This window comes from Benincasa hispida, chromosome 7 (genome assembly GCF_027475165.1).
Source record: "Benincasa hispida cultivar pf3 chromosome 7, pf3_genome.v1.1, whole genome shotgun sequence".
Taxonomy (NCBI): Eukaryota; Viridiplantae; Streptophyta; class Magnoliopsida; order Cucurbitales; family Cucurbitaceae; genus Benincasa; species Benincasa hispida.
The window spans coordinates 16,352,730-16,424,818 of NC_143484.1; the positions used below are offsets into that span (position 1 = coordinate 16,352,730).

The 72,089-nt window shown below is 33.4% G+C and overlaps 1 protein-coding gene across 1 annotated transcript; it reads left to right on the forward strand.

Moving 5' to 3' along the window:
- The first annotated feature begins 19,213 nt into the window (after nt 1–19,213).
- AST91 (sulfate transporter 91) lies at nt 19,214–37,861 on the forward strand. Its single transcript, XM_039037161.2, has 13 exons — nt 19,214–20,320; nt 21,444–21,492; nt 23,558–23,765; nt 24,932–25,103; nt 27,396–27,461; nt 28,263–28,376; nt 29,743–29,859; nt 31,639–31,765; nt 34,556–34,842; nt 36,202–36,392; nt 36,691–36,782; nt 37,077–37,153; nt 37,510–37,861. The coding sequence occupies exons 1-13, from the start codon at nt 19,994–19,996 to the stop codon at nt 37,663–37,665; spliced, it is 1,983 nt and encodes a 660-aa protein (XP_038893089.1). The 5' UTR covers nt 19,214–19,993; the 3' UTR covers nt 37,666–37,861.
- The last annotated feature ends 34,228 nt before the right edge of the window (nt 37,862–72,089 follow it).

Genomic DNA, 72,089 nt, shown 5'->3' on the forward strand with positions numbered 1-72,089 from the left:
AAAAAATATGCAGGGTGTTACATTTATGGATGACTTCTCTATTTATAGGAACACTTATGAAGTCTATTTAGCCCATTTAGATAAGATTCTGAAGAGATGCGAAGAGACGAATCTGGTGTTCAATTGGGAAAAATGTCATTTCATGGTTAAGGAAGGCATAGTGCTGGGACATAAGGTCTCCCAGGATGAGTTGGAGATGGACAAAGCAAAGATCGAAACAATTGAAAAACTTTCACCTACAACCAGCGTGCAGGTTGTACGAAGCTTCTTGGGGCATGTTGGATTCTACAGACGATTTGTCAAAGACTTTTCTAAGATTGCATGACCACTGAGTGCATTGCTAGAGGCTGATAGAAAATATGAGTTTGACAACAATTGCCTCAACGCATTAAGAGTTTTGAAAAATGTGTTGATTACCGCACCCGTCTTGATTGCACCGGACTAGACACTGCCATTTGAAATAATGTGCGACGCAAGCGGGTATGCGATGGGAGCAGCTTTAGCGCAAAAGAGAAAAATAATTTTGCATCCCATCGCATATGCGAGTAAAACATTAAACCCTACTCAAAGAAATTATACCACCACAGAGAAAGAACTCCTGGCAGTAATTTTTGCGTTGGAAAAATTTCAGGCATGTCTGTTGGGGACAAACGTACTCATCCACACTGATCATTCGAAGATCAAATACTTAATGACAAAGAAGGACGCAAAGCCGAGGCTGATCAGATGGGTTCTCTTCCTTCAAGAATTTGATATAGAAATAATTGACCAAAAAGGGACAGAGAATCAAGTTGCAGATCACTTGTCTAGACTGGAAAATCCTGAGGTTGACTGCAATGAGTCTGAGGTGAGTGTCGTATTCCCGGATGAGCAACTGTTCCATATAGAAGAATTGCCCTGATATGCAGACATAGTCAATTATTTGGTATGCGAGCAATTTCCCGAAGATTACACCTACCACCAACAGAAGAAGCTCAAAAGTGAATGCATACATTATTATTGGGATGAGCCGAATCTATATAAAAGAGGTGCAGACCAGATTTTTCGATTATGCATACCAGATGCTGCTCAACAACGCATATTATCGCAATGCCACGACTGACCATATGGTGGGCACTTTGGAGGGCAGCGCACCATAGCCTAAGTTTTGTAGAGTGGATTCTTTTGGCCTACATTATTCAAGAATGCAGCTGATTACGCAATGAAATGTGATCGGTGCCAAAGCACAGGTAACATTTCGACGAAAAATGCAATGCCAATGAACACTATCTTGGAGCTTGAATTGTTCGATGTATGGGGGATTGATTTCATGGGACCATTCCTTCCTTCGAATGGGAAACATTAAATTTTATTAGCCATCAATTATGTCTTCAAGTGGGTAGAGGCAATAGCATGCGCCGCAAGTGATGCGGCGGTAGTCCCCCAGTTCCTGAAGAAACATATTTTCACTCGTTTTGGCACTCCTCGTGCCATCATAAGTGATGAAGGATCCCACTTTGTCAACAGCAATATCAAGAAGCTGCTGCACAAATACAACATTATCCACAGAATGGCCACCGCATACCATCCGCAAATGAATGGTCAGGCTGCAGTGTCCAATAGAGAAATTAAGGTGATACTTGAGAAGGGAGTAAGGCCTTCACGAACAAATTGGGCAACAAAGCTTGATGATGTGTTATGGGCATACCGGACTGCATTTAAAACACCCATAAGTATGTCCCCATATGCGTTGATATTTGGTAAGGCGTGTTATTTGCCTTTGGAACTGGAATATAAGGCACTATGGGCGGTAAAGAAGCTGAATTTTGATTTGAGGAAGGCAAGAGAAGCTCGAAAAACACAATTGGTCGAGCTAGAAGAATGGAGGATCAACGCATATGAAAATGCGAATATTTATAAAGAACGCACCAAACGCTGACATGACAAACGCATATGCGATAAAAACCTCCAAGTCGGGCAAAAGGTCTTACTCTTCAACTCATGCCTGCGGCTATTCCCTAAAAAACTAAAATCACGTTGGTCTAGACCCTTCATCATCAAAGAAATATTTCCACATGGTGTGGTGGTGCTGAGCACTGAGGATGGAAGCTGTATATTTAAGGTTAATGGGCAGCGAGTTAAGGCATATTGCGGAGGTGATTTCCAGCCAGAAAAGGCCTCCATGAAGCTGAGAAACCTGGAATACCCTTTTTTTGATTCTTGAACTCTCATTCCTTCGTTACTTCTATCATCATTTATCTATCTGCATTTTACTTATTGCTATTCATATTTCTCTAAAATAAATAAATAAATAAATAAATTGTTGTTTTGTTTTAAATCATTTGACCATCTTTTTGTTTATATCGATTAAGGCACAAGATCGCGGAAATGTTACTTGAAGCATCAACTTATCTTATTCCGTCACCGCAATCCACAGAAGATAGATCGCTGCAAAGATGGATGCATCAATACATAATGCAGGCGACAGCGCAAATTTGGGGGTGTACTCTTCCTTATCTTTATGTCCAATTTTGCGCTATCACATCGCATTTTAGTTTTTAAAAGCTTTATCACCGCATCCTCTTTGATCACCGCAATCATTTGACGTAGATAAATTTAGTAGTTTATCGCATTCTGTTTCTTTGCCAACTATGATTTCAATGATGAAAAATATGCTTCTATTTCTTTCGTATATACTAGAGTCAACTTAGTCTTAAGATAGTCACCGCATGAAATATTTCTAGAAGTTAGGGGTTTGCTAGCTTTCTTTTAAATTTTCTTTACAACGCATTCTAAGAACATCGCATGACTCATTTCAATTTTTTGGCAATGAGGACATTGCCGCATTTTAAATTTGGGGGTGAGGTATTTATTTTCAACCTTGCTATTTTTTGAAAAAAAATTATTTTGAGAATATCAACTCCACTGTCAACACAATGAGAAACCTATGTTGATAAAAGTTAAGTTGTGAACGGCATTTACCCGTAGTTGGATGTCTGCATGACACACGTGGAGGCAAACCAAAACGAAAGTAAGTCACCAGGATCAACACATAAATAAACGACCGCAACTCCACTACCAAATAGGTACAAGTTTAGTCTGGGAAAGAGTGCATTACTCGTAGTTGGATGTCCGCATGACACCCGTGGGGGTAAGCCAAAACAAAGGCAAGGCACTTGGATCAGCGCAAGGTCAGAAAAAAATATGTGAAGAAAATTTTTATGGAAGGATAAAATCATTTGACACCTCGGTAGAAAATTTTCTTTTTGAAATAAATCATGCGATGTTCCGGAATTTAGTAAAGTTCTTTTGAAGGGTAAGCTTGCAGTCCCTAGATCTTAAAAATATTTTAAGAAGAGACTTGAATAAGAGTTAAGAAAATTCTGGTATATAGGATTTGAACGAAGTATTCTTGAGAAATCTAGGAAAATAACATTGCGGTTGATTTGCTAAAGGAATCTTTTACTTATGCTTGAGGACAAGCATTGTCTAAATTTGGGGGTCTGATAACTGGTAAAAATGCACGTTATCAACATGCTAAGTTCTTAAACAATGTTGGATTACGTTGATGAAATATGTTAACTTGCGTCCATTAAGCATCGTTTTCATTGTGGTCGCATGCATTTATCACATTTTGTGCAGAATATGCATTAATGCAATGCAAGAATTGCGATCATAGGAAATCACTGGTCGAGCGCAACTTCACCGCAAGGCTTTGCAATGATTGTGTTTGCAAACATTCGCCCAAGAAGGATCGCCGCAACATGGTGGGCGCATCCGGGTGAAAGGCTAATTAAGCGCGATGGGACATAAAGCTAATGACAATCGAATCCAAATTAAGTTGACAGCCGATAACGGTCACAAAGTACATTCAACTTTTCCATGACAAATATTCGGCACATCAGTCAGGAATTAAAGTCGTCCCATCTGAACAATCATGAGAGAGAAGCCGTCGTTCACCTTGGATGTTCTATAAATACCAGCAACATTCTTCAAAAAAGAGGTTCAGCAGTTAGAGATTTCATACTTCAGTTCGCACGCTTTTGTTCATAGTTCTCTTTCATTTTAAGGCGGACGCGATGGAGGAAGTTGTGCTGGCAGATCATTTCGGTAAGCTTGGGAGAGCGCCAGAAGCTTCAAGGACAGAGAGAAGACCGACGCCTGTGGAAGCGAGAACATCTTTAGAACAGAATAGAGATTTCAGTGTAAAAAGCCTCGGTCAGCAAGGAATTGCTACCGAGCTCTCTACCTTTAACTTCCATAGTTATTTTGTACTCAAACTCATTTATAAAAATGGAATTTCCTTCTCTATATCTGTTCACTCTCTGTTATTCACGCATGAGTAGCTAAATCAGTTGAATAAGTTGAGAAGCATTTAGCTAGCACAACTAGGGAATCTTCATTCTTTGCGATTATCTTGTATTATATATGTTTCATTCGTCCATTAGAGATACTCGGGAGGGTAGTCTAAGGACAAGATCTAGACTTGGGAAGGTCAGGTTAGAATCTAGGCTCAGGAGAGTCAAATTAGAACACATAATACAAGAGATAGACACTTAGGAATGAGCACTATTTGTTATTAACACATCGCATGCATCCTAGAGATAGGATATGATTGTATGCAGTCACCTTGCCTTCATGCATTTTGCATCATCGCATAGGACAAGAGTAGAGACTTAGGAATAAGCTCTATAGACACTTTTGCATTCAATACATGCGTCCTAGACTTAGGAGCATTGCATTTACATTGGAAAGTGACTTGCTGTGTATGGTTGTAACATGATCGTATAGTCTGACGCATTCCCAAGTAACGCTAGCTAAAGATTTTCTCAACCCGTTCATCGCATACTCATTGCATCTTTCACACAATTGCCTTTTCTCAAAGCCGCCGAATTTATTTATTTTTCATCAACACAAACAACAAACCCAACAACTTATTTATTTATCCGGTTACCCCAAAGTTCTTCATAAAAATTACTAACGCAATCTGTTTTCACAAGTCCCTGCGTTCGACCCTGGACTTACCAGGAAATTTAGAGGAATTTACACTTGGATTCCACTGGAAAAACTTGAGTGCACAACACAATTTCATCAATGCATATCATCCACATTTCCACTTTATAAAATAAGCATCAAACCTTTCATAGGTTGTTCGTAATAACGACTGGGTCAAATGACTATTTTACCCTCGAGATTACCTCTTATTTCTTAAGTCCCACTGATCCTCTAATGAACAATTAGTTTTGTTTCAATCATTAAACCGAGTCTCTCTTGTGCTAATGAGAGAGTGGGCCCCTTGTTCAAGACCCGGAGTCAGCACTTAACGGAACAACCTCTCTACTATATCTAAAAGTGGGTAGGAGTGAATTCCATCTTGTACCCTATGTCCCAAGCTATCTACCCGGTCTTACCCCTAAAATGGAGATTTATTGAGCCGACGTTGTTGAGCCAACCCTATCCTATAAAAATCTAAGGATAATCCCGAATAAACTGGAGTTCATAGTTAGCTTAGAATTAAGGTAAAGTTACCTAAGTCATCGCTTTAAAATAGGTAGTCTTAAACAGTAAACAACATTATAAAGTAAGAGTAACTTGTTTCGTGGTCCGATCTTATATAAACTCATTGCACAAGACGCTCTCACTCCTCATGTCATAACATGTACGAATTAGGATCACTTCATCTTTAGCACTTTACAACTCTTGTAACAACTACAGAGCGGGCCATATCCAATAGTGTTACCAAAATAAGACACCAAACCTTATTCATATACTATAGACCATTTTGACTATTTACTTGAACCTGATCCATTTTTATGTCTCCACATAAAGTTTAAGTACTCATGTAATAGTCATGGATCTTTAAGTTTTATTGTTTACAAACCACGAGTTTTAGGATATAAAACTCAACATAATCCTCTAATAAAATACATTTGTAAGTATCGATCTACACAACAACTACTACTAAGATATAGTACTAGTGGCAAGACCGATCGAGTCGATCTACAGATAAGCACAAAATGTATTTCGTCATGTTAGTTTCCTAGTTCTAGCATAAATGGGAGGTTTGGTGTGGTAAGAGTGAAATTTCATGAAGGTAAATGCATGAAAATAAAGAAAGTGAGTAACTGTAATCTAAGATAGAATAATCTAGTTCTAGGAGCAAGAAGGATTCCTATGCAATTTTCACTCATCAAATTTCTTAATTAAACATACATATGATCTATGTGTACACAATGACTTACTTAGCCTAACTAAACTCATTGATGTTGCAGCCAGCCAACTCTCGCTAGGTTATATTAGGTAAGCACCCTAATTATCAATTAAAGTCCACGACTCTAATTAAACTAAATGCTCTAGTCCTATTGGGTTCGATATAACTGAAATTATCCATATCAACAACCATTTTTATACAACCTATGAAAATCACCCACCAACCTGAAATTACCACGAATTGGGTGCTTAAAATCGTACTCTAATACCAATTGATGGAGTTAACATACAATCAGCGGAAGAAATCATGATCATTAAGCACTCTGATTCCTCAATTTTAGCATCTAAGTAAGCATGTTCATCAGATAAAAAGAGGGTTTCTAAAACATATTTTTGTAAAACTCTTCTATCTTCAAATTGAGCTTGAATTTCCACTCCAAAGTGTTGTAGACCACCACTTGACCTTCCCTACTATTCTCTAAGACTTTAGATTGGATGGTGGAACCCAAAATGAGCTGGGATTTAGGAAATTTTGAGATGAGAGAACTGGTTTTTGGTATTTTAGGTGAATAACATTTCTTCAAAACAGCAAAAATCTCAGCTGCATTCAAAATTTCATGGGCTTTTTCTCAGCTCAATATTGTTGGTTTTAATCAATTTCAGCATGCAACTCTTTTGCATCTGAATTTGATACCTCAAATTGAATAAATTGGAAGCAAGAAGGAGGTGAAAGACAAATTGGAGAAAGTGGGAAAACCCCACTTTCTTCCAATTATGATTTAAATTGAATATAATATCAACTTTAATTTGAAATTGAATTTCAAATTCTAAAGTTAATTTAATTCAATTTAATTTTTAACCAGAATTAATTTTGAATAAAACTTATTTTAATTAATTAAAAAATGATATCGAACATCAAGTTGTTCAACCATTAATTCCATAATCATGAATCTGTATTTATGTAATTAATATTTAAATCAAATTTAAATATTATCCAATCTTCCAATTTCGTTTAATTTGATAATTAAACGTGTAATTATATCATATATAATTACTAATTCCTTTTTAAAATTTGAAAGCTTCAAATATACTCATCACTCTATTCTGAGGTTTAATCCGTTTGTGAGCTTGTAGGGGGACCTACAGATCATGGACTTCAACGATCTGAGGTTAATTGGCTAAAATCTTTATAACCAAATTAATCAACATTTGTTAACTATCGGGTCACTCCACTAAAGCCTAGTAGTTACACTCCTCTGACTGTAGATATATTTATGTCCACTTGATTTAACCGTAATTAGTAAGTCGACTCTTCACAGGTTGTTCATAATAACGACTGGATCAAATGTTGTTTTACCTCCTAGATTATATCTTACTCCTTAATTCCCACTGATCCTCTAATGAGCAATTGATTTATGATCCAATTACTAAACTTAGTCTCTCTCGGGCCAATGAGAGGGTGGAGCCCCTTGTTCAAGACCTGGAATCAGTACTTAAGAGAACAACCTCTTTACCCTTTGTTCAAGAACTGGAGTTCATAGTTAGCTCAGGATTAAGGTTGAGTTACCTAGGTCATCGCTGTGAAATAGTCAATCTTAAACAGTAAACAATGTTATAAAGTAAGAGTGACTTGTTTCTTGGTCCGATCTTATGCAAACTCATTGCATAGGACGCCCCCACTCGCATGTCTCTACATGAACGATTCAGGATCACATTGTTTGTACTAAATACAAAGTGAGTCGCATCCGATAATGTTACCAGAATAAGATACCTAGCCTTATTCGTATACTATAGACTCTTTTGGCTATCTACTCGAACTTGATCCATTTTATGTCTCCATATAAAGTCCAAGTATTCATGTAATAGCCATGGATCTTAGTTTATTGGATTTAGTCTTTACAAACGCAATTTACATATTCAATAACAATTTATTGATGAAACCTCAATAATATCTTTATTTCAAAAATAGAATATGTTTAATATTACAATCTGCAAGTTTTAGGATATAAAACCCAATAGATAGTGTCCATATAGAATTAAAAACATTTATATTACAGTCTAAAGTTTGATTGTATGATTAAGCAATTACAATAGCCCAATTAATTAACCAAGTTAACATAAGCTTAGCATGATCTTAAGGTCTATGAGTAGCCTAGGTTTCTTAGCATATATGTTTCAATATTTGTTATTGAGCGATTTAAGCTAGATTAACAAGAAAGAACGTGCAAGCTTGAAATCTATAGCTGAGACATACATTCATGATAGGCGTGTCAATCCATACATAAATGTATATCTAAATAAGATCAGATTCAAAGAATATAAATCACCATGCATTAATTTTAATAAAGAAAACCTCACAAAAATTATATAGGTCATTTGCTCCCATAGACAAGAACAACCAACTGAAGGAGCTCTTACATAAGAGTACCTCTGAGTGGAAACAGATCGTTTCAAATACATTGTGACAAAATTACCACATTTACAATCTAACATAACAGATATGCATTATACTTCAAATTACCGGCATGCTTTGAACAATAAACAATAAGAGAACGAATACATACCAGTTGAAGACTCTTCTTCAGCAAAACTCATTCTATTGAACAGGGATTACTGCTTTTGCTCTCCCTGGAACGTCCACGTAGTCGTTCACCAAAACCATCGGTCGTATACTCACGAACAACCTCCACACGAACAAAAACAATGGGGATGACACCACCATTTGGAACCCTCAGTATTCTTGGTGTGAGAATCCAAAGAGTGGGCTCTATTGGAATTTGGTAGAGAGGAAGAGGATATGAAGATCGTATACAACGACCAAGCAAATGGGAGAAAGGCAGAGCCTATCGTATAGACAATGTTTGATTGCTTAGATGAAGTACACGATCGTGTAGTAAATAGGCTACGATCATATAGAAGATTGTTTAGTAAATGCTCGGTGCTAGACGATCATTTAGTAAAACATAGTCGATCGTTTAGAAGGATGCGTGCGTCAATACGATCATGTAGCAACGATGAGTTATCATATAGTCTCTTGGTTAGCTAAGCGATAGGCAGTATACACTTTGCTTGAGGGAATTACGTGATCTTTTGCAAAATGAAAATGATTTTCATTTTATTCTTCAATTACGAAAACTGAATGAAACTTCCCACTATCACACGGTTACGGAGAAAACGGCGGGCACAATTATCCTATAATTGTCCAATTAAAATAATAAATATAATCATATTATATTCATTAACCTATAGTTTAATATCACATATAAACCATAGTATTTTCTCCTCCACTAGATATAAATCATATTTATATCTATTTTCCTCCAATTAATGTATCTCATACATAAAGTCAATCATATCATATATAATTAACCACTTCAATTATATGATATATAATTGAACTCCCTCTTGTCAATTTGAACATTTCAAACTGACCAAAAAGCTGATTCTCAACATGAATCCATTGAGCTACCAAGGGGACCTTATGAACCTATGGCTCGAAGCTCCAACGATATGTGAATAGCTGACTAAACTCTTTAGCCACAAGATCCACCATCTGTTAACTATCAGGCATTCCCCTAAAGACCGACAATTGAACTCTTCTTATCACAAATATATTTTTGTGTCCATCGGATATAACCACTTAATAGTACGATAACTCTTCACAGATGCTCGTAAGTACAATTATGCCAAGTTACTGTTTTGTCCTTGTAGTTACATCTAACTCCTTAAGTACCACTGATCCCTCTAATGAACAATACAACATAGTCTTACTATGTGTGGACATCTCTCGGACCATGAGAAGGTGTGTGGCGCCACATCTTTAAGGCCCCGGGATCAACTCTTAAGGGAGAAATCTATCTACTTACCCCTGCTTCGAAGAAGGAGTGAATTCCATCTTGCATAGTTGAGTTTCCAACTCCCTAATCCGACAAATCCTCAAAGTGGTAGGTTTGAGTCGGCGACTTGGCCACTCGCACCCATACAAATCAAAGGTCTGCCCTCAATGGCAGGAGTTTCCAACTCACTCAGGACTGAGGTCATGTTACCTATGGTCATCCTAGTGAAGTGAAATCTCTATCATGAACGACGTTATATAACGAGACATTAAAACTTCGTGGTTAGATCTTATACAAACTCTTTATATAGGATGCCCCCGCTCGCATGTCCCTACATGAATAATCATGATCAGACCACCTGTAGCAAGTCACAACACTTGTAACTATTCTACAAAGTGGGCCAAATCCGTAGCGTTACTAGGATAAGATTTCCTTCCTATATCTATATACTACAGACCATTTTAGTTATCACTTAAGACATGATCCAGTTGTATGTCACCACATACATGCTTAAGTTACATAATGACAATTAGAGATTTTAGTTTATTGGTTTATGGTAAAGCAAATAAAATATCTAATGTTCAAAGACAAGTAGTGAAGAAAATATCATATATTATACATCACAAGCGTTCGTTCAAAACTGTGTTTACAAACTACAGGACACGAGATTTTAGGGCATCATCCCCAATACCAACTAACCTCAAGAATCTATAGACAAGATGTAGAAGAGATTAGAGAGTTCTAATCTTCAATTACTACCCAAAACTAAAAGAAAAAAAACCTAAAATACTAGAAAAAATGAAGAGAAAGAAGAATTTGAGAGAACTCCTCAACCTCCATAATTTTCAATCTCCTTCAACCCTAGAAATTGATGTTTTTTTTTTTTAATTTTTATAAAAATCGCAACAACGCTGCAGTGCACTTCTACCACAGCGTCAAATAGTCATTGTCAAGCTCTTCATTTGGCCGAGTAAGCATGCAACCTCCTACCTTTCCATCAAAATTCAGAGCGCACAACACAATAGGAAAGCGTTGCAACACTTCTGCCTTGTGAGCATTCTGTCTTAGGCACCGACACGAGCGCTACGACGTTGTGCCTTCCTTGGGGAATTTTTTACTTTTCCTCGTTCCTTTGAAGTCTGGATACTTAGTATAATTCCTTATTATTCCAAATTAATTCTGAACGACATGTAACTTTCCAAAATGCATGACTTGCTCAAGAACCTACAAATATAAATATTTAAACACATTAAACATAACAAACAAGAGAGATTAGATACATAAAAGTAGCTCTTTTCGAGAGCTATCGATAATTGTATATGATGTAGCTAGTGCATACTTAATTTTAGAAAACTTATATAAGTGAGAAAAATTATTCAACATGATTGTCTCATAATAATCATTAGATGTGGATTCAATAACTTGCTTATTTCTTGATAACTACTACAAGTAAATTTGAGTTGTTTCTCGTTGGGAAAAACCTCTCATTTTCTTCCACAGGAACAAGCAAAAGATTATCGAGAAATTAAAAAGAAAACAACAAAACTAGGAAATACAATAACTTATGTGTAAAACTCCAAATTCAGAGGAAAATCACAGCCCACGAGAAAGAAATTCATTAATAAATTATTACAATCACACCAAATAATTTTCTCCTCAATCCTAATTCTAAGAGCATTATCTCAAAATTTTTATACTATTCAAGTTTTTTTGCCACTCTCAAACTAGAGAATATGTAAAGAGAATTTAACAAGAGTTACATACCCAAACATAAAGTACTCCAAACCAAAACCATTTGAAACCAAAACTGTGGACTGTTTGTTACATACTGTTTGGAGACCATCATTTTCTTAAACGTTTCAAATATAGGACAGTTACACTTTTAATATTTTTCTTTATGTCTAACTATGTAACCTAACATTTATATATTTTGGTTATCTCACCAAATAATTTCTTCGCCGATACCCTCAATTCAAATGAAAGGACAAATTAACAAATAAATGGACCATATTCAAAGTTATAAAACAAAACTTCCCAGTAGTTAACACCTCTTTAGAGATAAATTGTTATCCATTTTATTATGAACAGAGACTATAAAATAGACTAACATTATTTTTCCTAGTGGATATTCTCATGGTCTCTATACATGAACAGAGGATATCCAATTGGAACAAGCTTAACAATATTTCCTTGATTTGGACTAGGCCATTGGTGTTTGGTGGGTTGTTCCATCAACCTTTCCTAATTAGTATTATTCCTTTCCAATCAACAATAATGAAAGTGTTAATTTTAATTTTTAAGGTGGTCGCAGATATATAGGATGTAGTTCGTGAGTGTAGTGTATTATATGACAACATATATATGTCTGTCTCATTCATAACTTTACAAAACAATATAATATATTGTCCATTATAAAATTAAGTTTACATAGTTTTTGTTGATGCCAAAAAAATGAATCAACATAAATTTGTATTATAGGAAAAAATAGATCAGGTACCTGTAAGACAAAGGAAATTGATCACCAGTATAGATTAAGCTACACACTCTGGCGCTCAAGTTAGTCTCGGGTTTGTGAGTAATTGACAACTGAAAATAGTAGAGTATTTTTGGCGTATCTTCGTGAAGGAACTCTTATACAAGAGTACCTCTGAGCGGAAGCGGATCGTACCAAACTCATTGTGATAGAATTACTACATTTACAATCTAGCAGACAAGATATGCATTATACAACAAATTACTGGCATGCTTTGAACTTAAATAATAAAGAGAACAAGAAAACATACCACTTGAAGAACCTTTCTTCACTGAAATCTCGCTCTCTCCAAGGGACTACTCCTCTTGCTCTCGCTAGAACATCCAAGCAATCGTTCACGAAAATCCGATCGTCTAGTCACGAACGGCCTCCACACAAATACAAAAATGGGGATGTCACCACCATTTTGAACCCTCGGTATTTTCGGTGTGAGAAACTAGGAGGTGTGGGCTCTGTTGGATTTGGTAGAGGGAAGGAGGAAATGAAGATCGTATATCACGATCAAGTAAGTGGGAGAATATCGGGTCTATCGTATAAATAATGCTTGATCGTTTAGAAGAAGGTACATGATCGTATAGTAAATAGGCTGCGATCGTATAGACGATCTTTAGCTAACGCTCAAGCGCACGATCATTTAGGAAAAGGCTAGACGATCGTTTAGTAAATCCTATGTGATCGTTTAGAAAGAGACGTGCTTGTATACGATCGGGTAGAAACTTTGAGCTATCGTGTAGTCTCTCAGTTTGCTATGTGTTAGGCTGTATACACTAAGTGAGCGAATTATGTGATCTCTTTGCAAAATAAAAATGATTTTCATTTTATTCTTTAGTTACAAAAAGGGAATGAAACCTCCTAGTATCACACGGTTACGGAGAAAACACTGGCACAATTATCCTATAATTGTCCAATTAAAAATATAAATATAATCATATTATATTCATTAACCTATAGTTTAAATCACATATAAACCATAGTGTTTTCTCCTCCACTAAATATAAATCATATTTGTATCCATTTTCATCTACATAATGTATCTCATACATAATGTCAACCATATCATATATAATCGACTAGTTTAATCATATCATATATAATTGAACTCCCTCTTATCAATTTGAACATTTCAAACTGACCCAAAAACTGATTCTCAACTTGAATCCATTGAGTTACCAAGGGGACCTTATGGACCTATGGCTCAAAGCTTTAACAGTGAATAGCTGACTAAACTCTTTAGCCACGAGATCCACCCATCTGTTAACTGCCAGGCATTCCACTAAAGATCGACAACTGAACTCTTCTTACCACAAATATATTTCTATGTCCATCGGATAGAACCAATCAACAGTATGATAACCCTTCACAGATGCTCGTAAGTACAACTAGACCAATTTACCGTTTTTCCCTTGTGTTATATCTAACTTCTTAAGTACCATCGATCCTTCTAATGAACAATACAACATAGTTCTACTATGTGTGGACACCTCTTGGGCCATGAGAAGGTGTGTGGCACCACATTGTTCAAGCCTCGGGATCAGCCCTTAAGGGAGCAATCTATTTACTTACCCTTGCTTTAGGGAATGAGTGAATTCCATCTTGTGTAGTTGAGTTTTCAACTCCCAAATCAAACGAATCCCCAAAGTGGTAGGTTTGAGTCGGCGAACAGGCTACTCGCACCCATGCAAATCAAAGGACTGCCCTTAAAGACAGGAGTTCCCAGCTCACTCAGGATTGAGGCATGTTACCTATGGTCATCCTAGTGAAGTGAAGTCTCTGTCATGAACGACGTTATATAACGAGACGTTAACACTTCGTAGTCGGGTCTTATAAAAATTCTTTATATAGGACGCCCCCTGCTCGCATGTCCCCACATGAATGATCAGGATCAAACCATCTGTAGCAAGTCACAACAATTTTAACTATTCTACAAAGCGGACTGCATCCGTAGCGTTACTAGGATAAGGTTTTCCTCCTATATCCATATACTACAGACTATTTTGGCTATCACTTAAGACATGATCCACTTGTATGTCTCCATATACATGTTTAAGTTACAAACAACAACCAGGGATTTTAATTTATTGATTTTTGGTAAATAAAATAAAACATCTAATGTTCAAAGACAATAAGTAAAAAAAGTATCATATATCATCACAAGTGTTTGTTCAAAACTATGTTAACAAACTGCATCAACCCCAACAATTTAACCTATGTCTTTGGTCATTTATATTGAATAGTAAAGTGTAACTATCACTTAGACTCATGATTGCCCCTCAAAACCTTTGAGTTTATTTGTTGGCCGATTATACCATTACTGCAATGGATGCTTAAGTGCATCGTCCACTCTTAATGTCTCCTTTATGGCATGTCTATTATGAATCTTGACAGCTTCAACATCAATTGCTTTGAGGTCTCCTTGGATCATCTGAGCTTCTCTAGGCTCTCCCCTAGGTCCTATGAGCTCTCCCAGTCTCTCCCCATGATTTCTCTGAGCTTCTATAAGCTTATCTCATGGGTTCTCCAATCTTTCCTAGGCTTACCTTATGGGCACTCTAAGCAATCCTAGGCTCATCATGTCTCCCAATAAGCTCTCTCTAAGATCCTTTAGTCTCACCTCATGAGTTCTCTGAGCTCCTCTAGACTCGCCTCATGGGTCTTCAAAGCTCTCCTAAGTTTCTCATGGGACTTCTAAGCTCCTTTAGACTCACCTCATGAGTCATTTGAGCTTCTTTAAGCTTACCTGTTCTCTCTTAGGTTCACCAGGTCTCACTGAACTCTTTTAGGCTCATCTCGTGGATCCTCTTATTTGGTTCCTCTAGAGCCTTTCTCCTAGGCTTCTCACGTCTAGAATCCTCTAAGCCTCTTCTACTAGTCTCTCAAAGATCATTTAGGCTCTCCAGGCTCCTCTAAGCCTCATCCAATAGGTTCTAAGAGCTCTCTCTAGGCTATCCTAGGCTTCTCTAAGGTCCCATTAGGCTCTTCTAGGCTCCTCTGAGTTCTCCTAAGCTTTCCTCATGAGTCTTGAGCTCTACTAGGCTCATCCCATGGGCCTTCTAAGCTCTCATAAGTTCTCCATGGGTCCTATGAGCTCACTTTAGGCTCTCCAGTAGGTCCTTTGAACTCATTCTTATGGCTTCTCTAAGCTGTAAGATTCCATGGGTTCCTCTATGGGAGGTAAATCTACCCATACCAATATTTATTTTAAATTCACTTCAAAACGTCGTATACAAGCAAACTTTATTTACTTCTTGTTCCTATATAACTATATTTACATCCTAAAATGAAGATGTTGCCGGATATTTATAATGTTGTGAAAAAATGTAAAATTGGATGGATTTAATAGTAGATTAAATTCATTTGCGAAACTTTCAAATTGGATTGAATCCATCAATTAGATGATGTTTTGAAAAGCACCTGAAAGTGCTTTAATTACTTTCAATTATGGAATTATTATTCTAGTTTCTTATGATTTGATGTGATTTGTTGATTGCTTTAAGGAAACTAAGCAGTAGGAGCAAATTGGGCAAAAATGATCAAAACCCGGGGCAAAAATCCAAATACGAGTATCCAGGGATCAACTATGGAATGAGGAGGGAAGCTAAAAGCCAAAATGGATGAAAAAGAGGCAGAATTTAGAAGAAAAATCGGGGGTCAGCATTGAGCTTGCGTTGCAATGCTGTCCTGCGACGTTGAAGACCCGAGAGTAGAGAACAGGGTAGCGTCGCAACGCTGCAACGCTTCAAGTTGCAAGTGCGCGCTATGATTTCTTCAAACATCAGCAATGCATGCTGAATTAAAGTGTTGGAATGCTGTGATAATTTTTCTTAAAGAGCAGTAGCATTGTCTGAGAAGGGTACGAGTTTTGGAGAAGAGTTCTTGGGAGAGAGTTCGATCTAAGACAGAGAGCACTCATCTGGAAAGTGATTCTGAGCAAGTGATCAACCTGGAATTTGTTGGCAAAGGACAAGAAGATCGTGATTGAGATCTGGTTACGATGAAGGATTTCTTTAATTCTTCAATTTATTCTTTCTCCATGATGAATTCTCTTTGTCTAGCGATTATTATTAGTAGAACCATGTGTAGCTAAACTCTAAATTCTAGGATGTTATTGATTTTTGGGTATCTTGAATGAATTCTTGATTATATGATTGATTAATTCTTGACTAGGTTTCTAAATTATCTATTTTTAATACTTTTGGTTAACTAGTCATTAATCAATTGATATAGGGCTAATCCTTCTGCTTGAGAAAGAGAATGATTTGTTGGACATGATTATTTCAATTGTAATTCAAGATTGCATGAGAATGATTCAAGAATGATAAGAGGTGTAATTAAAGGGTTTTAATGAAACACTAGTTTAAGCAATAGGAAGAAATTCAAACTTGATAAACTAGGTTTAGAATGGATTGAGCTTGGAAAAGAATTTTCCAAATTTAGAACTTCTAGCCTCAACCAATCTTTATTAGTTAATTGCATGTCAATTTCCATTTGTACACTCTTAATGAACAACACCCTAAAATTGAACTCCTCCTAAAATCAATATTCTGGTTGCCTAACTAAAATCAATAAAGAACTACAATAGCTAAGCTTAGAAGAAACTATTCACGCTAGTCTCTGAGGACGATACCCGATTTTAATTGGGACTTTATTACTTCAATACGTACGCTTGTATTCTGATATCATGTTTCACCTACCAATTTAACATATATAAAAGTTAAATTTTGTTTTTACCATTTATTGTATATTGTATGTGTACTGTAATTACTATATTCAGTTGAGGTGTAATCAATTATCTAGTATAATTCAATTGAGGTGTATTCAGTTTATTAGTATTATTAGACTTTTAAACATTGTTTCCCAATAAGTACTATAAGAAGTTTCGTCTATGGAAATGAAATTTATCCTAATACCACCCCTTCTCATCGACATCGTATTGTCTCTACCTATATTTGTTGATAAAAACAGATTTGTTGCCCTCAAGAATTTTGTCGATAGAAACATATTTTTTGCAACAAAGATAAATGGTTATGTTGGATAAGATTGTATCTAAAGAAAAGTAATAAATCAAGTGTTGTTGATAGTTGAGAAAGACTCAAAATACCCAAACAAACCAGCAAAGAATAAAATATTGGTAGAACATTACCCTTTTAACAAGTAGTGAAGAACTACTATAATAATGAACAATCTATTACACACAAATGTACAAAAAACAAACATTGATATTCATGTGAATCTATATATAAAGGAAGACAAGAGAATAAAATAAAGAATATTGCCTATAGCTATAAAGGTAAAGATCAACTTGTTTGAAATGAAAACCTACCAAAATAAGTTTCAACAATTAATAGCAAATCACCTTTTGTATGTTTTTAAATGGACAAAACATTTTATATCATTTTGGGACCCTTTAATTTTTTTCTCTAGAGGTGTTGTCTCAAAAAAGTTTTCTCTTTTGTTTTTCCTTTTTGTTGTTTTTTTTCCCTTTTTTATAGTCTTTTCTTTCTTCTAAAAGTATTTCTTGAAGTTGAAATATGTTCTTTAGTCTTTATTCTATTCCTTATCTTTATCTCTTTTCCACACAAAATTGTCTTTAATTTACTACATAAATTATTAGCAAACAAACCCAAAGAAAAAAAGAATTGTGAAGTATTGATATTGTTATACTATTTTCTTTATTGGGAACTGTTACATTAACCAATATTATCCTTTGTTTGATCCCTACAATTTAACCTTTTATTCATGTAGTTTCTACTTGATTTCAATTTAATCCCTACTATTTATTTTTTTTTGTTTGATCCATATAATTTTTGTTAGATTTTTACTATAAATTGATAGTTATCTTATTATGTGTGACATTTTTCTTTGTGTGCAGCAAAAAGAGACCATAATGTAAAACTAAAAGAAAAATGCTTTACACAAGGAAAAAAAAAATTGTCGGTATGTTTGACAAATTAAAATATTGAAATTTTGAGAGTAGTAGTTCACTCATAAATGCAAAATAATTTTGAAACTTCAAAAATTTCTAGATCTTCTAAGTCATTAATAGCACTTCGTCTTTTCTTCGATACATATATTAACTACAATTTTTTTAAATACAAACGGGATGGAGGATTCGAACCACGAACATGTTAATCTTCATATATTAATATTAGTTGAACCAAGTTTATTTTGGTGATAATTAATTACAAATTTAACCCCCAACCACATAATTTCAACATCATGATAGAACTCCATTATTTCCTTACCTAAAATGTTAAAAAAATAAATAAAAATATAGTGCATCACATCACATTCTCACCAATGATTCAATTGTGATAAGGTTGATGGCCAAGACTTAACCCATCAAACAAGTTCTACAATCTCTCTCTATTTAAAAAGGCCCCTTTATATATTATCACACATTCCTCCATTATTTTTCAAAAACCATTTCCCCATTTTACAATTATCTATGTATAACTATAAAGGTAGAGGCTAAAATTAATTAGGGGACATACTTAGGTGAGTGGTCAATTTGAGCAATAATTATATATTTTGACTAGGTCAGAAGTTCGAATACTTTACTTTTCATGCAACTCAAATTTTAAAATTTAAAAAAAAAAAATCCAAAAATTTCATAGAAGACTATTAAAAGTACGATGTGGCTTGACAAGATTATATCATTGAATAATCTTTTTTCTCAAAAAGAAAAAAATAAAAAAGCTAAAAATTATTGTTTCATTAGAGTTGTTTTCAAAAATATAGAAAATGAATCAAAATATTTTCATATATAGCAAAATTTTACTATCTATTGATAGACTATTATCTATGTCATGATAAACACAGAAAGTAGTCTATCGCAGTCTCTCACACATAAATTGTGATATTTTGCTATTATTTATAAATATTTTTAATAGTTTTTCATTTAAAATAATTTTACATTTCATTATACATCCAACCACTTAAATTAAGGTAAAGAGCAATACCAAGGTACAACTTAAGTTCCATGCTTCCTTTTCCTCTACACACCAAAAAAATAATTTTTTAAATAAATTTTTAGTAGGAGCTACACAACAAATGGGTCGCACCCAATTTTTTTTATTAGGGTAATTGTAATATATAAGACTTTTAAGACTAATAATTAGGTGTATAAAAATATTGGTAAAAAATTACAAATAAAGTAAAATCTAACAGTGATATACTCTATCACTTATACTATTAACAATAGAATCTATCACAGATTTGGATCTAAGTTTTGTTATATATGCAATTTTTTTCTTTCATTTTGTTATATCTATTAATAATTTAGACTTTATTGTTATATTTACGATACGATAACCGTGGGGTGAAATAAAACTTTTTTTTGAAGTGGGGGCAATAGTAGCCTAATAAAAAGGTCCAAAAAAACGTACTCATTTGTAGAAGGAAGGAGAGGAGGAAAATTATTAAAAGCAACAACAAAATGGGAGACGACGAAAATAATAGAAATGGGACTAGCGGCCGGTTGGCACCGCCGCGGGGTCCACCGGAGCATTGTGTGGAAATTATTCATCCGGTGGTTCCGCCGCCGAGAAGAAGCTGGTTTCAGAAGCTGCGCAACCGGCTAAAGGAAATATTTTTTCCCGACGATCCTCTCCGGCAGTTCAAAGGGCAGTCTCCGGCGAGAAAATGGGTGGTCGGAGCTCAATATATATTCCCAATTCTTCAATGGGGACCTCATTATAATTTTAGCCTCTTTAAATCTGATGTTATTGCTGGTCTCACCATTGCTAGCTTGGCCATACCTCAGGTTCTTTTTTATTTTTTATTTTTTTATTTTTTTATTTTTATTTTTTTCTCAGATTTAAACATTTGACCTTTTTGATTGAGATTTTAAAGTTTTTTATTGGTTTTGTGATTCGAAGAAAGTTAGAATTTAGTTCTTATGATTTTTAAAATTAGAATTTAGTCTCAATGGTTTAACAAAAAAAATCGTAAAAAATCTATTGGGATTAAATTTTAATTATAAATTATAAAGATTAAATTCTAATTTTCTCTAAATTATAGACATTAAATTTATAATTTAACCTTTACGATATGAGCATGAGAGTTCGGTTCTTTTTGAGTGAAGGATTTGAACTTCCACCATTTTTATTGAGATTATAGTCTTTAATTATTTGTTTTTACTATATTCTTGTTTATGTTTTTAATGCATGGGTGTTAAAGCACGTGTGCATGAATTTTAGATCATAATCGGTATTATTTGATTATTTGTTTTTTATTTTTAAAAATTAAGTTTATAAATTCTACTTTTATCTTCAAAAACTTTCTTTTATCATATATTTTTTATCAATCATTTTTAAAATCAAGCTAAATTTTGAAAACTAAAAAAAGTAGGTTATATTTGGTAACTATTTTATTTTTTTATTTTTATTTTTAAAAATTAAGTATATGGACACTACTTCCATCTCCAAATTTCTTTCTTTCTTATCTACTTGAACTAACAAAAAATAGCTTTCAAAAAGTTCTTTTTGTTTTCAATTTTTTGAAAGTTGACTAAAAATTCAACCATTATACTTAAAAAAAATACAAATCATTGTAAAAATGTAAATGAAATAGACTTAATTTAAAAAAGAATAGATACCAAACGGGACTATAGTTTATAGAAACTTATTTGTTGTTTTTGGAATTTAGTTAACAATTCAACTATTGTACTTAAGAACGATGCATATCTTTCTAAGAAACAAAGAGGAAATAAACTTAATTTTCAAAAATAAAAAATAGAAAACGAAATAGTTACCAAACAGAATTTTAATATTTCTAAAATTAGGATGGGAACTTCAACATTTTCATGGAGATGATTATAAATTTTAATTAGATTGAATTAATTGTGATGGTGTTGAAATAATGTTTTTCTTGGTTTATTTTTCCAGGGTATTAGCTATGCTAAGCTTGCTAATTTGCCTCCCATTGTTGGGCTTTGTGAGTATTCTTTTTTCTTTTTTCTTTTTTTCCGTTCCTTTTTCTCATTAATTCTCTCTCTCTCTGATTCTCCATCATTTTCTTTCTTTGATTCCCTTTACGAATCTTTCTTTACACAAGTCATTTGATGTGACTGTTCACTAAAAAAAGTGGTGATTTAGTTCCAGTTTAAAATTTGTTCATTCAAAATAACCATATTTTGAGAAAATTATTTTTTATATCTTCTTAAATTTCAAAACAAATATATTTTTTTCTCTCTGATTTTTTTGATATATACATTTGGTTCCCGAGTTTTCAAAATATAACTTTATAGTCTCCAAATCTTTATGAATATAGATTTAAAAGTCTCTTAAGATTATATATATGACATTTTGAATTACAAGAATAAATTTAAAAAATAATTTAGAGAAAAGAGGTAATTTTTAGAAAAGTTATTTTTCTAATTTTAAATAAAAAAATCGTCACGTAAACCTATTTTAAAACATATAAGGGCTAAAAGGAATATTTTGAAAACTTAAAAACTAAATGCATTTACCCTAAAAAATTCAAAGACGCCTATCCTTTGAAACTAGAGACCAGAAAAGTAATTTTAAGTACAAATTCAAAAAGATTTTAAAATTCTATTTCATGTGTATCCAAAAGTTGTAGAATCATCCACCACATAATTTCAATATCATAAATAATTTATTTTGATTCTCCCTTATATATTCCTTTTCTGTCTCTCTCTTCTTTATCCTTCATTCTTTTATTATTTTTTTTTATCCAATTTAGTCTCTAAATCTTAAAATATTATAAATTTATCTTTGAGATTTGAGTTTTATTTTAATTTGATTTATAAATTTCAAGATTTACACTTTTAACTTCGATTTTTTTATTTATTTTTACTTTAGCTTTGCCGTTAATGGCTATTACTTAATTTAAAATAATTATACAGGGAAAATTTAAAATTAATTTTAATTATGATGAGAATAATGAAATGTTTAATTAACTATAATTATGATGAGAATAATGAAATGTTTAATTAACTTATTTTAATTCGTTTAAATTAGTTAATGGATATTATACTAAAACTAAAGAAGAGTATTTAATAAATGTATAAACTTTGAAACTTAGTGATCAAAATGAAATAAAACTCAAATTTTAAGGATAAAATTGAAATATTTTGGAACGTAAGGATTAAATTGAAATCAAACTCAAAACTTAAAAACTAGAAATGTAACATTTTGAAATTTATATATAAACCAAATGGAAATTACTTCCAAAGTTTAAAGACTAAAAATGCACATTTTTTTCTATATCATTTTATTGAAAGTAGAAGATTCAATAGAAACTTATAGTTTTAGTTAATCATCTCTAATATTGATTATCTTTTTTTTTCTTTTTTTTTTTTTGTTATTAAAAGATATGAAGATTCAAGCTTTGTCCCACCACTAGTACTAATCTCATATACCTAAACCTAGAATGCAAAATTCAAGCTTTGGCTCCACCACTTAGTATTTTTTTTAATAATTATTTTAAGATTCAAGATTCAAACTTAAATCTAGAAGGATTGTTTTCAAATATTGCATACTGAGTAAACTTATTTATAAATATAGCAAAATTTTATTATCTATTAATGATAGAGAGTGATAGATACTGATAGACAAAATATCAGTGTCTATCAATGTCTATCACGGATAAATAGTTACATTTTATTATATTTGAAAATATTTTCAACAATTTTATCATTTAAAACAATTACCTAATTCAAAATACATTTATTTATTTATTTTTAATTGAGGCATGATGTACCATATTGCAAAACTTGAAATTTCCTTTTACAATCAAATACGATTACAAAAACTTTTAGTAAAACATAAAATAAAGTACAAACTTATTTTAATTAATCTCCATATTAATTCTTTTATTTATTTTTTTTGATAAAAATATAAATGCCTACTATACACTTTTTTTTTTTTTTTTTTTTTATAAAACATAGAACAGAGTAAGAAAGTAAACTTTTAGTTAATCTCTATATTAATTAATCTTTTCTTCTTCTTCCTTTTTTATGGTTAAAAATATGAAGATTCAAGCTTTGTTCCACCATTAGTATATGCTGTTCTTGGAAGCTCAAGAGATCTTGCAGTTGGACCTGTTTCAATTGCATCACTAATATTAGGTTCAATGTTGAGACAAGAAGTTTCTCCCATCAAAGATCCCATTCTTTTTCTTCAACTCGCCTTCACTTCTACCTTCTTCGCCGGTCTCTTCCAAGCTTCGCTCGGGTTTCTCAGGTCGTTACCGATACGAAAATAATACTTATCTACTAGCTAGTCGTCAAATTATAACAATACATATCTTACTAACAAACTCATTAAAAAAAATTTAAGTACGTACGTCATCTTTTCTATTAAGAGTTTCACGCAATTAAGAACTAAGAAAAAAAAAGTTAAAAGAGTTTGTCAGGTGAATTATGATTAGACAATTTAGTGAGATATACCGTGATGAGTCTAAGCCTAAGATATGCATGTTCTTAATATATTATTACTTTTTTATTTTATTGATTTCACACTATTTGTTAAATACTACTTATTGTTATGTAATGAAATGACCGTATAGTATACAATATTGTGTAAAACGTAAAAGTTCTATTGAATAACTATTTGATTTTTTTATTTTTGAGTTTAAAAAGAGGTTACTACAATGAGTAGCGCTTTTAGAACAATTAATTAAGTTTATAGCAATATTTTAAAAAATTGCAAATATAGCAGCTATTGTTGATAGATTTCAATAAGTTATATAGCCTATCATCGATGACTCCAAGAGTAGACTTTAAATTTTACTATATTTATAAATTCTTTTCTATTGTATTATATTTGCTAATATTTTGGATCTTTGATATCCCTTCTACTAGAAAAAAAATTACACAGAAATATGTTGTTCCCTTACCTATTATAGGCATATATCATTTTATTAGGTAGAAATAATAATGCTTATAAACTTTAATTTTATCTTAAAATAAAAAATTAAGAGACGTTTGAGGCAATGAGTTAGTTATTATAGTCCTAAATTATTATAGTTAAATTATGATAGTTTGCATTTGGTTTGGAGTGTAAAGATTATTTTAATTTGGATTATAATAGTATGTGTTTTAAATATAAATTATTTTAGTTTGAGAAGGAAATAGTAAACACTGTAGTAAATAATAAAACAATGATGAATATAAAATAGTAAAAACTGTAGTAAATAATAAATATTATAGTAAATAGAAGTTTTGAAATAATGTTGACTATAGCTAATTAGAGGTTTTGAAATAACTTTTACGGTAGTAAGATGTGGTTATTATCTTATCCCAAACGTCCCCTGATGATTATCATACGAACAATATAAACTTTTCTCTATCTTTCATTTTATTTTTATAATAATGAAAAACTTTGATTTTTGATTTTTGATTTTGCAGACTTGGGTTTATAATAGATTTCTTATCGAAGGCGACTTTGATTGGATTCATGGCAGGAGCAGCCATTATTGTGTCCTTGCAGCAACTTAAAGGCTTGCTTGGAATCACTCATTTCACCAAACAAATGGGATTGATTCCTGTTTTATCCTCAGTTTTTCATCACACTCATGAGGTTTTTTTCACTATTCTTTTCCTTCTCAATTTATTGTCATTATTATTAATTCGTTAAAATTTTATTTTCATCCTTAAACTTTAAAGTTTATTCTATTTTGGTCTCTAAACTTTTAAAAACGTCTATTCTAATCTATGAATTTCTAAAAAAATACTTACTTTGGTCCCTGTTATTGAAATTCTATTAACTCTTAAAATGATGAAATGACTTGTACTTTTAGATAAGTTAGTCATCATAATAAATATAGGGTTCAAATTTGAATTAGGTGGTAAATCGATTTCTATAGAACTCAAAAGTCATTTTCTTTTAAGGTTTTGGCCTGTGTTGGTTGTTGACATTTTACTTTACCTTTATTTTGCTCAACACATGGTAGATGCAATTTCATCAAAGAGTTAATAAATCTTAATAGTAGGGACCAAAATAAACTTTTTTTAAAAATTCAGGGATTACGGTAGTTTTTTAAAGTTTAGAGACTAAAATAGAACAAAATTCAAAATTGAAGGACCAAAATAGGATTTAAACCTTATTAATTTTAGTTCACTTATTACAGAGCTTGAAATTTAACAAATGACCTTTTAGATAGCATAATCGGTGTTTTCATTCATTAGAATATATACGACAATACTTGAGTGCAGTTTAAGATACACCCATTTTCATGTATCCTCTCCAATAACACATGCATAAACATGCACACACGCCCTTAATCGCTTGTTTTAAAGAAAAATATTTGTCATTATTTCTCTTGAAATATATTTAATTATTGTCCCTCCCTCTAATTATTTATTTATATATAGATATTATTTTGTACGTTATTATATTAGTTAAATTACACATTTCGTTCATATATATATATATATATGGTTCTATTAAAATTGAGTCTTTATAAAATGTTAGAATTTTATTCTAAATTTCATAAATAATTTATATATATAGTTCAACAATAAAACCTTAATAAATATTTATGAGAATTTTTATTAAATTATAGGGATGGATTTTAACTTGAAAACTATAGGTACTTAAATTTCTAACTCTCTAAATGATAAAGATCATATTTGTAATATAACCTAATTTTATCCTAATGAATTGTTGGTCTTAATTATCCTATGTTCATCTTTAAAAATATTATTGGATTTATTTTCAACACTAAATTTTCAAATAATTTATATTAATTTTTTCAACTTCAATATTTTAAATTATTTTTGTTATTATCATTATTTAATAAAATACTTAACATAGACTAATTGTAGTTGTATTATTTTTAGTTATTATTTTGGGTTGTTTTTAAATATAGAAAAATAAACTAAAATATTTATAAAATATGTCAAAATTTTAGAACTATCAATGACAGCGTCTATCATTGATAATTCAAAAAATTTGCTATATCTTGTAAATATTTTCAACTATTTAAAATAATTTTTTATTTATTTTTAATATAAGAGAAACTAGGCATAGCTAGAGACACATCTTTGTTTTATTCACCTAATCAACATATATCTACATTGGTAAGTGTAAAAGTTACTTATATAATATTTTAACAATAATTATTTAAAAAGAAAATTGAGAAAGTCATATTTTGGTGTTGATGTACCCAATCAAGAGATGCTTGAGTGGAACAATAAATAATTGATAAAAGTACATAACAATGTTAACTCTAAAAAAAAGTAACAAGATACAAGAGATTTATTTATTTTTTTAAAAAAGATCATAAACCAAAAAGTGGAATAAAAATTGAAAGTCATGTGTTTGAAAAGTGCCAAATAAATAAAAACAAGAAATAAATAATTAAAGAAAGGAAGCAGGAAAGAAATCATGAGTACCTCAAAGTATACCTTAGAAAGGTTTTAAAAAATAAAACCTACTTAATCTTCCTTTTTAATGTCTCAATCGTAGAAATCTGAAGTTAAGTGTGTTTAGTTTGAGAATTTTATTAGAATACAGACAAAACATGTTGAAATGACTCGTGGTGGTTTGTGATGATAGTTTTTCACTTCTAGAAGTATTCAAGACAAATAAGGATGATGTTATCAGATCGTAGGAGAATGTCAGGACCATCAGATACCGAGTCGTGATCCAAATCTTAGGTGTGAAGCATTAGGAGAGGATTGAATGCAACAATAAATAATGGATAACATAAAAAAAACAAAATACAAGTGGAATAAAAATTGAAAGGCATGTGTTTGAAAAGTGACAAACAAATAAAAACAAGAAATAAATAATAAAAAAAAGGAAAATGAAAAAATTATAAAAGTTGGTAACCTTTTTTGCTTTGAATGGTTGTTTGTGAATGTGCAGTGGTCATGGCAGACTATACTGATGGGCTTTTGCTTCCTTCTCTTTCTTCTCCTCACCAGACACATTGTATTTTCTCTCTCTCTCTCTCTTAATCTTTTTTATAATTATATTATTGTCACTTTTCTAAGTTTTATTCTAAACAATAATTTTAGATATATTTTTTAAGATTAAGATATGATAAAAATTGACGTGAGAACTAATGTATAATAGTTAAAAATATATTTAATATTACTTATAACATTATTTACGTAAATCGACATCATAGTTAATGTATAAAAAAATTACGTGGTATTACAATAAGCATAATTTTTTTCTTTCTTATATAGTAAAATGATCCACTTATCTATAAAATTGCAAAAAATATTCTTAACGGTTTTACCATTTAACACAATTTCTTAGTCGTTTATATAAAAATATATTTTTCTTAGATTGCAAAATTGGTCCCTATAATTTGGAGAAAGTTATAATTTAGAAGACGATCATAAATAGTTCATATTTCTAGACTATTTATAAAGGTTTTTTTTAATCAAATTAAAAGAACTAAATTCTAATAAATATCCTAGAGAAACGAAATTTACAATTTAATCTATATTTTTTTGTGTCGATTTTCAAAGTAAAATAAGTTTTGGTACATATTTCAAAGTTAGAAGCTATCCAAAATAAAACTGTTCAAAATTGACAACTATTATGAAGCAACGACAAATTTAGGAGTATTTTATCTCGAGCATGTAAATTCTGAAATCCAGATCGAACGATTATTATGAAGCAACGACATTGTAACGAGTAATTTGTCATTTGAAATTTATTACATTTTATCTAATTATTATTTAATTTGATTGTGAATTATTGGTTCATGGTGTTGAATAGAGCATGAAAAAGCCAAAGTTGTTCTGGGTGTCAGCTGGAGCTCCTCTAGTGTCTGTGATTCTTTCAACAATATTGGTTTTTGCATTCAAGGCCAATCGCCATGGCATAAGTATAGTAAGTTTTCTTTGCATAAAAGCCCCTATCTAATTATCCTTTTTTTATTTAGTACCTAAACTTTAAAGTATGTATGTTTAATCCCTTTAACTTTTATGTTTTTTTGTCCCTTAGTCTAGTTTTTATTTGATTCATGAATTTCAATATCTTAAAATTTCATTTTGAGTTTGGACTAATGGTCGCTTTGATATTTGAAGTTAACTTTTAATTAACTAATTTAAAATAATTATGAGGTGAAAATTTTAATTAATTTTAATAGTGATGACTAAATTTAATTTTATTATAATTATTATAATTATTTTAAATTGATTAATTGGGATTAACATCGTAGACATAATGTGAGTACCTAATTAAAATTCAAATTGTGCAAATTTTGAAGTCATAGGACCAAAAACTGAAATGATACTGAAAAACCAAGGTGAAAAATCTAAAATTTTAAAACCTAGGAACCAAATACAAGTTAAACTCAAAACTCAACTAGGTATATGTGTAACATTTTGAAACCGTGAGATCAAATGGAAACTCAATCCAAAACCTAAGACCAAAAAGATATTTTTCCCCCCTTAAAATAAAAATATCATTAAACTGTTAAATAAAATTATGAAAATTTTAATTTTGAGTCCAATAAATCATTGTGTTCTACAATTTCTTTTTAGAATTCAAAAAAAAAAAAAAAACTACTATTAGATACAGAAATTGAACATTTAGGGATGCTTTAGACATAAAATTTAGATTTATATCTAATAGGTAAATTGACTTTTCAAATGGTTAAATATGTCGAAAATCTATTGGAAAAAAGTTGAAAGTTTAAAAAGTAATTAAACATTTTTAAAATTCAAAAACTTATTGAACACAAAATTGAATGTTGAATTACGTAAGGACACAATTTTTGAATGGTCAAAAACCAAATATAAACAGAATATAACTTAAAGTTCAGAAACTAAACTCGTAGTTTAAGTTTCTTTTTTTTAAAATATATGTTTAACCATTTTCTAATCTAGCTACTTTTCACAAACTTGAAATGAAAAGAGTAATCAAAAGCAAAAACTTGAGAAAGATATTCAAACTTTTTGTTATTTTTGAAATTTGACCTAATTAATTTTTTACCGATAGAAAAAATGTCAAATTATTTATAGAAATAACAAAAAGATATTATAGATACTAATAGATTTTGATCAACGTCTATCGATGATAGAATTCTATTAATTTCTATCACTGATAGATAATGATATATTTGTATAAGTCTCTATCAAAGAAGATTAAAATTTTGCTATTTTGTATAAATAATTTTTCTTATTTTTCTAATTTTAAAAATTTCCTATATATGTAAAGAAAAAGAAATGACAAGTGGGGTATTTTTTGGCAGATAGGAAAATTGGAAGAAGGATTGAACCCACCTTCATTGAACATGCTTCGTTTTGAAGGGTCACACCTTGGCCTTGTTATTAAGACTGGCCTTGTCACTGGCATCATCTCTCTCACTGTGAGTTTTATTATAATATCATTCTTATCCATTAATTTTTTCAAAAATATACTTTTGGGGATGCTAAAAGAAAATAATAAATCTTGCAATCTTCTTATTGTTTTCAAATAAAAGAAATTAAATCAATTTATTTACAAAAATATAAAAATATTGTTCTATTTATTAATGATAGACCACGATAGATTATAATAGACATTTATCAATGTTACTCATAGAAATATCGTAGTCTATAATTGATATATACAGTGACATTTTACTATACTTAAAAATATTTTCAATAATTTTATCATTTAAGCACAATTACCCATATATATATATATATATGGTAAATCTAAAGATTAGACAATTAATTAAGTCTAGTATAATTTTACAATCTCTTTGATTTTTGCTTTTTTGTTTTCTTTCTAATTGTTTTCTCTTTTATAAAAAATAAAGAAAAATACTATTTCTTTATTTTTAAAATTGAAAAAGAAAGGTGGGGTTGTATAATAGCTATTTGGTTTTTTATCTCGGGTATTAAAAATTAAGTTTATAATTACTATTTCTACCTATTGATTTCTTTATTTTATTACCTTTTAGATGTATTTTAAAAATCCAAGTCGAGTTTTTAAAAACTAAAAAAAAATTAGCCTTATTTGATAACTGTTTCGTTTTTGGTTTTTGGTTTGTGAAAATTTAAACATACTTCATCCCAATTTCTTACAATTATTTGCATATTTATTAATTACAAGAATTGAATTCTCAACAAACTTCCTAAAAAGAAAAAAGAAAAAACTTTTAAAAACCTACTTTTCTTAGTTTTCAAAATTTAACTTGTTTTTTTTTTTTTAAAAAAACATTGGTAAAACTAGATAAAAAGACTAAGAAATGTATACATGGAGGGAGTGTTTATAGACTTAAATTTAAAAAACAAAAAGTTAAGGTCTTGTTCATTTGGTTTTTGTTTTTGAAATTTAAGCCCATTTCATCCACATTTCTTATAATAATTTGCATATTTTTTAAGTAAAATGGTTGAATTCCTAGCTAAATTCCAAAAACAAAAATAACTTTTTGAAAGCTAGTTTTTTAGTTCTCAAAATTTGGCTTAGTTTTTTAAATCATTGGTAAAAAATAGATAAAAAAAGGAAGAACTTTGGAAATAAAAGTAACATCTGTAGGCTTAAATTTTTTTTTAAAAAAAAAAAAAAAAAAAACAATACTGTTACCAAACAAGACCAATATCCGTAGGTTTAAATTTAAAAAACAAAAAACAAAACTGTTACCAAACAAGACCTAAAAAACTAATGGCATTAAAGTTAAAATTTATTTTTTGTTTTTTAAATTTGGCAAGGAATTCAATTGCTTACTTAAGAAATATATAAAAACTATAATAACAAAATTGTAAAAAACAAGCAAAATTCTCAAAAACGAAAAAATCGAACGGTAATCAAATATAGTTACATTTTCTTTTTCTTTTTTATAAAAGTTGACTATGAATTCATTTATTTCCTCATAAAACCAAACCTAACTTTCAAACAAGAAAAATTCAAATATTTATTAAACAAAACTTTAATTTGGTTGTTCATAAACTTTTATACACAATTTTGAAAACGTACCACAAACGAGAAACATACACAAACGTTATCAAATAGATCCTATAAAAATTATTTCATAATATTTTTCATTTATTTTATACAATTGTGAGATTAGGGAGATTCGATAATTTTCATAGAATTAAAGTTTGATGGTAAAATCTATTTAATAAATTGAAAATATGTTTATGATAAAATGAAAACACAGGAAGGAATCGCAGTGGGGCGAACATTTGCAGCTATAAAAGACTACCGAGTCGATGGTAACAAGGAAATGATTGCAATTGGCCTCATGAACGTCGTTGGCTCTTTCACTTCTTGCTACGTCACAACAGGTTCGGTTTCAAATTTAAAAATTTAAACTATTTTCTCACATTTTCTTACAATAATTTGTATTTTCTTTGATTATAAAGAGTTGAATTCTTAATTAAATTTCAAAAACAAAAACAAGCGTATAAAAACTATTTTTTTTTTAGTTTTCAAATTTTAGTTTGGTTTTTGAAAATATGGATAAAAAGTAGATAACTAAGCAAGAAATTAAAGATGAAATGGACGTTTGTAGGTTTAATTTTTAAAAAGTAACAATAAAAAATTAAATTGTTAGGAAATAGACCATTTAAATGTTTAGAGTTAGTTTCCGAGACACAAATTAAAAATAATTTTTAGAAATTACTGTATTATTACTAAGTTTTAGAAACTCCTTTTTCATAACCATTAAATTTTTGTTTAATAATGATTTTGTTTTTAATTTTAATTTTCAAATCAGGTAATGTTCATGTTTTTAATCCAACCATTTTGAACTTTTAGAGTTAAATTTCATAACACCAATTAAAACAAATTTAAAAACTACTATATTGACTTTGTTGGGTAACCATTAAACCCATTTCCATATGTACTTTTACATTGTTTTTAGATACAATAGTTGAATTCTTAATCAAATTTCAAAAATAAAAATAAATTTTTAAAAGCTACTTTTTCAGTTTTCAAAATTTGGCTTGATTTTCTAAACCATTAATAAAAAGTAAATAATAAATAAAAAAATTTAAAATAAAAATAATGTATAGAGATTTAATTTTAAAAAACAAGAATAAATGATTACTAAACGAGTCCTATATTATTACTTATTTTAGTTCTATAACATGGCTTGAAGTTGAAAACGTACGGTTTTAAACATTGATAATATTATTGTTGTTATTATTATTATTATCATGATGAATAATATGAATAAGAATAAAACTCAAAGAAAAGTAGTATTTATTGAACTTTACTTTTCAAGAGGAAAAAAAACAAAAACAAAATGTTTATGAAAAGGAAGCTTTAAAAAACTGTTTAGGGTTTTTATTTTTGAAAATGAACAAACAGTGTTTTCACCTATGAGCTCGTTTTTTTGTGTTCTACTTACTAAAAATATTTTAAAATACAAGCCGAGTTTTAAGAGTTTTTTATACCAATGATCCATTCATAGGGTCCTTTATGACTAATGATCCATCCCTCACAAACCTATAAAATCTAACCTTCTGCTTATGGATGATGATTTATATTACAACTTAATGTGATGACCATCTCTATCGCGATACAATTTTTTGTTGTGTTTTGTCCATTTTTCTCACAGTTTGTTACATTTTTTGGTGAGAAAAATGGAAATCACGATAGAAATTATCATCTCGTTAGAGCTTGGTTATCCTTAACGTGATACGTTATAAAATAATTAACTTTGTTGTGTTTCCATTTTTCACATAGTTTGGTATGAAAATTTTTTATCGCAATAAAGATGACCATCTCGTTAGGGCTATGTAGATATGGCCATCTCTAGTGCAATACGTTATAAAAATGTGATATTGCGCTATGACGTAAGCAGAAGGATAGATTTCATATATTTGTGGGGGATGAATCATTATCTACATGAAATTGTGTAATAGTATAAAATCTTTTTTTACTATTTTATTAAGAATTCAAATGTTTATTTAAGAGTGATGAAAATTATTGTAAAGAATTTGAGTGAACAAAGTGTAAAATACGAAAATGGAACATGCTTATCAAAATACTAAACAACGCCAAAACTAATTAAACAACCAATTAAAACTTCAAAAACTTTAGGGGTCATTTGGCTCATTGAATAGGTTTAATATGTGTGAAATTAATATACTGAAGTTATGAAGTTTGTGTTTGGAATATAATATTGTAAGCTAAAGTTCTTCGATAAATCTGAAAAGTAGAGAAAGAGGGGAACATGAAATTCTTCAATGAATTTTAAAAATAGAGAAATATGAAAATATAAAATTATTTGATAAATGTGCAAACTTTAATAGTGTTTATGCCAAAGAACTTGGGATGACTTTGGGACAATGGAGGGCTTGAAAGCTTTGCTCAGTGTGTTGAATAGTAAACACTAACCCATGGGCTTACTTTTTTCTTTTTTAAATTTAACTACAATAATAATTTTTTTTAAATACTCTCTCTCTCTTCTATTATTTTTCTTGAAATTTTTTAAATGGGTAGTATTATTATTAAAGGTTTTTAATACTCTATCTATTTCCTTAGTTGTTTAAAAAAAGTATCATTATATTACATACTTATCTCTACTACTTGAAAACTAGTTCATTGCTAGTGTGATGAAAAATATCTCTACATGAGAATAATGTTTTTGGTTCATTTAATTTTTTTTTTAAAAAAATCAATTCTTTTTAATATAGTAAAATCAATAATTTTTAACTAGCCATATTAAATTTATTTATTTTCTTATTTTTCTAGGAATTCTTATAAATAAAAAATCCAAAAAGTATAAACAACTTTGGAAACTTTTCACTATAAAGTATTAATATTTTTAAATATTTTTTTTTAACAATATAAGGTGAATAATCAACACGAATTAATTTACATTAGAGTTGAATCTCTAAATATATACCTATATTTTTAACTTAGTTATCTAAAAACAAAATCAATTACCTAATGGCTTAAGATGTATAATCTTCAATAAAGAGGTTAGAGGATTGAAACTATCCATTCCCACTTAGTGTTAAATTAAACAACAATAATAATAATTATAACAAATTTTAAAGTGTATGTATTAAACTTGTAATTTAACTTAATCATGTGATCTTTGAACGTTGAACCTAAATTTGCAGGTGCATTTTCAAGATCAGCAGTGAACCATAATGCGGGAGCGAAGACCGCAGTGTCGAACATCATAATGTCAGTGACGATAATGGTGACGTTGTTGTTTCTGATGCCTCTGTTTCAATATACGCCCAACCTCGTGTTGGCTGCCATCATCGTCACAGCCGTCGTCGGCCTTATCGACATCCCCGCCGCGTATGCCATTTGGAAGGTCGATAAGTTTGATTTTGTTGTAATGCTTTGTGCTTTCTTCGGCGTCATTCTCATCTCCGTTCAACATGGTCTCGCCATTGCTGTAAGTTTTTCTCAATCCAACTTCCCCTTTTACATTTCTTCAAATATACTTTTTAGTCGAAATATTGAATTTGATTTCAATTTAGTCTTATATAATTTTCAAGTATAGTTGTCCGTTAGTTAAAATTTTAGATTTAGGATCTTATTATTTAATAACCATATAGTTTTTGGTTGACAAAAAGTTAGCTTATAAATATTAGTTTTATTTACAAAAGTTTTTATGTTTTGGTATTCTCTTTCTACCTATTCTTGTAAAAAACGAAGCTAAGTTTTCTAAACTAAAAAAGTAATTTTCAAAAACTTATTTTTAACAAAAGTAAAAATTATAATTAAAATATGAGAAGAAACAAACATAAATTTTAAACATAGAAAATGAAAAATCAAATCGTTTCCAATAGTACCCCATAGTTTCTGTTTGAATTTAATTTTTAATGTCTCCCAGAATTTTTTTTAGTACTCACATATTGATATAACTTTATAATATACTGACTAGATTTGATGATATGTATTTTTAAATAAGTTGGTTTATTTTGTATGTTTTATATTTAAGGATCAATTAGCAGCTAATTAAAAATTAAATTTAAATAATCAAGGCCTAACATGTTACTTTTGATCCTTTATTGACTAAATAAACACTAAATTCAACCTTAAAAATAAATAGTATTAGTTTTTGAAAATTTAGGGACTATGTACAAATGAAGTTGAAATCTTAGGAATTTTAGCCATATTATAGAGAAAAAAAAAAAAAAAAAACCTTGTATAAGATATTTTCCCCATTGATTCTAAATCTAGAAAATGAATTTGAAAACACCTCTAAGTTTTACCTTTTTCTAAAAAAAATATTAGTTATATTAATAATAAATAGAAAAGAAGTAACATTGAGTATACTTGTCAAGGCATCGTCAAAAATTATTAAAACTCGAAAATCCTAATTTAGGTATGGTTTGGAACCATTTAGTTTTTAGTTTTCTGTTTTTAAAAATTAAGTCTATTAGACACTATTTTTCACTTCTAAATTTCTTCATTGTTATCTACTTTTTACCAATGGTTTAGAAAACCAGATCATATTTTGAAAACTAAAAAAAGTAGATTTTAAAAACTTGTTTTTGCTTTTGGAATTTGATTAAGAATTCAACCATATTGTACTTAAGAAAGATGCAAATCATGATATAAGAAATTGAGAAGAAATATGTTTAGTTTTTAAAAACAAAAAACAAAAAATGAAATGGTTACCAAATAGGATCTTAAAAATTAAGAAAGTTGAATGATTCTAAAAAAAGCGAACAATTATTGTGACATTGTTGATCATATGAAGATTTGATGTTTACGTGTTAGTTTATGATATGACGACTATGTTCAGGTTGGCATATCGATTTTCAAGATCATACTACAAATCACAAGGCCAAAAACAGTGATGTTAGGGAACATAGCTGGAACAGATATATATAGAAACCTTCACCATTACAAGGATGCAATGAGTGTCCAAGGCTTCCTCATTTTAAGCATTGAAGCTTCTATCAACTTTGCCAACACCACATATCTTAATGAAAGGTTCTTATTACTCATCACATTCAAAAAAATATACAATTTTCAACCATATTTTGACATTCACTCAATTTTAATCTTTATATTTTCTAACTTTAGTTCTCGTAAATTTAGTCTCTCTTTTAGTTTATGATTCTTATTTAATACAATTTGTCAAAAATTAATTTCAAACGAGTAAATTTAAAACATGTTAAAATTATAGGATTTAAAATCGAACAAGTCATAAAGTATAGGACCAAAATGTCATTTTAACCTATTGTTTAAATCTAATCTTCTTCTGTATATTTGACCCTTTGCTTTGAAGGATTTTGAGATGGATTGAGGAATATGAAGCTGATCAAGATCATGTTGAGAAGGAGGGCTCTAGCCTTCAGTTTGTGGTTTTAGAATTGTCCGGTAAGCTGATTAAAGATATATTCGAAAGTGATTTTAAAATGATTAAAATCAATATTTTTGTCATGTTGAGAATAACTTCCTTAACATACCTTAAATCAGTTAAAAATCAATTTCATATTTATTTGACATGTTCACGATTTTCATACAATTAAAATTGATTTTGAATTATTAAAACATGCTTAAGAATGATTTTGAACATATTAAATTTTTTTTTAACAATTTCAAAATAACTTCCATGACTAATTGTCAAGCAATTATTGCTTTAATATTATTAACAACTTAGATTTATTGCAGCCGTGAGCGCTATAGATACTAGTGGAGTCCTACTTTTCAAAGATCTTAGGAGAGCATTGGAAAAGAAGGGTGTTGAGGTAAGTATACACTTTCTAACTTAAAGTTATATTTGTAGTCGGGTTTAATTTCAATTTGATCCTTACGTGCAATTCAATCTTCTAAAACAACCATGCTGTAACCAAAATGTTAACCATTTGCTTAGTGGCACGTTTTCTTTCGATACAGGCTCATTGCCTCTTTCTATCGTGTCCTAAAACATGCTAGGAAACTATTAACATTGCATCGATAATTAACATTTTAATAGATTTAACAAAACAGAAATGGCTAAAATTGAAATTATAAATAAACGGTAGAGACTAGAACGGTAATTTAACCTAGCTGATTTGAATGATTTCTTTGTTATCATTGATGGTTATTCTTCTATTGATTACAGCTAGTGTTGGTGAACCCAATGGGTGAAGTCTTGGAAAAGTTACAAAAGGCAGATGAAAATCAGGAGATTTTGAGGCCAAATAATGTGTTCTTGACTGTGGGAGAGGCCATTGCATCCTTAGCAACAAAAGTGAAGGGACAATCCTCAACTATATAGGAAACCAAAATGTGAACTAATGTGACTCACTTCTCTCTCCCTTTGCTATACTTTTAAATAGTTACAATATAATAAGCTAATTAAATGTGTATGAGGTGTTCTCCACATCCAATGGGTATAGTAGTGTTGGAAAGATTATGATAACACTTTATTCTAAATTTTGAAATTTTGATGAGAAGAAACTTTTTCTCTCAAAGAAGTCGAAAACATAAACTTCTTTTCATGATTCTCACCATCTCTATTTCATTTTTACAAACGAATCAACATTTAATATCTTGCAAGGCGTGAAGATATGACCTTTCTGGACTACCTATTCTGATACCATCTTAAATCATCAATTGATCAAAAAGTTTAAGCTAATAAAGGCAAATTTAATATTATATCATCTAACAGTTTTTACTAAAAAAAAATTGAGTTTCAATGACCTAAGAGCCCAAATTGAGGTTGAAAATAGAAAAAAGTGTCATAAATGTGAAAAATACAACAAAATTTTGAATTTGAGTTCTTTTATGATCATTTTCAATGTCACTTATTTATGATGTTTATTATTTGTCATTAAATAAATTTCAGAGTCCTTAGTGTTGAAGTTCTCTGATATCGTATTGTCTTCAGGTTGGTGGTCTTCTTCGATTCCGATACTTAATGTCTTCTTCGATTTTGGTCCTCAAGTTTTCTTTAATATGGAAGTTGTCTTCAACATTGAATCTTTCATTGTTTTGTTTTAGAGCTATTTTTAAATATAGAAAAATAAATAAAAATATTTACAAAATATATCAAAATTTTAGTACTGTCAATGATAGGTGCTGATAGAAGTCTATCACTGTCTATCATTGATAGTTCTAAAATTTTCTTATATTTTGTAAATATTTTTAACAGTTTTACTATTTGAATTAATTTCCCTTTGTTTTATATATCTTTTCTTTTTTTTTTTTTTAAAAAAAAATTATATGTTCATCTTTGATCAAGTTTGAAAAGGTTGTTTTCTGAATTGATTGTTCATCTCTATGCCTCTTGCTACAATTATAAAAAGTCAAGTGTGACACAAAAGAGTTGGTGCCAAAAACCAATGGCTGAGAAGAAGAGAGGAGGGAAAAGAATGGTTTCCTCATGATTTTTTTTGCAAATTTCTCTTTCCCAACAGCCCTACTTACGATTTGAACATTTTACAAATTTGAAAATCGTTTTGATACTTGGTTTTAGCAATAGTGATAGATAAATGTCAAGAAGGGCATATTTTCACTACATCTACTACTTTTCTCTAGTAATAGAACTTCAATATTTTGACCATAAAATGGCCTAAAACGAGTAAAGTGAGTACATGTCTTTGAACTTCTTTAAGTTAGTTTTAACTTTTTTATACCAATTTCATGAGCTTTTATAGAGGTTTAGATCGTTTTTGCACAAAATAGTAGTGATGTGCTTGCATCGAGTCTTTGATGCACTTGGATGGTCAAATCGAGTTCAGTCGTTCAACTTGCTAGTTTTTTTGGTCTTCAACCATTTTTCCGCTTTGAAACTATCCAAGGACGTTCAAGACATAGATTTTGATAATTTCTCACCTACCTTGGCCTATATAAAGAGCTTGGACGCCTCTCATTCAACAACCTTCATCCCTTATAAGAAATCTCACAAGTTACATCTAGAATTTCTTCAAGAACGAAATTTTCTATGATGAAACATAGTTTCTAGATTTCCCATGTTAGCATACTTACTTCAAATCTATATAGAATAGATTAATCCTAGGATCATTCACGTCAAATTGCCAAGAATAAATTACGTATTGGATTCCATTGAGAGATTGATGATAGTTCAAGATGACGATAGTGACTATTGTCTCTCTCAACAAAAACTCAAAAATTCCCTTAGTGGGATCACTCTCTAGATGGGATTTAAGAAAGATTGAGTGCATATTATTTTGGTATATTAGGGACCGTAGCCATAAGGTCTCTTTATATACTAGTTCAATTAAGGTGTTCCCACTAAACCCTAATTAACTAGGAATGGACTGCTAACCATTAAGTTCATACTCAATTAGGAATCTAGGGTCTTAATTAATTAGATCACGTAATAGGGTCTAATCTAATAAAATAATCCAATGTGATAAAGTATTAATCCACAGATATAGCCCGTACTTTAATTATTATATATTATTATTTAAATACGTCTAACAATCTCCCACTTGGGCTATGTCTATATACTAGATGTAATTAAATCTCATACATCTTAAGCACACATAAACGGGTTATTTCAATGATAGCACAAAATCAAGGCAGCTTGCATCACTACCTTTGTACTAAACCTTCCTTGATCACTTGTTCAAATACATTCAATGATATAGATCAAGTGTAAATGGATAGCATGGAAACTACCATACAAAGTGATCTAGATCATGCCTGTTTTCAACTCGTCTAAATTTCTTAGTGAGATCATTCTTAAAAACTTTATGCTAAACCGAATTTGCAAAAGAACATGTATGATAAACAAGTTCAGATAATAAAACATAAACAATAAACTTTATTCTATATAGAAAATAAAAAAATTAAGGTCAAATAATGTAACGACCCGACCCCCTAGGACTTAAGTTAGGCCGTTACTAAAATACATGCATGCATGGAACTTAAAACGACACTCCTTTATGATGAAATAAATGCTAAATAGATAAGGGGAGTTTAAAAGTCCTTTATTAAATGCAAATATTAAAAACAATAATAGGGTACCCATAAATCATAAAGGTTAGAAAATAAGTATGAAAACAATTCTTAATAATAAGTTTCAAACATCAAAACTAAACATTAAGAGAAATATGAAAAGAACTCTAAATCTCATGATGCGGAAGCGTAAAAATCAGTCCCAGTGGCTCGATCACGAATTTCACTTGTCCATTGTCGGTGCATCTCTACCCTTACCTGAAACAACAACATGAGAAAGAATGAGTATAAAATACTCAATAAGTAACCCCACTACTAGGGTCAGGCTGGGCATCTATGTCCTCTAGATACCCATCTCTGGCACATGTACACATGAAACAAGAAGGAGACTGAGTCCTATCCTACTATAGTTAAGTATGCCCACTACCTCTGGTGAATCCCGAAGGAGACATAAACTGGTGAATCCCAAAGGAAATACAAACTGGTGAATCTCGAAGGAAACGCAAACTGGTGAATCCCGAAGGAAACACAAAATCTAATGGGCATCTAATTAATCAGTAAGGACATTTGCACAGTCTCAACATCATAATCATCACCATACAAATCTATCGCATACATATAATCCTCAACATCATGGCTCTACCACATACATATATACCTCAACATCATGGTTCTACAACATACATGTATACCTCAACATCATAGTTCTACAACATACATGTATACTTCAACATCACCAGATCAAATACAATCATATGGAAGCACATACCATCTCATACTAGCATTCAAGTGTCTATGTCCATAATTAAATAATTCAGATCTCATACCAGAACATACTTTGATCAGATCATACTATCATTCTATCATGCTAACATTCTGCCATAACATACATTTATCATGCTAGCATACATCTAATGCCTGGCCCGTGGGCAGTTCCAGTAGTAAGATTACTTACCTTAATTGAAAATCCACAAATAAAATAAGACAACCACACGATGACAACGGTTTGAAGTAACGACCCTAACATACGAATGCAACCATTGAATTTCAATCCAACAATAATTGCGAAACCTCAGATTCAAATCCAAAATACCCAAAAACTTACCCAAAGAAATTTGATCAATAACCACTCCCAAGATTTCGACTCCAAAATCTCCTCCTAACAGATTCTAATTCCAATGAACGACGACTTAGAACCTTCAAAACATGAATTAAATGATTATTTAATCCAATAATCAATGGGTGTCAAAATCCTTCAAGAAATCCATCTCACAAAATCGACCTTACCTAAATCCAAGATCTGGTCAAAACCAAGGGTTGGCGGCGGAAACTGGCGAAGGGAGTTGAATGGCGGCCCCATGACAGAAACTCGAGCAGTCCGTAGGACAGATCTACGACGGCAGACCGGTGGCGCGAGGGTCTGCAGGGCTAGACATGTAACACCTCGCACATTATTTTTTAGTAATAATATAATTTCAGTAACTTTATTATTTGAAATTTCAGTAATTGTTATTAGTTGGAGGACATTTTTGGAATTTTGGACTTCAAGTGTAGGTGCAGGAATTTAATTATTGGCGTGAAATTATTCAAATTGGAAATGAATGGCAGAAATTAATTTTCTTTTGAAACGGAAAGGAATTTAATAGTATAAAACGGAAAGGAATTAAATGTAATTATATTTATTTCCTTTTTTGTTTTATTATCATTATTATTATTATTGTTTTTTTTTTTATGAAAAGACAAACCCCACCCCTCTTTTTCCTTCCTCACGCACCCGCCGACACCCCCCATTAAATTTCAGTCGAGACCCTAGCCGCTACCCAGATCGGACGCTGAGCATCTGCCGCACACCGCGCCTCTGTAGAATCCCAGCCTCTCATGTCTGCACAGCTGTGACACCCAGTCGCCGTTCCGTTTACCGAAGGTGGTGTTACTTTTATGGGTTTTCTTAAATATTTTTATTATCCATCAAGTTTTGGCTTCCATTTATTAATACCCATTGTGTTTGGGCCATAGATTCGAGAACTGGTGGAATTTTAAGGTAGAAGTGTGTTGTCAAGCATTGCGAAGGATTAAGTTGGGTTCGCAAACGAACTTAAGCTCGAAACTTTGGACAAAGCAACATTTTGGTAAGTATATTAAGCCTTCAAAGGATTAAATTAAAACATAGTTGTTGGATTTTTAGGTTCTAACCACTATTATTGAATTGCCTAGATTGAGGCATTTGTTTGATAGATCGAAGGCAGTTTTGGAACAAGCTATACTTTGGGCTTGATTCAAGATTCATCTAAGCGAGAAGAAAGATTAAATTGCTTGCCACTTAGGCGTAATTTAAGGTAAGTAGTGTTACTACTGGAACTGCCCACGGGCCAGGCATTAGATGTATGTTAGCATGATAAATGAATGTTATGGCAGAATGACAGTATGATAGATTGATAGTATAACATGATCAAAGTATGTTCTGTTACGAGATCCGAATTATTTATTTATGCACATAGAAACTTGAATGCTAGTATGAGATGATATTTGCTTCCATGGTTGTATTTGATCTGATGATGTTGAGGTATACATGTATGTTGTAGAACCATGATGTCGAGGTATATGTGTATGTTGTAGAGGCATGATGTTGAGGTTTATATGTATGTCATAGATTCGTACAGTGATGATTATGATGTTGAGACTGTGCAAATGTCCTTACTGATTAGTTAGATGCTCATTAGATTTTGTGTTTCCTTCAGGATTCACCAGTTTTTGTTTCCTCCGGGATTCACCAGTTTGTGTTTTCTTCGGGATTCACCAGTTTGTGTTTCCTTCGGGATTCACCAGTTTGTGTTTCCCTCGGGATTCACCAGTTTGTGTCTCCTTCGGGATTCACCAGAGGAAGTGGGCATACTAAACTACAATAGGATAGGACTCAGTCTCCTTCTTGTTTCATGTGCATATGTGTCCCATGAGGACTAGAGCAGTTTATATGTTTCACTGGAGGTAGGTATCTAGAGGACATAGATGCCCAGCTTGACCCTAGTAGTGGGGTTACTTACTGAGTATTTTATACTCATTCTTTCTCATGTTGTTGTTTCAGGTAAGGGTAGAGATGCACTGACGATGGACAAACGGAATTCGTGATCGAACCACTAGGACTAGTTTTTACGCTTCTGCATCATGAAATTTAGAGTTCTTTTCATGTTTCTCTTAACTTTTAGTTTTGATGTTTAAAACTTACTTTTAAGAATCGTTTTTCAGACTTATTTACTATCCTTTATGATTTCTGGGTACCATACTATTGTTTTAATATTTGAATTTAATGAAAGTCTTTTGAACATACCTTATTTAATTAGCAATTATTTCACCATAACAGAGTGTCGTTTTGAGTTCCATGCATGCATATATTTAGTAACGGCGTAAATTAAGTCCTAGGGGGTCGGGTCGTTACAGGACGGACGAGTGGCGCGCGAGTCAAGGGCTGGATGGCGCGCGACTTCGAACATGGATGAGGCTGGGCGACACGAATTGAAGAGCGGCGACTCCGCCGGTTCGGGCTCGAAAAGGGCGGTGACGCGACTGGACAACGAGCGGCGAACGACTGAAGATTGGGCAATGAAAAAGACGACGGCAGAAGAGTCTTTCGATGAGGGTGGAGGGTTTTCTTTTGTTTTATAAAGAATAATAATAATAATAATAATAATAATAATAATAAAAACTAAAAAAGGAAATAAGTATAATTATATTTAATTCATTTCCTTATTTCACTTTATACTATTAAATTCCTTTCCGTTTCAAAAGAAAATTAATTCCTGCCATTAATTTTCAATTGAATTTCAAATTGAATAATTTCACACCAAAAATTAAATTCCCGCACTTATACTTGAAGTCCAAAATTCCAAAAATGCCCTCCAACTAATAACAATTACTGAAATTTCAAATAGTAAAGTTACTGAAATTACATTATTATAAAAAAAGTGCGAGGTGTTACAGATAACATCATCAATAATAAACTCTCACTAAATCATGGAATCATAAAAGTGATTAAGACCTATGTGAGCAACATTCTCATGAAAAATATTAGGTGACAAACCTAGTCAATGGATCTACCACCAGAGTTTGTTCCTAGGTGTTCTCTTGAAATTTTAACCATTTTGAACTTTTTCTTTAACAACTAGAAACTTCACATCTACATGCTTTGATTTTGTATTGTTTCTGTTATTGTTGGAATACATTACTGCTAATTTATTGTCACAAAATAAATTTAGTAGTCTTTCTATCACTATCCGCAACCTAGTGAAAAAATTTTGCGAACAATGTTCTATAATCAGATGCCTCATAACGTGCTATAAATTTTATAGCCACGGTAGAAAAAGTCATAAGTATTTGTTTAACACATTTTTAGGATACAACTTCTCTAGTCAAGATGAAGATATAACCTGAAGTGAATCGTAAAGTGTCTTAGTATCTAGCATAATCGAAATCAGAATACCCAATGATTTCTAAAACTTTTGATCTCTGATAAGTGAGCATATAATCTTTTGTTCTTTGTAAGTACCTCATAACCCGTTTGGCTGCTTTCCAATAATTCATCTTCGGGTTGCTCAAATATCTGACTAACACTCGAATTATGAACGCAATATATGGACGCTGATGACATGTAGAAATGCATGTCATCTTAGGCCTTTTACTTAGAATTTGAAAGTTGTTAACTAGAATATGCGGCAATTGTGCTAAGAATTCATGAGGAAATGAGTTTGCGTCGATCAGCATGATGAATCTCGGCTAACCCATTATTATGCATTATTATGTGTTCAATGCTCTATTTTTATAGCTAATACAGGAAGTGGACGCAAACGCGGAAATCGGACCTCCGCATAGATGACCGCATGCGGAGAAACTCTCCATTGCAAAGGCAAACGCACTCGATTAACACATGGATGTTGCGGTGATCAGCCGCATGCGTCCATCACATGGGAATTGCGCTCGTCAAGCGATTACGATCATCGTGTAGAGTTACGGTATTAAGCGAATGCGGTCATTGAATGATTGCGGCTACGCGATAATGCATACTAATGGGATAACGCAAGGTGGTGGAATGAACGCATCAACACATCTACCTTGAGAAAATCAAAAGCTGATGTTGACATTTCACCTACCACGCTGTTAGCGGTAGAGGTTCAGAAAAGGACTAACGCGCTGAATGTCAGGCTCAGAGCAGTTCATTAATGTTGTCGGCGATCCAAGCTCTATAAATAGAAGCCGATGAGCAGAAATTCAATTTGTCCGAGGATTACCCCTGCAACCCAGGGTTTTCCCTGCGATCCAGACAAAATGCGTGAGAAGGCGCCTGAGAGTTCTTCACCTCCTTCATCCATTCCGAGTGACGACCAGAGCCTTCGACCAGAGTTAGATCTCGAGAGAGTCAACTCCACCGCCCATCCATGGCACCACCGATAGCCTTGACGCACATCCGCTGGAAGCAAGTTTTTGCTTCCAGCCGTTCATTCCATTTTCCTTTCTTTTCTTATACTATATTGTATACATTTTGTGAATAAGGAATTAATGCATTTTGTGTTCAATACATTTCTCTGTTTCCTTCTATTCCATCTCGATCTTCTTTACTTAGCATCTTTACTTTCATTGCAACACTTAGAGAGATTACTTGGGTATCACATACTTAGTCATGTGGATTAGGGATATGAAGCATGTAGCAACCCACCGAGAGGTGTGCGTTACGTGAGTGTGTGAGTAATCTTATTTGTTTAGTGTGAAGCTATGGCAACACTTGTCTATAGGCTAACGCATTTCCTGTCTATGAGTAAAGTCAGCAACAACTAACTGCCCGAGAGGGTAAGTAGTTGGTCGTATTAAGCAATGTATGCATTATTCACTAGAGATAGGAACAATCTTAGGTCAGCAAAGTTCATGCGGTTACCTTGTCCTATGAGCACTTCATTCATCATTTAGGCATACTTGAGAGCGTAGTCTAAAATCAAAATCTAAGACTCGAGAGAGCGGATTGGAACGCATAGGCAAGAATGGGGAACTTAGAGATAAGGTCCGTTTGCTATCACACAACATATGCGCCCTACAGATAGGATATTGCATGCATCCAGGAAGTAGGATAAGGTGTTATGCGGCAACCATGTTCATGCGGCGAGAGCTAGTGAGCGGGTTATGGAGTTCTAGGTAGGCATAGGCTTCTCGGCAATATCGCAGATACACCACATATGTCCGAGAGTTAGGTTCATGTGTGTGTAGCATGATTGCATGGCTTGCGTTGACTAAGGTTGCCCTTGCGGTCATTCTTAAGGGTTGCAATGAAATCATCTCCGCATTTTATCCATTTTCCAATTTATTTATTCATGTCAAGAGTTGTCGTGTCTCTACTTCTCATGCATATTCTCATTGCGTTGTCTATTAGATAGGAGTAGGAGTAGGATTAACTTAGCAACCCCTCCATATTCTTTTATTTAAACTGCCCTATGCACATCACCACATTCATTTTGCTACAAGTCCCCGTGTTCGACCTCGGATCACCCGAGAAACTTGCGTTCACGTTATACTTGGCGTGAGCGCAAGAAAACTTGTGGCAGGTGATAACGGGCAGAAATTCACATTATCATAGTGTTAAGTTCTTAAACAATGCTGGCTTGTGTTGATAAAACATGTTAAATTGCTTCCAAAAAGCATCAGATTCATAATATTGCGGTTGTATGCATTCATCGCATTAGAACAATTGATTTTTGTATTTTTGTGCAAATATGCGATGACGTAAGGCAGAAATTGTGATTATATGAAATCATCGATCGAGCGCAACTTCACCGCAAGGCTTTGCGATGAGTATGCTCGCAAACATTTTCTCAAGAAGGATTGTCGCAACTCGGTCAGCGCAACTTGGTGGGCGCATCTGGGTAAAAGGTATAATTAGTCACGATGGGATAGAAACCTGATGATAGTCGAATCCGAATTAAGTTGATAGCTGCTAACGAACAAGTACATTTGGCTTTTCGATGACAAATATTTGGCACATCAGTCAGAAATTAATGTCATCCCATCTGTACAATCATGAGAGAGAAGCTGCCTCACTCTGAAAGTTTTATAAATACCAAAGGCATCCTTCAGAAAAGGGGTTAATCAGTTTACGAGTTCACCATCTTACGAGTTTAGCTTGGTTCTTAAATTTTCTTTACTTCATGGCGGATGTGAGAGAAGAAGGTTGTGCCGATAGATCATTCCAGTAAGCTTGGGAGAGCGCCAAAAGCTTCAAGGACAGAGAAAGGGTCGACGCTTGCTGAAGCAAGAACATCTTTGGAACCAAATAGAGATTGTCAGTGTAAAAGCCTCGGTCAGCAAGGAATTGCTACCAGGTTCTCTACCTTTATCTTTCATTATTATTTTGTACTCAAAATCATTTATAAAAATGGAATTTCCTTCTTTATATCTGTTTACTCTCTGTTATTTACGCATGAGTAGCTAAATCTGTTGAATGGGTTGAGAAGCACTTAGCTAGCTTGACTAGCAATCTTCATTCTATGCGATTATCTTGTATTATGTTTGCTTCATTCATCCATTAGAGATACTCGGAAGGGTAGTCTATGGACAGGATCTAGGCTTGGGAAAGTCAGGTTAGAATCTAGGCTCGGGAGAGTTAGATTAGAACGCATAATCAAGAGATAGACACTTAGGAATAAGCACTATTTGCTATTAATGCATCGCATGCATCCTAGAGATAGGATATGATTTTATGCAGTCACTTGTGTTTATGCATCTTGCATCATTGCATAGGACAAGAGTAGAGACTTAGAAATAAGCTCTATGGACACTTTTGCATTCAACACATGCGTCCTAGACTTAGAAGTATCGCATTTGCATTGGAAAATGACTTGTTGTGCATGTTTGTAGCATGATCACATAGTCTGATGCTTTCCCAAGTAACGATAGCTAAAGACCTTCTCAACACGTTCACTGCATACTTAGTGTATCTATTCCACAACTGACTTTTCTCAAATCCGCCGCATTTGTTTATTTTTCATTAACGCAAACAACAATCCCAACAATTTATTTATTTATCCGGTTACCGCAAAGTTTTCATAAAAATTACCAACGCAACCTGTTTTCACAAGTCCCTGAGTTCGACCCTAAACTTACCAGGAAACTCAGTGAAATTTACACTTGGATTCCGCTGAGGAAACTTGAATGTACAACACAATTTCACCATCGCATTTAATCCATAATTCACTTCATAAAACCAAGCATCAAGTTTTTGGCGCCGTTGCCGGGGACTTCGGTAAAATAGTGTGCTAACGGTAATTTTTCTAATTTCTTTGCAGACTCTTAATTTCTAGTGAATTATGACCTGGAGATTGACAGAACATTTCGACGCAGATTAAGAAACAACAGCCAACAACAAGAGAGCACACCAAGAATGGCAGAGCAACCGGAAGCAAGGGCCGCTAATGTGAATAACATAATGGCCAACCCCATCCTTCTGGCGAATGATCGCAATAGACCCATCCGGGACTATGCGTCACTTAACGTCTATGATTTCTCTCTAGGAATCATGAGGCCGGCGTTAGATGGATCTAGGTTTGAAATGAAGCCGGTAATGTTGCAGATGATCCAGGCTGCTGGGCAGTTTGGAGGAAGGTGTGGCGAAGACTCGTACGCCCACCTCTGGAGCTTCATAGAAATCTGCAACACTTTTGTGTTCCCGAATATCTCCACCAAGGAAGTTTGATTCACTTTGTTCCCATTTTCCTTATGCGATCAAGCAAGAAAATGGGCATATTCTCTCGAACTGGGGGAGATAACTTCGTAGGAACAGGTGGTGGAAAAGTTTATGAAGAAGTATTTCCCACCAACTGAGAATGCTAGGAGATGGAAATTAATAACAAATTTTGAGCAAGAAGATGATGAATCGCTCAGCGATGCCTGGGCAAGGTTGAAGCTGCTGGTAAGAGACTGTCCACATAATGGCTTACCAGACTGCCTGTGAATGGAGATTTTTTACCAAGGACTGAATCTTTCTTCGCAGATCGCTACCAATACGGCAGCCGCTGGTGGTCTGCTTGACAAAACATATGAGAAGGCAAAGATTATACTTGATCGCATTTCCAAAAATCATGAGGATTGACGGGAAATCGATCAGAGATTAAGAATAATGGATAATGATGCAAACAATGGGGCCATCGCATCCCTGCAAAATCAAATGATTGCGATGATGAGTTTGATACAAGGCATCGTAATTAATAATATGGGAGCGAAGAAAGGGCAGGTCAACGCAATTACTCAAACGACCGCAAGTTGTGTCATTTGCGGAGATGCTCACCCAATGGAAGAATGCCTAACAAACCCACAGTCGGTATGCTTCATGAGAAATAATTCCTATTCCGATACATATAGCCCCAGGTGGCTAAACCACCCAAATTTTTTGTGAAAAAATCAACAACAAAGCTTTCAACCTGTGGCATAAAAAGGAGAGCCACCCAGATTTTTCCCGAAAAACAACGGTCCAGCGCATAGCCAAGCTCGCAGCTCACAAACACCACAATCTTCATCCTTAGAGAGCTTGTTGAAGCAATACATTGAGAAAAATAAATCAGTGCTTCAGAATCAAGCTACATCCATTAGAAATCTTGAAATTCGATGAGACAAATTGCAGTCGAGCTAAAAAATAGACCACAAGGAGTGTTGCCGAGCTCAACTGAGCTCCCTTGCAATGCTGGGGGTACCGGGAAGGAACAATGCTTAGCAGTCTCCTTGCTAAGCGACAACATGACTGCGGAAGTAGGGGAGGAGCCCATTGCGACCAACTTGAATGCGGTGACAACCGAAGACCCGTTGACCTATAGTCCGGAAAAGCCTGAGAAAATAGACCCTGAAGTTGCGTCCACCCTTAAGCCTCTTGATCTTAAGACAGAAGAAGTCCAACCACTAGCAACTTCGCAAAGATTGAAAGAGGAACAAAATGATGAAGAAAAGATCGCATTAGTGGTCACAATGCAAAATGTTATGATCCCACCGAAAATGGGCGACCTAAGAATATTTACGATACCATGCTCCATCGGAAGGGTCTACAGTGGCCAAGCACTATGTGATCTTGGGGCAAGTATAAACATAATGCCGCTATCAATCTTCAAACAATTGAATGCGGGCATACTCACGCCCATAAAGGAAAGTCTCCCACTTGCGAACAGATCTCGAATACACCCTGAAGAAGAGTTGAAAAATGCCGTAATCTCAATCGATAGATTCATCTTGCCGGCAGACTTCCTCATTTTGGATTATAAAGCGGACGAAGATGCGCCCATCATATTGGGACGACCATTCCTTTCGATTGGTCGCACTCAAATTGATGTGCGCGAGGGGGAAATTATGATGAACATTTATGGGGAAAAGCTTCGGATTAAGGCAGTCAAGATCCCAGAAGACAAAGAAAAGAGAGAAAAGCCACCATGGACGTGAACAACCAAGCCTGGAATAAGCGGTCCCTGAGTTATTATATAATTCAACCTCATCAGGGACACAATCCTTTTGAATATCCTTTTCTTGCATCAAATAATTCATGAACTTTTATCATCTCATTATTTATTATCGCAATTATCTTTTTGTTACCAGCATCGTTTTTACTCCTCAAAAAAAAAAAAAAAAAAAAAAAAGAGTTGTTTTGTTTAAAAATTATTTGACCCTCTCACTATTTTTAGTGTAGCGTTCGAGGCACAGGATTGTGGAGGTGTTTCGCAAAGAAGCAATGTATCTCACTCCATCACCAGAATCTAAAGAAGAGAGATCGTCGCAAAGAAGGATGCATCAATATACAATGCGCACGACAATGCAAATTTGGGGGTTGTATTCTTCCTTCACTTTATTTCAAATTTTGCGCATCGCATCGCATTTTAATTTTAAAAGTTTTATCACCACATCCTCTTTGATTACCGTAATCATTCGACATGGATAAATTTAGTGAGTTACCACATACTATCTCTTTGCCAATTATGATTTCAATGATGAATAATATGCTTCTATTTCTTTCATATATACTAAAGTCAACTTAGCATTAAGATAGTTTCCTCATGAAATATTTATAGAAGTTAGGGGTTTGCTAGCTTTCTTTCGAACTCTCTTTACGAAGCTTTCTAAGAACATTACATGCCTTATCTCAATCTTTTGGCAATGAGAACATTGCCACATTTTAATTTTGGGGGTGAGGTATCTATTTTCGACCTTGCTATTCTAAAAAAAAAAAAATTTGAGAATAATAGCTTCACTGTCAACGCAATGGGAAACCCATGTTGATAAGAGTTAAATTGTGAAAGGCACTTACCCATAGTTGGATGTCCGCATGACAAACGTGGGGGCAAGCCAAAACGAAAGTAAGTCACTAGGATCAATGCATAAATAAATGACCGCAACTCCACTGTCAAGTAGGTATGAGTTTAGTCTGAGAAAGAGCACATTGCTCGTAGTTGGATGTCCACATGACACACGTGGGGGCAAGCCAAAACGAAGGCAAGGCACTTGGATCAGTACAAGGTCAGAAAAAATAATAATGTCAAGAAATATGCAAGGATAAAATCATTTGACACCCTGGTGGAAAAGTTTTCTTTTTGAAGTAAATTATGCGATATTCCAAAATTTAGTAAAGTCCTTTTGAAGATTAAGCTTGCGATCCCTAGGTCTTAGAAATATTTTAAGAAGAGATTTGAAAAAGGCTTAAGGAATCTTTGGTATATAGGATTTGAACGAAGTATCCTTGAGAAATCTAGGAAAAGAATATTGTGGTTGACTTGCTAAAGGAAGACTTTAGCTTATGCTTGAGGACAAGCATTGTTTAAATTTAGGGGTGCGATAACGGGCAGAAATGCACGTTATCATAGTGCTAAGTTCTTAAACAATGTTGGCTTGAGTTGATAAAACATGTTAAATTGCGTCCAAAAAGCATCTAATTCATAATATTGCGGTCGCATGCGTTCATCGCATTAGAACAGTTGATTTTTGTATTTTTGTGCAGAATATGCGATGACGCAAGGTGGAAATTGCTCATAGGAAATCATCAGTCGAGCGCAACTTCACCGCAAGGCTTTGTGATGATTGTGCTCGCAAACATTTGCCCAAGAAGGATTGCCGCAACTTGGTTAGCACAACTTGGTGGGTGCATTTGAGTGAAAGGTATAATTAATCACGATGGGACAAAAAGTTGATGACAGTCAAATCCGAATTAAGTTGACAGTCGTTAACGAACAAGTACATTCAGCTTTTCTGTGACAAATATTCAGTGCATCAGTCTGGAATTAAAGCCGTCCCATCTGTACAATCATGAGAGAGAAGTCTTCTTTCACCCTGGAAGTTCTATAAATACCAAAGGCATCCTTCAGAAAAGGGGTTAATCAGTTTACGAGTTTTGCCTGGTTCTTAGATTTTCTTTACTTCAAGGCGGACGCGAGAGAAGAAGGTTGTGCCGACAGATCGTTCCGATAAGCTTGGGAGAGCGTCGGAAGCTTAAGGACAAAGAAAGGGCCAACGCTTGCGGAAGTAGGAACATCTTTTGAATCGAATAGAGATTGTCAGTGTAAAAGCCTCGGTCAGCAAGGAATTGCTAATAGGCTCTTTATCTTTATCTTCCATTGTTATTTTGTACTCAAACTCATTTAAAAAAATGGAATTTCCTTCTTTATATTTGTTCACTCTCTGTTATTTATGCATGAGTAGCTAAATCTGTTGAATAGGTTGAGAAGCACTTAGCTAGCTTGATTGGGAATCTTCATTCTATGCAATTATCTTGTATTATGTATGCTTCATTCGTCCATTAGAGATACTCGGGAGGGTGATGTGGACAGGATCTAGACTTGGGAAAGTCAAGTTAGAATCTAGACTTAGGAGAGTCAGATTAGAATGCATAATCAAGAGATAGGCACTTAGGAATAAGCACTATTTGCTATTAACGCATCGCATGCATCCTAGAGATAGGATATGATTGTGTGCAGTCACCTTGCCTTTATGCATCTTGCATCATCACATAGGACAAGAGTAGAGACTTAGGAATAAGCCCTATGGACACTTTCGCATTCAACACATGCGCCCTAGACTTAGGAGCATTGCATTTTCATTGGAAAATGACTTGCTATGCATGGTTGTAGCATGATCGCATAGTCTGATGCATTCCCGGCTAACGATAGCTAAAGACCTTCTCAACCCGTTCACCGCATACTCAGTGTATCTATTCCACAACCGAATTTTCTCAAATCTGCCACATTTGTTTATTTTTCATTAATGTAAACAATAATCCCAACAATTTATTTATTTATCCGGTTACCGCAAAGTTTCATAAAAATTACCAATGCAACCTGTTTTCATAAGTCCCTGAGTTCGACCCTGGACTTACCAGGAAACTCAGTGGAATTTACATTTGGATTCCGCTAAGGAAACTTGAGTGCACAATGCAATTTCACCATCACCTATCATCCATAATTCACTTCATAAAACCAAGAATCAACAAGATGCACGATCATCGCATACATTCGTTAACGCATTATCACTCCAACGCATGACCATCGACGCATGACTTTCAACGCATATCTTAAGAACATGCAACGCATATTGCGTCCACAGAATTTTAGTTGTTGAATAATTTGACTTCTAATTTCCTGTCACCAGACACATACATACTTGAGCATACATTAGACTTCCAACAGCCAATGCATAGAGAACCTTTTGCATCTCTTTAATCTCAAGTGTGGTCTTCGGGTATCGACCTAAATGAAATTTATCACCTATAGTGATAGGGATATCTTCTGTTGCACATTCTTTCATGTCAAATCTACTCAAAATCTTTTAAATGTAGTTCTTCTATGACAATCTCAAAATACCTTGAAAACGATCTTGTAGTATTTCAATTCCTAATACAAAAGAAGCATCACCAAGATCCTTCTTCTCAAAATTCCTTTTGAGAAACCTCTTAGTGCTATGCAACAGATTTACATCATTACTTACTATGAGTATGACATCGACATATTACACTAGAAAGATAAATTTACTCTCATTAAACTTGTGATATACACAATCTTCCACTGTATTCACCTAAAAACCGAATGAGGTAATTATTGAAGGGAATCAAATTCCCACAGTGGAAGCGAACGGTCGCCATGTGTCTAAGAATTTGTTTTGTAAATTTAAAGATAGACATAGAAATATAGATATAGAGAGGATAAAAAACATACACCCTTAAGCATCCTTTTCTACAAATTATGTATAAAGAGGAAAGGGAAATTGAGAACATATTCTTAAAGAAATTTTCTTTATTAATTCCTCTTCGATGGTCACGATCTCTTCTCCTCTATTCAAACACCCACTAATGAAACAACAAAATTCTTCTTAGACACCACCACAGGAAGTCTTACTTGCTATCCTCAAAGAGAGAATAAAAAACAGAGTGTGGGCTTGCCTACGATTTTGGCAAGGGAGGAAGGGCGAGATCATGAGAGGAATTTTAGATAGAGGAAGGAAATGAAACAGAGAGAGTTTTTTTTTTTTTTTTTTTTTTTTTCCTTTCAAAAAACTGTGTTCCACGTTAAACAACAGATCATTCCTCTCATCTGCCAAAAACTTGTATATGAGACAACTTGTAATAACTCTTTAACTCCCAAAAGAGTTATTTTTCTTACTTTAATTATATTAATAATAATATAATTAAATTCAACTGTATATTATATCATAAACAATATATAGTATATAGTTTACACTATATCACATATAATATAATCTATAGTTTATATTCTCTCATGTAACCTATAGTCTTAATATAAATCAAATTCACATTAACTTTAAACTATAGTTTTTATACGAATCTTATTCATATAATTAATATTTGAATCATAATCAAACAACCCCTCTCACCAAAGTATATAATCTTATTATGAATTATATTAATTTTAACATATAGTTTTTGTGTGAATCTCATTCATATAATAAAAACTTGAATCATATTCAAATATTTATCTCTCTCATTATAATGTATCCACACACATTATATTAATTATATCTCATACAATTAATTTCCTTTAATTAATTTAAACAATTCAAATTAATCCAAAATCAATTAATTCTCATTAAACCCTTATTGAGCTAGCAAGGACATCTTATGAACCTATAGATTAGAAGCTCTAATGATACGAGATTAATTAATTAAAGTATTTAATTAAATTAATCAAGATTCATTAACTGTCGGTCATTCCACAAAAGATCGACATCTGCACTCTTCGCATTGTAAATATATTTATGTATCATTGGATATAACTAATCAACAATGCGTTGATTCTCCACAAATTACTTGTAAATAGAGTTGGGTCAAAATTACTATTTTACTTCTGTAGTTAGCTAACTCCTTTGTGGGGTTTTATGTCCTAAAGTTCATGCTTTGTAAATAGTAAACTTATTCTATTATCAATAAAGATATTATTGAGGTTTATTCAATAAAGTTGTTATTGAATGTATGAATTGCTCATTTCGTTTTAGAAAATCCTAAATCTAATAATCTAAGATCCATGGCTATAACATGTATAGTTGGACATTATATAGAAAAATAAAAGTGGATCAAATTCGAGTAAGTAGTCTAAAAAGTCTATAATATACAGATAAGGGTGGATACCTTATTCTGGAGAAACTATCGGATGCAGTCCACTTTGTATTTAGTATAAACGATGTGATCCTGAATCGCACATGTGGAGACATGCGAGTGAAGGCGTCCTGTACAAAGAATTTGTATAAGAATGGACCAAGAAATAAGTCACTCTTACTTTCTAACGTTTTTTACAATTTAGGATTGACTATTTCAAAGCGTTGACCTAGGTAACTTGACATCAATCTTGAGCTAACTATGAACTCTTATTTATTCGGGATTATCCTTAGATTTGCATGGGTGAGGGTTGGCTCAACAACGCCGACTCAATATGCCCCCTATTTTAGGGGTAAGACTCGATAGATAGTTGAGGGAAAAGGTTGCAAGATGAAATTCAATCTGATAGAACATACAAGATTGCAATTAAAGCAATAAGAATCAAGAAGCACTCTAATTACATTAATTTGAGTTTAAAAGCATGCATGAAGATAGATTTCAAAAGAGGGTTTCAAGAATATATTACCTTTGATGAATCTCTTCAAGATCTTGCTCCTTACTACGAATTGGATCTTCAAATTCACAGTAAACAACCACAAAGATCTTCTCTACTATCTTCTAACTTGGATTTGTGTGGTGGAAACACTTAATTGAGGTCAATTGGGTTGAGAAAGTAGTGGATTTTGAAAAGAAAAACCAAAACTTCAGGTGTCAAACTTGCATGAATATCTTCCACATCGAAAAGCTGAAGCATTTAACCATGAAAACATGCAACTAGTTGAGCATCAGTTTTATGACACCTCAAAGAATATATCCAAAGTGGACTAAGTGTTTAATTAGGAATCAACCACTTCAATTGAAGATGAAAATTGGAAAATTCAATTCAAAGTGGAATTTCCAATTTTTGTTTTTCAATTTTCTAAATTTTAATTTAATTTTCATTAAAATTAAATTCAAATATAAAAATCAAATATGAATTTTATTTTTAAAATTGAAAAAAATTATTTATTTAAATAATTAATTAAACATTTTTAATTAATTAATTAATTATAATTTAATATCAAATATTAAATTAATCAAACACCTAATTTATACATGAATCATATTCATGTAATTCAATATTTAACTATTCTCTCCGATTTCGTTCAATTTTGACAAAATTAAAGGTTTTGATTATATCAAATATAATTAATCAAACCATAAACTGAATTTGAGCATTTCAAATTCAAAAACTCTTATTTCAAATTTGAACATTTCAAATTCTTCCAATTCACTAATCCAAGATATAATTTTAAGAGTTAGTAGAGGGACCTTATGACCTATAGATTATGAGCTCCAATGATTTGAGATTAATTGACTAAACTCTTTAGACCGAATTAATCAATATTCATTTACTACTGAGACACACTACTATAGCTCGATAGTTGCACTCTCCTCACTGTAGATAATTTTTTGTCAACTTTAACCATAATGAGTAAGTCGATCCTTCACAGGTTGTTTGTATTTATCGCTAGGTCAAAATTATCATTTTACCCCTATAAATACGTCTTACTCCTTAAGTTCCCACTGAACCTGTAATGAACAATTGATTTATATCCAACTAATAAACCATGACCCTCTTGATCATGAGAGGGCATGGTCCCATTGTTCAAGACTAGGTATCAATATTTAAGAGAACAACCTTTGTGCTAACCCTAAGTCGGGTAGGAGTGAGTTCCATCTTGTAGGACTATGTCCCAAGCTATTTATCCGGTCTTATCCTTAAAATGGGAGGCTTATTGAGCAGTGCTATTGGACTACTCTCACCTATGTAGTTCAAAGAATAATCCTGAATAAACAGGAGTTCATAGTTAGCTCAGGATTAAAATTGAGTTACTCTAGGTCATCAAAATTGAAATAGTCAGTTTTAACAGTAAACGGTCGTTATAAAGAAAAGTGACTATTTCGAGGTTCGGTCTTATGCAAACATCCTTTGCAAAGGATGCCCTGACTCACATGTCTCCACATGAATGATTTTGGGATCATATCATTTATATTAGTATACAAAGTGGGTCGCATCTAATAGTGTTACCAAGATGAGATACTCGATCTCATCCATATAGTTAAAGACCATTTTTTCTATATACTAAAACTTGATCCACTTCTATGTCTCCACATAAAGTTAAAGTATTCATATTATAGTCATGGATTTGTTTAATAAAAAATTTATTGAATGAAATACTCAATAATTCTTTTATTGATAAATAGAATATGTTTCTAACATTTATGAACTGTGAGTTTTAGGACATGCCTAACAATCTCCCACTTGGACTAATACTCCAGTGAGTTACATATATATTCATGAAGGAACTTTAAATGTAGAGAACCATTGAGCGGAAATAGATCGTTCCAAACTCCATTCTAAAAGAACATGACCATTTACAATCAAACAAAACAGTTATGAATCAAGGATAAAATTACAGCATTCTTCAATGTTAAATAAAAAAGGATCGAGTAAACATACCTTTGAAGAACTCTTTCTTCTAGTATTTCCTCGATTAAACTAAGCAACATGTCCAACAACACGAATGCAAAGATCAAACAAGAAAACAACACAAACTGGTAAATTCTCGATCACAATTGAGTAAAACTCGATCCTCTACCCTCGAACAAAACTCGACACTACCACGAGGCTACCTTGGTATTCTCAGTGTGAGAATCCAGGAGGTGTGGGCTCTGTATGGATTTGGGTAGAGGGATGGAGGAACTGATCGATCGAGTAAGTGGGAGAAGGAATAACCTATCGTATATACTTGAGTACTCGATCGTTTAGTAGCCAGTAACTATAATATAGAAAAAACTCGATCTGTCGTTTACTTTCTCAACAAGTTAACTGATATCTTGCTTCATGTAGTGGAATGAATAATGAAAATTCTTTTTCTTCTTTATTCATTTGGTTTCCATATATTGACTAAAACCACCCACTAAAGTTCTTATTAGAGAAAACCGAAATCAATTTATTATAAATAAATATAATAACTAATGTATCATATTATATTTATAACCTATAGTTTGAATATAACATCATATGCAACATTTAAACTATTTTTTTTTTTTATTCTTTATGGCATTTAATATAAATCATATTTATATTAATTTCTCTAATCAAATAATGTATCAAATACATTATATCAATTATATCATATATAATTGAATTAATTGAATTATATCATATATAATCAAATTCCCCCTTGTTAATTCGAACTCTTCAAACTAACACAAAAAAGAATTCTTAACATGAATCCATTGAGCTACCAAGGGGACCTTATGGACCTATAGCTTGAAGCTTCAATGGTACATGAATAATCGACTAAACTCTTTAATCATGATATCCACCATCTATTAACTGCCGGACACTCCATTAAAGACTGATTGCTGCACTTTTCGCACTACAAATATATTTTTGTGTCCATCGGATATAACCAATTAATAGTACGGTGACCATTTACAGATCGCTCGTAAGTACAGCTGTGCCAATTTGCTGTTTTTCTAGTGTAGTTACATCTAACTCCTTAAGTACCACTGATTCCTCTAATGAACAATACATCATAGTCCTAGTATGACTAAACCCATTCTCCAGTGAAGAGAAGGAGTGGTGCCATATTGTTCAAGCCCCAAAATCAGCTCTTTAGGGAGCAATTTATCCACTTACCTTTGCTTCGGGGAGGAAGTGAATTCTGTCTTGTGTAGTTGAGTTCCCAACTCCCCAATCAGACGAATCCCTAAAGATGTTTGAGTCGGCGATCTGTCCAGTTGCACCCATTCAGATCAAAGGACCGCCCTCATAGGCAGGAGTTCACAATTCACTCAGGATTAAGGTCATGTTTCGCTTCCAGTGCTCATCCTGATTGAAGTCAAAACACTTTCCCTTGTCAACCGATGCTGGTCGCCTACCTTGCGGAGTGGCAGGTTGTGGGTTATCAGGTGTCTTCCCTTTCCTCTTACTACCCTTCTTCTTCATCCACTTGCTGGTGTTGGAAGAAGAAGGTACAACCTTAGTTCTAGAGGTCGAACCTCTATGGAACTTTCCAGATGATGAAGAAACATTTACCTCACCAACCTTGTCTCCTTTCTCTTCAGCACAGATTAGAATGTCTGCAACTCGTTGAGGAGAGTTGTAAGGGTATAATCAACCCTGTTTAGAATAGCGTTGCTTACGAAGTGTAGGAAGCTTTTTGGCAACAACTCCAGAATTATGCTAACCTGACTGGCCTCATCGATGCGAGACTCGTTCATCTCTGCCACGTTAAAGTTGACCATCATGTACAGAATATGTTCATGAATAGAGGTTCCCTCCTTCCTTTGGGAGTTTAAGATGAACTTAAGAGCGTCATGCCTGAGTTCCGTGGACGGTTGTCTGAACATTCCCCTTAGGGACTCCATGATTTCGCATACAGTGACCATGGGCTCATGCTTCTTGGCCAAAACATCGTTCAGGCTTGCCAAGATATACGCTCAGGCCTTCTTGTTCGCCCGTGTTTATTTCTTGTAAGCCTTTCGAACATTTCGAGTGACGTTTTGAGGTGGAATAGGAGGACACACCTCTATAAAGACGAATCGGAGGTCATTGATGATGGGAAATTAGAAGTCAATTTTACTCGACAACTAAAATCCCTAGGACGCACTATGCGATGCATGTTCTTAAGGTATGCGTTGATAGTCATGCGTCAATGGTCATACGTTGAATTGATTATGCGTTAACGAATGTATGCGATGACCATGCGTCCTGCCATAAGTTTTCTTGCACTCACGCCAAGTATAACGTGAATGCAAGTTTCTCGAGTGATCCGAGGTCGAACACAGGGACTTGTAGCTATATGTATGCGGTAATGTGCATGCGGCGATTTAAATAAAAGAATGGAAGGGAGGTTTCTAAGTTAACCCTACTCCTACTCCTATGTAACAGACAACATAATGAGAATATGCATGAGAGGTAGAGATACGACAACTCTTGACATGAATAAATGAATGGGCAAAGAGATAAAATGCGGAGATGATTTCATTGCAACCCTTAAGAGTGACCGCAAGGGTAACCTTAGTCAATGCAAGCCATGCAATCATGCTACACACACATGAACCTAACTCTAGGATGTATGCAGTGTATATGCAATATTACCGAGAAGCCTATGCCTGCCTAGACCTCCATAACCAACACACTAGCTCCCGCTGCATGAGCATGGCTGCCGCATAACCCCTTAACCTACTTCTTGGACGCATGCAATATCCAATCTGTAGGGTGCATACGCTGTGTTAAAGCAAACAGAGCTTATCTCTAAGATCCCCATTATTGCCTATGCGTTCCAATCCGCTCTCTCGAATCTTAGATTTATGTTTTAGACTACTCTCCCAAGTATGCCTAAATGATGAATGAAGCATTAATAGGACAACGTAACCTCATGAACTTTGCTGACCTAAGATTGTTCCTATCCCTAGTGAACAATGCATACATTTCTTAATGCGACCAACCACTTACCCTCCCGGGTAGTTGGTTGTTACTGAATTTACTCATAGATAAGCACTGCGTTAGCCTATAGACAGGCATTGCCACAGCTTCACACTAAGCAAATAAGGTTACTCACACACTCACACAACAAACACCTCTCAGTGGGTTGCTACATGCTTCATATCCCTAATCCACATGACTAAGTATGCGATACCCAAGCAATCCCACTAAGTGCTGCAATGAATGTAAAGATGCTAAGTAAAGAAGATGGAGATGGAGTCAAAAGAGACAAAGAAATGCATTGAAAAAAAATTGTATTAATTCCTTAGTCACAAAATGTCATACAATACAATATGAGAAAAGAAAGGAAAATGAAGTGACCCGCTGGAAGCAAAAACTTGCTTCCAGCAGATGTGCGTCAAGGCTGCCGGTGGTGCCATGGATGGGCAAAGGAGCTGACTCTCTCGAGATCTAGCTCTGGTCGAAGGCTCTGGTCATCACTCGAGATGGATGAAAGAGGTGAAAAACTCTCAGCGTCTTTTCACGCGTTTTATCTGGATCGCAGGGAAAATCCTCGGATAACTTCAATTTTTGTTCATCGGCTTCAATTTATAGAGCTTGGGTTGCCGATAGCATTAATTGGACTGCTCTGAGTTTGACATTTGGCACGCTCTGAGTTTGACATTTGGCACGTTAGTCCTTTCTGAACCTCTGCCACTAACAGCATGGTAGATGAAATGTTAGCATCATCTTTTGGTTTTTCTCGAGGTAGATGCATTGATGCGTTCATTCCACCAACCTTGTGTTGTTCCCATTAGTATGCATTGTCGCGTAGCCGCAATCATTCAATGACCGCATTCGTTTAATACCGCAACTCTACACGATGACTGCAATCACTAGGCGAGTGCAACTCCCATGCGATGGACGCATACGGCTGATTACTGCAACATCCATGCGTTGATCGATGTGTTTGGTCTTGCGATGGAGTCTTTCTCCGCATGCGGTCGTGTATGTGGTGGTCCGGTTTCTGCATCTGCGTCCATTTCGTGTTTTAGCTACAAAAATAGAACATTGAATGCATAATAACGCATAATAATGGGTTAGCTAAGATTCAACATGCTGATCGACGCAAGCTCATTTTCTCGTGAATTCCTATCATGATTGACGCATATTCTGCTTAACAACCTTCATAATTCTAAGTAAAAGGCCTAGGATGACATGCATTTCTGCATGTCATTAGTCATCGATGATAAGTATCGTGTTTATCGTGTTTTTCCAACTAGCGTAGTTATCGCCAGTCAATTTGTCGGCGACATATAAAGCTAAAGTAGTGGTTGCAATTTTTAAAACTTGCTGAAAACAAGAATAAACTTAATGAGTCTACTTGCATTACAACTTTTAGCACCAATTTTAGGTTTTAGCAAAATAGTTCTTTTGTACCCTAAGTGACATCTATTTTGCAATGATGCCCCAGCGAGGCAGGACAAAATTCACCGATGGGGTGATGAAGTGCCCCTTCATTGGGATGAGACATTCTCAACCACTGGATAGAAAAAACTTCTTGTAATTGATTCTAACAGTCACCATTCTTCGGTCCATAATTTGTTAACAACCTTAACAATTTTGCATAAGTGTAACCCCTCATTTTAGGCCCTAGAGTCCCGCTTTATTGCACCCATCGTAGGGGAAAAGCAGATTAGGACAAGAGACTAAAACAATCCTATCATTTTTAGGAGATCAGATAAAGAGTTGTTCAAATACAACCATCCTTTAGGGGGACACTCCTAGGGTGCCTCGAGGCGATGCATGAAAACTTTTTCCAACCTAATGAGAGAGATCGTGGGATATGCTGTCACACGTCTTGCTCCCACCTACTATGAACATTCTCTCTATTCACCTTGGTATTGACCTACCCAAACACCATCCTTTAAGGGGAACTTCTAGGGTGCCTCGAGGTCGAGGATAGATCTCACGGTGTGAACTTTTAGTGAGAAACGTGTAGAGGTTTAAGTGAAGTATCATATACCCCAAGTACCTTCCACTGAATCTTCTACCTAGTGATTCATTAACTTGGTAAATCTGGCTACTGATTTTAACTAAGGGGGTGTTTAATTTTCTCAAAAACAACCATTGCTTTTGATAATTAAACAAGTTTGATTCAAGTCTCATTAAACTCTTTAATAGACTATCATCAAATTTTCATGCATGCAGCAAATCTATCTAATTCACTTTTCTAGGTAGGTTCTTAGGTAGGGGTGTTCCGTTTTCGTTAGCTTAAATACCCTAGCCTAGCCAGAACCCACCTTAGACAAAAGGTCCCTTATAGATAGATTTGGTACATATTTAATCTTTTATTAGTCAATTTAATCCTATTAAACCGAATTAAAAGAGTAAATGTAGGTTTTTAATCTCATTAAAACCGTAACCTTAGGTCTATCTCAATCAAATTTTAAAACCCTTTTAAAATATTATTAAAGCCTAAGTGTGTATGCATGTCTTTCTTATTGATTTCAGTTCTAATTTCATTTATTATAACTCTTATAAAAAAGAAACAACTAAAACCAATTACATTCCCAACATAACCTCCAGGAGGAGAAAGTAAATGTTGCTGACTCTGTGAAAGTTCATAGATGAGAAGTGTTCTCTGAAATAGAACTTGGAGCATATTTAGGTTTTGATACTAATCCCACTACTCTCCAAAAGAGGAGGAAGTCTAAAGACAGTAAATATGATTGAATCGTCTAGGATACGTGTTTGATAGAGAATGATGATTCTGCCTGGATCCTTGATTCGAATGCTACTAACCACGTCAGTTCCTCTTATCAAGGATTTAGTTCCTGGAAAATGTTTCCACAGGGAGAGTTTACTCTTCGAGTCGGTACAAGTTAGGTTGTTTTAGCTATTGATGTAGGCAGGCTGAAGTTATTTTTGGATAAGTAACTTTATCTATTACTGGATATTGTTTTTGTAGTTCCTCATATCAAGAGTGTTGGGTTTTATGTCCAAAAAACTTGCAATTTGTAAAATAATAAACATTTTCTATTATCAATGTGTCTTCTTGGTAGTGAATTGGCTTGCTATGCATTGATGATAGGCTAGGCATTGAGTATGGACTATGTGTTGAACATCCAAGAGTTAGATGCAAACAAAGGATGAGATCACCTGGGAAACGTCATCAAATCATGTGTCTTCTTGGGAGGAAAGCCTTAAGCCTTAATAATTTGAGGTGGTGACATCAGATTGGAAGCTCATGCGTTGGCTACACAGGAGGAAGACACTTAGGTTGCGCTGATCAAAATGATGTGTAGGTAGTGTGTGGGAGAAACACTTGGCCATGCAACCAAGTAGGTGGTGTCAACTCTGGGGAAGGTTTGGACGCCTATAAATAGAGCCAAGAGACTTCATTTTAGATCATAATTCAAAAATACTGTGAAAAGAGTGAGAAAGTTGAGCAAACCTTGCGTTGATCATAGTATTTCAAAGAGGACGCATTGGACAGTGAAGTCTGGAAAATAGCATCAACTTGGGACGAAGAGTTCTTCCAATTTACTCGTGAGTTTGGAGTGATCCCAAAGCCACCTGAAAGCTCTGAAAGTATAGTTTTTAGGGTAGGGTGTTGGAGGAAATTATCGAAAGGGATCGGGCTGGAAACAGAGAATAAGACAGAAGGGTCAGGCTGTTGGATAAGCTTGGGCCAGTCTTGAAGATTCTGTGATTCCGACCAAACCATGAGAGGTTCTGAGCTCCAATTTTAGGGTAAGCTTCCTGAGAAATTTTAGAATATGTTTGTAGAAGGAAGTATCTCAAAATAAGATTTAGAACTATGAGTAATCTAAGCTGTAATTGAATCTGGATTCTAGGGGTGAAAAGGGAGCCTGAGATAGAAAAGGGAGCTACTTGAGTGAAAAACTCCTAAGCAATCAAGGTGAGTGGCTAAAACGTTTTGATTAAACATTTGCTTAAAATGTTTGATTACAACGTGTTATAGAAAGCATGTTTTAAAGAAGATTATTCTCATGCGAGCTAGTTTTACAAAGTGATTTCCAAGCAAACCATGAGTTATGTTTTAAACACATGCATGTGTGAGAAATTGTTGAAAATCGATTTATATGTGAAATATACTCAGCATGCGTTAGTACCTTTAAAGCCATGTTTTTATATTAGTTATACTTTACATGCTTTAAAGAGACAAAGTCATTTATGACTAGTTTTACTTAAAACACGATACCGAAGGACATTTGAGAAGGTATCTGCCCAACTAGATACCAGAGGACTTTGAGAAGGTATCTATTGGTACTAAAGGACGTTTGAGAAGGTACCAAACCAACTAGATACTGAAGGACATTTGAGAAGATATCTGAACAGAAGTACCTAAGGTATGACGATACTTAGTATGGCCAAGTGCATGTAGGTAGAGTTAGAGATTGAGCAAAAGGGTTCTCTCTTGACTAGTAGTTGGTGTTAGGATTGTTTTTACCCACAGTAGGGTTATCCTCAACTTAGAAACAGTTTTACTGTTTTATGATTAACTTTATATGTTTCATGCTTGGAAAATATTTATACTGTAGTACAAGTACTGTAGAAGCTTATATTTTAGTTAAACTCTTTATTGAGATTTTACATGAGAATTATTTATCTTTCTTAAGTCACTCACTAGGTGCAAGCTCACCCCATTTTCAAATGTTTTCCTTCCCCCCCCCACAGGTAGCGGTCAAATCCTCTGAAGATAGCTCTGCATCTGCTTTGCCACTAAAGGACAAAGAGATTTCTAACCTGTCTATTTAGGTGGTTTCTGTTAATATTGTACACATGTTACTGTTGTTCATATAGGGACTAGGGTTTTTGGGTTTTGGGACTTGTAAATCTAGTGTTGTAATGACTCTAAATATGTTATGTTTCTAAATTAATATATTTTTGGCCTAAAGATATTCCACTGTATATAAGTTATATTTTGGTATTAGAGTTATTCTGCAAGAGTTATTAGGCAGTAAGTGATGTAGTCACGCCCTTCTCTAGGCTAAGAGGGTGGTCTGGGGCAGGGTATGACAGTAAAACTAATATTTGACCCAGCCGTTATTACGAACAACCTGTGAAGGGTTGATTTGCTGATTATGGTTAAATCATGTGGACATAATATATCTATAGTGAGGGGAGTGGACATAATATATCTATAGTGAGGGGAGTGAACAAATAGAGATTAATTTGGTCTAATGAGTTTAGCCAATTAATCTCGGATCGTTGGAGCCTGTGATCTGTAGGTCCACGAGATCCCCCTACTAGCTTGTAACAGACTAGCTCTAGAATAACGTGATAAGTTAATTTGAAACGTTCAAATTAGAATTAAGGGAATTAGTAATTATATGTGATATAATTATGTGTTTAATTTTAGACTTAAATGGAATAGGAGAATTTATATATTTAAATATGATTTAAATATTTAAAGATGGATATGTGTTAAAATTAATTTAATATTTGATATTAAATTAATTAAGTTTTATTTAATAATTAATTTATGAAATTAATTAATTTTTCCATTTTTTAAAAATCAAAATAGATTTTATAAAATCAAATTTTGATTTTAGATAAAATTGGAAAAGTAAAAACCAAAAACACATAAAATGGAAAAAAGAGTTTTTCCATTATCCATCACCTAAGTAGCTCGCATATGAAGCAATATCTTGGCCTTGTCTTCTCCAAGCATGAGCTGCAACTCATGCAACTCTTCTCTTTCCATGTTGATCTGCAATATAATGAAGAGATTGGAGTTAAAATCTGGCATGCAATCTATAAAGAATTTTAGAGAAAATTTGGGTTGAAGAAAGGGTTCTTCAACAAGGTTGCTGCAGTGAGCTTTTCTCCTTCTACCCTTGATTCGAGTCCCACAACTCAATCTAGAACACCTAGAGAATAGTGGGGAAGATCTTGAGGTGGCTACAATAAGATTTGGAGAAGATTGCAGCTGGTGAAGGAGCTTTGAAGAAGTTCTACAAGAGGTATGTCTTGAAACTCATTTTTTTTTCTGCAAAAGCATGCTTTATATTTTACCAAAATTAGTGAATTTGAGTGCTTAAATGATCTTTGTGCTTTTGCTACTGTTGATACAATCTTACAATTGATATTAGAGGATCAAATAAGCATTCAATTCGGTTTAATTTTGGTTTGATGAGTGTTTTATATGAGAAATACGAAACTGATGCACTAATATGGTTTTATGAGTTTTGGCTATTTAATTCTCTTTAATTTCTCATTTAAATTTGTAATTGGCTCTTGCTTGATGAGTTTTAATGTGTTCCCAAGAGTCTATAATTTATTCGGAGTCATTAGAGTTGAAATTAAGCTGTAAATCGAAGAAACAAGCAAAAAGACCGAGTTGCAGTTCCAGAAAATCAGCCTCTGTTCTTATTGTCATTGAGCTTCAGTATCTAAACGATCGTTTAGTTTCATGTGTTAGATGATGTGAAGAAAAGCTAGACAATTTTAGAGAAATGGGCACTGGTTGTTGTGATGTTGAACGCTAGACGATCGTGTACCTGTGGGAGCTAAACGATACGTTGAATTTGCTATACGATAGCACTAAGGGATCGTTTAGCTTTGGTGTGGAAACTAAACGATACGTTGAATTTACTATGCGATGGTACTCTGCGATTGTTTAGCAATGATGCATCTAAGCAATGCGATGAATGCTACGTGATAGTGCTGAGCGATCGTTTATATACATAGCTAAGTGATTGTGTAGACGAAGTGCTAAGTGATGCGTTGAAGTTCCTATGCGATAGAACTAAACAATCATTTACCTACAATAATGACTCAATGATGTTCGATACGATGGAGCTAAGTGATCGTTTAGCTATGGTGGATACTATACAATGACATGAAGTGCTAGACGATGGAGTTAAGTGATGCAATGAAGAGCTATACGATTGCCTTGAGCGATTACTTACTACGATCATTATCTTTGATCGGGAGCTCAACGATGCGTTGAGTTGCTAAGCAATAGCTCTACACGATCGTTTATCTCTATGCGGCAGCTAAAAAATACGCCGAGTTGCTATATGATAGCACTACACGATCGCATACCTTTGTGCGACAGCTGGGTGATGCATTGAATGCAATGCGATGGCATTAAACAATTGTTTGCCTTTTGCGCACGCTAAACGATCGACTTCATGTGTCAGACGATGGAGCAAAGCGATGTGTAGTAGATTGTCCATGCTAAACGATGGACCTACGCGATAGTGTGAGACACTAAGCGATCATGTAGCTTCCTTCGACACTAGATGATGTCACTATGCGATAGAAGGAAAATACTACACGATCGTGCAACTTTACTAAATGATCAAGCATTTACTAAACGATCAAGCAAAATGCAAGATGATGGTCATCATTGTAAAATGATGAGACTTAGAGAGATGTTGAACATGTGCAAGGGCTGCCAGTTTGATCGGTTCTCTTGTGGTCTCATCCGGTTTAGCTTGGAATGGTTCTTGGCTGGTTCGATTCAGACGGTTCGGGTCCGGTTCAAGCTACTTGAGTTCGTTTTGGAGCGGTTCGAGCGGTCTGAGAGCAGTTCGAAATCTGTTTTGTAATAATTAAGTTTTGCTTGCTTGTTTTTTTGCCAAAATTAAAAACTATATCAGCCTGTGTTTAATTATTTATGCATTTTATGTATGTTATAATTAAATAAATCTTGTATGTGCATATAGTATGCCATTTAGATTTAAAATTCCACTAGAGGAACCACGTTACATGCATTCAAAGTATGTTGTAATTATTATAATTTATAGTATGCATGTTAGGGTTTCTAGTATTTAATATAAATGTTATATTAAATGTTGAATGCCTCATGTATGTTATGGATGAATAGCATGTCTAAAGTTTTATAAGTTGTTATAAAATTAGGTTAGACATTTAAATCCATAAACAACAGCTACATGCTCACGTAGGTTGACCACCTGTTTTAATCTTTAAAACTTATAAAACCTAGGTTACAAACTCAACGGGTATATAATCCTATCTAAGGCTGAGGGTTCTTAAGTTGACGGTTTACGGAACACCTCCTACCTGGGGATTATGGCCGAATTATGTGAGGTAATAAAATGGTTTATCACCTAGACATCGTAGGTTAAAATCCAATTATAAAAGTTATACTTGGATAAACCACATAGACTTAGGGTTGTTTTATTAGCCGAAAAGAACCTAAGTATAAATCTACCTAAAATAGAACACTTCAGTGGTAGTTTAATAACTTCTATATGATACAGTTATTAGAAAACTTCAGTGGGAGATTAATAACATATATGATATGTTATTTTTAGCTCTTACGTCTCTAGGAGTTCACAATCTAGATTTAAGCGGTACTTCGTGTCACCCTGGAAGTGACCTCCCATGGAAAGTATGTTTAGCTTAAATCTATATTTCGGTGAATAAGAGGATGTTGTTCAAACATAAGTCTATTATTCGATAAATAGATTTCAATTGCCATGTCTCCACATTGTTTACACTGTGAGATTCATATGACATTTTGTGTCACCCTGGAAGTGGCCTCCCTTCGGAGAGTGTTTTGTATGACTCAATATCAAGGTAAATAGAGGAAGTAGTTCATAGTAAGTGGGTGAAGGATATGTGTCAATATATCCTATGGTCTTCTCCATTAGTCTGAACTGTGGGATTCCTATGTTGCGCCTGCTAGTTAGCTTTAAGTGGCCCTTTGCTAGTGGTTTAGCAATGGCTATCCCCATGGAGGGTTGTAACATAGGACTTGGAATAACCCCGACTTCAGTAAAATGAATAGGGTTTTATAGTTTCATCTTGGATATTGTCTTCTATTTTGGAGGCAAGTTCATACCGTTCTATAAGATCTGAAAATGACGGGTTACACTTGCAAGAATTACTAAGTTGTTAGTAAAGATCTTGACCGAAAACGATAACTAAACGACTATAGGAATAAGAGTTATTTCGAGGATAGTGTTTGGTCAAAATTTTTTGTTTTAGTGAAGGAATATCTGACTACCCCTCAGTAACTCATATTCTGACTCACTAAAATATCGTTGCAAATAAGTAATGGTTATTGGTACATTATTACTTTTTTGCTAAAACTTGATTTTAGATTTAGTTACAATTAGGTAATTAGAATTTGTTTGAATTTTATCATCATGTCAAATTCTATAATACTCACTTTCGATATTATTAACAGTAAAATCAAATCTACAAAGAAATTACTAGCAGTTGATTACACCTACAAAGTTTAATAGAGAATTGTCCTCTTTCTCCTAACTCATCTAAAATTATGAATTATGCAGATGAGAAACAACAAGATAAATATGATTTACTTGTTAAGAGCATGTTTAGTGGAAAACGATAAAATTTGGATAATTGATTCAGGTGTTGCTAATCATGTATTTACTATCTCCGAGGAAACAAGTTCCTGGAGACAGTTGACAGAAGGTGAAACAATCTTTAAGGTAGGGACCGAGGAGATTGTTTCAGCCAAAGAAGTGGGAGATATGAAGTTATTTATAGGAGATAAGTACATTTATTTGAAAAATGTATATTATATTTCTTCTATGAAAAGGAATCTAATATCTATCTCTTGTTTGCTAGAACAAAATTATAAAGTTTATTTCGATAATGGTGAAGTGTTCATCAAAATAGGAAATAAATAGATTTGCTCTGCATAATTAGAAAATAACTTGTACATGTTAAAACCAGCTGAGGTCAAAGTTGTGTTGAACATAGAGATGTTTAAATCTGTTGGGACTCATAAGAAGAGGAAGATTTCTCCAAATACCTATCTTTGGCACTTGAGACTGGGTCACATAAATCTTAATAGGATTGAGATATTGGTTAAGAACGATCATGTAAATAAGTTGGAAGACAGTTCATTACCACCATGTGAGTCTTTTCTTGAGGGTAAAATGACAAAAAGTTATTTTTCTTGAAAAGGTCTTAGAGCCAAAGAACCCCTAGAGCTGATTCATTCAGACCTTTGTGGGCCTCTAAATGTTAGAGCAAGAGGAGGGTATGAATATTTCATCAGTTTTATAGATGATTATTCCAGGTATGGGCATGTTTACCTAATGCGCCAAAAGTCTGAAAGTTTTGAAAAGTTTGAAGAGTATAAGGCTGAAGTTGAAAACCAATAAGGTAAAAAGATTAAAGCAATTCAATTGGAACGAAGTGGTGAGTATATGGACATAAAATTCCAGAACCATTTGATAGAACATGGAATTCAGTCTCAACTAACAGCTGTGTTGGTGCAAAATCCTAAAAAGCTAGAATACCATTCAAAAGTATGTCTATTTATAAGTTACCAAAAAGAAACTAAAGGTGGTCTCTTTAATGATCTTCAGGAAGATGAAGTGTTTGTATCGACAAATGCAACCTTCATGGAAGAAGATTATATAAAGAACCATCAACCTCACAGTAAGCTAGTAATAAAAGAAATGTCCAGAGAAATGAAAAATGTATCGACAAGAGTTGTTGATCGAGCAGGTCCTTCAACAAGAGTTGTTGATAGAGCAGGTTTGTCAACAAGAGTTGTTGATGAAACAGATAATTCACATCCTTCTCAAGAGTTGAGAATGCCTCGTCGTAGTGGGAGGGTTGTGCAACAGCCTGACCGGTACATGAGTTTAATTGAAACTCAAGTCATCATACCAGAACTACAATGAACGATGTGGACAAAGACCAATGGATG

Bases quoted from the DNA above. Each gene is read 5' to 3' on its own strand.
- AST91 (XM_039037161.2), top strand. From the start codon at position 19,994: ATGGGAGACGACGAAAATAATAGAAATGGGACTAGCGGCCGGTTGGCA. The intron at 20,321-21,443 runs GTTCTTTTTTAT...TTATTTTTCCAG, and splicing joins CTAGCTTGGCCATACCTCAG to GGTATTAGCTATGCTAAGCT. The intron at 36,783-37,076 runs GTAAGCTGATTA...GATTTATTGCAG, and splicing joins TGTGGTTTTAGAATTGTCCG to CCGTGAGCGCTATAGATACT.